Source organism: Triplophysa dalaica, chromosome 10 (assembly GCF_015846415.1).
Source record: "Triplophysa dalaica isolate WHDGS20190420 chromosome 10, ASM1584641v1, whole genome shotgun sequence".
Taxonomy (NCBI): domain Eukaryota; kingdom Metazoa; phylum Chordata; class Actinopteri; order Cypriniformes; family Nemacheilidae; genus Triplophysa; species Triplophysa dalaica.
The window spans coordinates 14,961,188-15,033,276 of NC_079551.1; the positions used below are offsets into that span (position 1 = coordinate 14,961,188).

At 38.8% G+C, this 72,089-nt stretch overlaps 1 protein-coding gene across 1 annotated transcript; it reads right to left on the reverse strand.

Annotated features, from left to right (window-relative positions):
• Positions 1–28,432: 28,432 nt before the first annotated feature.
• LOC130430135 (G2/M phase-specific E3 ubiquitin-protein ligase-like) lies at positions 28,433–39,094 on the reverse strand. Its single transcript, XM_056759118.1, has 13 exons — positions 39,034–39,094; positions 38,600–38,650; positions 37,612–37,656; positions 37,363–37,440; positions 37,226–37,273; positions 37,021–37,146; positions 35,304–35,477; positions 35,115–35,218; positions 32,138–32,448; positions 31,794–31,978; positions 30,728–30,900; positions 29,561–29,775; positions 28,433–29,133 (listed from the first exon to the last, which is right to left on the reverse strand). The coding sequence occupies exons 1-13, from the start codon at positions 39,046–39,048 to the stop codon at positions 28,892–28,894; spliced, it is 1,767 nt and encodes a 588-aa protein (XP_056615096.1). The 5' UTR covers positions 39,049–39,094; the 3' UTR covers positions 28,433–28,891.
• Positions 39,095–72,089: the final 32,995 nt, after the last annotated feature.

Consider the following 72,089-nt stretch of genomic DNA (forward strand, 5'->3'; position numbering starts at 1 on the left):
GCGAGTGGGCTGCTACACTCGGATTTGCAGTGCCGGATCAGGCCCCGGAGGACCTCGATGGTTTCAGAACATCCGGGAGTGGGACGAAACCCCCTTTGACTAGGGTGGAGCGGACAGAACAGAGCCAATCGCTTCAACAGGATCCTTGTGAACACCCGTACAATCACCGATCCGATGGTAATCGGCCTCCAGTTGCTGATATTCCTCGCCTTCCCTGGGTCGTGTGATTTGGGTAGCAGTATAGATTGACAAATCTTCAGGCGCTTAGGAACGATACCGGTGACCCACCACATGTTGAACATACGTGCGAGGGCCTCGCCTTCCGGGTCCCATTCGAGAATGTCCTGCTTTTGTATACCGTCTGGACCCGGTGCGGAGACGTTCACCACTTGTTTCAGGCTAAGCATCACCTCCTCTTCCGAGATAAGCCCAGCCAGGAGTTCGTTATCCGCGTGCTCCCCCGCCCTGAATTGACCCAGCCCGCGGAAAGAAGGCTTTTCTTCCCACTTGTTCTTGTACGCCTGGAATATCATATGCGGGGAGAACTGGCACTTAGTTGGAACCGCACCATCCAGGATCTCCTCCGCCAGGCGGGCCCGGTCAGTGCGATACAGGTGTTGATATCTGCGATAGGCTTCCCTCAGAGCCTTTACGCCGCCTACGCAGCACCTTATGGGGAGCACGACCTCTCTTGCGGTGAGAGGGTGCCGGGCGCACTCTTGCTTCATGTGTCAAACCCTGAAGCATTGAGGAGGTTGCTTCCGTGACCAGTGCAGGTAACTGGTCAGTGCCTTTCAACCAAGCTTTTAGGACAGGTATGTGTTCCGCATCATCGCCCTCAACCGCGTCGACCATTTCATGAACGAGCTCTCGGAGTCGTACTTTGTGCCCGCTCTCTGGTCGGCCGGGTGTTGCCACGGGGATCGATGAATTTGCGTCAGGCTCGAACGGAATCATTTCGTCCACAGAGACATCTACTCGTTGGCGCTTCGAACGTGACGAAGTGCCCGGGTCACCATCCAACTGGGTCTGCATGGTTCTTGCTTCCACCGCCACGGGCTGGCCCCTGCATTTTGGGACATGGCAGGCGATCGAATGGAACGTAGGGGACGTTTTCCCACACGAGGCGCACATAAATCTGACCAAGACACCAGAATGCACGACCTAGGTATGCCTCCTCAGTTGTGCTAATGTCCCCATCGATCTTCCACATATTGTGCAACCTTGTGCCTCGTAAGGCATTCGAATCACCAGCCCAGTCGCTGTTACCTGGGCTGCTGGAGCGATGACCATGGCAGAATCACCCTCCTGCTCATCGGCAGTTTGCACTGTCGCAACGGCTTCTTTAGCATCACCACTAGTTCCGGGTTGTTCAGTAAGAGCATTCGGAGTCCCCATCCTTGCGCCAGAGCTCTCCTTAACGCGCGTGAGGATTCCCGAACACTCGCTTAGTCGTCCGTCAATTCCAGTATCGTCAACGCCTTGGCCACCGTCAGCACCATGCACCCTGGCCAGGGGGGCATGGAGGGGGTCTGGCTCTAATGATGTCGCGCAACCCCTACGCTTCCTCATAGCAGCTTTGTAACCCGGGCGACCTGCTTTCCGGTATGAGTTTTCACCCTCTGACATAGGATAAAAGCGTCTGCCAAAGCGAGACCCCCTCAATCGAGACAGTCATGTAATGGTGCTCCTGTTCCGGTCTGAGAGTGTCACCTCTATCGGCACAAGAGACGGAGGGAGGGTAAGAACCGTAGGCCCCTCCAGACCTCTTGCTCTGTATCACCATGGAACTATCACGGTAGCCCAATCGCTTAAGAGCGTTTCTTTTTGACCCATATAGCTGTTCCAAAGACCGCCATAGCAGTGCAAGTTACGGCTACGTCGCATGCCAGTTACCCTCGAGGATTGGACTTTGTTTCTGTGTCACCGCTCTCAGCCTCAACCGACTATTTAACGAGCGAGCTCTTTGAAGTGATCTCCGAGCCCGCTCTCTGGCAAGTGGGTTTTGTACCATTGAGTACCATTGAAAGTTGATAGGTCAGACATTCGAATGAGTCGTCGCCGCCGCGAGGGCGCGCGATCGGCCCGAGGTTATCTTGAGTCACCAAAGAGACCCATCAGAAAGGAAAAGACCCCTGTGGTGGGGGTGCAGCCTGATGATGACCTCCAGCCAGTGCACTTGGACCAACCTAGTGGCAGAGCTGCACGGGACAGAATTGTGGAACACCATTTTATGAATTTAACAAATATGCTTAGTTCCTTGAGTTTTATTGAAAATATTCTTTATAATGAAAAGCCAGCAAGTCATATTTTGCCTGCAATAAGAGATAGTTATTTTAAGTCAGAAATACTAATAATAGTGTATTAGCACTTACTCTGAAAGTCCTTTTGAAGCAACTCTATCTCCAGTGGAATTTTTCTCTTTTTCAAGTTGTCGAGTTCTATTTCTCCTCTTAATTTATCGTTTTTCAACACAAAATACTCAATTTTCTGTTTAAGATGCTGTTTATATAGGGTACGGATGTCACCCTGTGTAATTTCGTGAAAAAAAGGGTCAAAACGTGCCTCATGCAACAAATGTAAAAGTACAACATGTCCCATCTTTGTGCAGACTGTTCTGGAAGCCTTTCTGTAGGCCTTTCTCTAAGTGTGGACTCGTACAACTCATGTTGCAGACAGAAAGAATAGGTACACAAGTATATACAAATAAGGGTAAAGTTATTTATGCACTTACAGGTTCTTCCTCCATTACCTATTAAAATGAATTAAAGATAACTTAAATGTTTATGTTACAATACAATTTATTTTACCATCATAAAAACATTTTAGTTTTTATTTTACCTTCATAAAATGATTTTAGTTTTAATTTCTAAGTAACAAATTACTCACTTTATTCATTTTTGTACCTTTTTAGATTTACATTATCAAGTAATTAAATTGCTAACTATAACACATTCTGAAAGAAAAATAACGGTTAACAGACAATTTAAATGCGAGTTACTCTTTTATTAAGTAATCACAAAACATCAACATCAAAACATTTCTGTCAAATGGAAATACTTCTATACAGTGCACTGCATTGTCTGACGCACTGTATGACATCAATAGTGTAAACATGCAAACTTGAACAGCAACTGTATGTTGAACATCATACAATATGTAAGCAAACACTGAGGTTACTCCACTGTGTAAAGCTAATTTTTAAGGCTTAACACTCCGGGCCTTAGCTTCCCATCCTCCAGACCCATCAGGACTTTCTGGTGAAGTCAAATGTGTTGGCCAGTTCTTTTGGGTAACTTAGGTCCAAGGCGTAAGTTAGCCCAAAAAGCATGGCAAATGCATCAGCCAATGTGGAAAAATCAATAACAATGGTACCCTCAAGTACAACTGCAATCTTCTCTGGGCAGAAGAACGTGGCATCTGATGAATTGCCACTAATGGAGAGGAGACCAAGTGGTACTGCATCAATGTCTGGTTCATCAGATTGCTCAACCTGAAGACAAGAACAGAGAACTGTTGCTCTAAACTTCCAAAGGATGATTGCTAATAAGTGACATATATTTACATCTATTTCAAACCATTCTATCCCATACAGTAACTACAATTCTAATTAATATATTAAAAACATGAAACTAGAACCAGGATGACATCTGAATGGTAAGGGAGATTATTGGTAATCAAACAGTGCAACGCTTACATCCCACGTCTTGAGAAAGTTGGAGTCGTCCTCTTGTAGATAGGTGGGGAGAGCACGGAGGAAGACAGCTCGTCGTACATGGACGTCCACGTTTTCCTTCAGAGTGAGAATTAGAGACTGGAGTTTGAGAATCTTGATTTAACATGGAATATAACCTGCACAGCCACACAATACTATGCATCTACCTCTCAAATGTCTGTAAGTACAACCAAAATATTTAAAAACCCACTGCAGTTTCTTTATCAGGCATCAAGAAGTGTAACCAACTGACCTGGAGGTCATATATCCTGAAGAGCTGACTCAGTACTTCAGACACTTTCCCTGTGCAAGCAGCTTTCTTTCTGAACAAGCTCAGAAGACGGGGAGCATCCTGGTCCAACACGGCATAAAAGTGGTTCTTCAGGTTGACATTTGTAATTTTATGAAACTTGGAACAGATCTGCAAAAATTAATAAGTGATTAAGGTATGTACACAGTATACATTTGTGATCCTGCAGGAAAAAAAACGTGATGCAAAATAACATTTTGAACTTCGAACTGCCAAAAAGAACCCCAAATACCAATTTGCTGTCAGTTTGCTCACCCTTCAGCCATCAAAGACGTAAGTTACTTTCTTTCTCCAGTTGAACACTAAAAATGATTTTTAGCTGTGAACCTGTGGTCCTTGGTGATAACATTACCAGGTAAACGAGTCCGGAGCTTTTGTGTTGCTTGTTTATGTTTTTGACTCCCAAAGTGACGGCCTAATGACCTGTATTTTATGAGTCACCAAGGACCGTGAATTAAGCTAAAAATCATCTGGTAACACTTTACTTGAAGGGGTATGCATAAGACTGACATGACACCTTCATAATCATGACATGACACCGCTCATGAATATGAAGGAGATTTTATGCATGTTTATGACAACTGTCATTAAGTGTCATTCGCTCAGTTATGACATTTTTAATGCAAATATGACATTGAGTGAGATGTCTTTGTTATGACAACTTGACATTAACCAATACATCATGACCTGTCAGTGTCTTTGTCATGATCATTATCAAAGATAGCAGCACATAGTTTGCACTTCCACGCCATTGATTTTTTTTCTTCAATTTGTTGTGCGCACCCAATATTTATTCACATTTAAGCATCTCTATGCAATGAATGTGTATTAATAATTGGACATAAACATACCAAACTGAACTGCCAGCTGCTTCACTTTTAGCCTGAAAAAAGAGATTGAGAACTTAGTTAGGTTGTAATATTTGCCAAAATACTAGGAAAAATATGTGAATACACACAATGCTAAATCAGTTATGTAACTTATTAGGCATTATGCTCAGTCAAACAAACCTTAAACTTTTAAATATTTTTTTAAACTGCACAATTTGCTTTTTGAAATGTCAAATTTTAAGCAAGAACAAAAATGTCTCCGCTAAATAACACAAGCTACTGGTGTGGCTTGGGCAATAAATACCTTTCCTTACAATTTTTTTTTACAACACATGGAACAAAGTGCATCAAATTATTGTCAAACCTCTATGAAAACCACTAGTTGTCTATTCATGCGTGCCAATTCACAGCCCGCCATTTTGAGGTCGTTAAAATGTGTTGCCCGAAAATGTTTTAATGTGAAAAGCGATGCTGATGCAAAAAGACAGACTTTGATATATTTTTAAACACGAAATACAATTCAATCCATTTTACCTTTAGAGAGGCAGGATAAAATGTCTCGAGACATTCTTACTCAAATGCATAAAATACATTAACTGCTAAGACACTAAAACTTTGCAGCAGTAACTTACAATTTGCTTTTTGAAATGTCAAATTTTAAGCAAGAACAAAAATGTCTCTGCTAAATAACACAAGCTACTGGTGTGGCTTGGCCAAACTATTTAAATAGAATTTATAAATACCCTTCCTTACAATTCTTTTTACAACACATGGAACAAAGTGCATCAAATTATTGTCAAACCTCTATGAAAACCACTAACGTTAGTTATCTATTCATGCGTGCCAATTCACAGCCCGCCATTTTGAGGTCATTAAAATGTGTTGCCCGAAAATGTTTTAATGTGAAAACCGATGCATTAACGGATGCAAAAAGACAGACTTTGATAGATTTATATATTTTTAAACACGAAATACAATTCAATCCATTTTACTTTTAGTGAGGCAGGATAAAATGTCTCGAGACATTCTTACTCGCTTTGAAAATGCATAAATTACATTAACTGCTAAGACACTAAAACTTTGCAGAAAATAAAACCAGGAACTTACCAGATTAGCGTGCCCAAAAAGAAGAGGAATAAAATGGATGGCAGCACAACGAAGAAAATCTTGTCACCAGCTGGTTCAGAAAATTGCATGGCACTTTTCTCATCAAAGGTCCTCACAGACAACACCGCAGCAAATTCCCGATCGAAAAAGATCTCCTCCTATGCTATTTTTATAAAATAAGATCGAGTTATTCACGTGTTGTAAACTTAGATTTATCAAATTGTCATCAGAAGCGAGTCAGGGAAGCAACAAAAACATGGCGTATTTTCGCGAACTTGCAACTGCTACTAGAGGGAGGAGCACGTACGCATGTGGGTGACGTCAGACGGTTGTATAGTAAAACTATTTGAGTGCACTGACAAAAACAAATTAAAGCATTTGAGTGCTGTACACTTAGAACTTCACTTTCGTTTTAATTACACAGAAAATTAAAGGCGAATGAACGTTTTTATTTTTTTGAGTAATTACAACCCATTTTATTTATCTAAGTTTTACTGTTTGGTCTTACAGTGTACTTCACTTTTACTTGTTCCCATGTTCTAGTGGGCCCCGTGGTGGCTCTGACATAAAAGAACAAAGTTTATGAAATAAATAAAAAATGCTCAAATACATACATTAGAAAGTAATAGAAACAACATGGACACCACTTACGCATGTAATTTGTCTGCTACTTTTTGCCATCCCTCTCTCCTGGCTTTTGCAGACTTTCAGGTGTTCCCTGGTGTTTTAATTAAACTTTCAAATTCGGCATAACCTTCCATTAAAAGCTCTTGTTCTGCTTGGGAGAAAAACTGTGCGCGTTCTTTAGCCATGCTGAACAGCCAATTACAGCGTTGCTGATCATTGTTTCTACTATCGATACATATCCCCTTATAAACCAGTGCAGGAACGTGCAGTTATCTCAGATAACTCAATCCAGCGATACTTATCATAAGCGGCAGGTGTGTTCGAAGAACCCAATTAGCCGGATCATGATTAGCACGATGATATCATCTTGGATGTGTCATTTGATCTCGGATGTAATAATTGACGTACGAAGAACGGGCCCCAGCTCCTGTCCATCCTCCTGTGCTGTTTGGGCGAAATCAATTTGTTGCCACAAGCCATCAGTAACTCTAGGCTATAAACAGTGGATATGATTTATTTGAACTTTCACCACTGGAAATGAGATCTTCTATAAATTCTTCATTTGAGTAGAACAATTATATCACAGTTTGGCCTCATATCAGCTGAAAGCTTTCCTCTAAAGACATCCCTTATTTCTTCAGTGACCGTCATTTTGTCCCCATTTAATTGCTTCTCGTCTCTTTGTTCCATGCTGTTCACTGTTTCCTGTACATGACGTGTTACCCTTGTCCAGAAATCTTGTCCCGTTCATATTCCTGCAGTGTAATGTTTTACTCCCCTTTTTGTTTTCTTGACTTTATTCCCCCTCATGGGAAGTGTTTGGTTTGTATGATTATTTATGATTTTCCTATTTTTCCCCATTAGGGGCTTAGTTTTGTATTTTCATTGAAATAAAGTATTTCTTGGTTCTGATCCCCGTCTGCGTCTGGGTTCTCTGTAGGAGCTTGACATTGAAAAACAAAAGTATGTTGCCCTCTAGTGGATAACCTGAGACACCGACGTTTAAGGCCAAGTTTTGCGCTTTTCTTTAATGAATGAATTTCAATTGAAAGCGTTTTTGAATCGAGGATCCTATTCATCTCTATGTCTGCCTGTCCTTACGAGGAAATTAACATGGAGTACCTTTTCACCCCCTCCAGGACAAAACTGTGACCAAACTTCAGTCACTGACTCATAAGGGTTCCCAAAGCGTGGGACCAAATCATCAGTTAAGTACTAAACACTTTAATTATGGCAAACAGGAAAAACAGATAAGTTAAAACACAGCACAGTGCATGGTGTTTATACAACGAGTAAGATCATTCTAATAAATAATATCTAATTTCTAAATAAATAAATAGATGAATGAATGCAGTCTCCCGGTGAGCAGGCCAACACTGCCCTGCTGTGGCGAGGAACCCAAACTCCAATGATTGATTAATGGAGAAAAAAACCTCGGGAGAAACCAGGCTCAACCGGGAGGGCCAGATCCCCTCTGACGTGTCATAGCTGCACTCAAACTGCTGACATGTGATTTAAGTTTAGCATTTAATACCAAATATTGTAACTTCAGCATTAATAAGACAAATAGTCCGTCTTTGCTCTTGGTGATGGTCATATTTCTCTTGGCTGGTGGTGGAATTGCCTTAGATGGAGCTGGGATGGTCAGTCAGTCTGCAGCTGTAGCTGGCGTAATCTCAAATTGGGGATGGGCATCTGTCAGTCGTCTGGACATGGTGGAACTTCTTCCTACCTCGGGATGGGCATCCCGAGGCAGAGGCGGAAAGAGAATAAAGAGAATAATTAGCGTAGCTGCTGTTCATTAACTATGCATTAAGTGAAAGCTTGGCTGAAAAGATGTGTCTTTAATCTAGATTTAAATTGGGAGAGTGTGTCTGACCCTCGAATAGTATCAGGAAGGCTATTCCAGAGTTTAGGTGCTACGTATGAGAAAGCTCGTCCCCCTTTGGTGGATTTTGTTATTCTAGGTGTTACCAAAAGTCCTAAGTTTTGAGATCTTAGAGAGCGTGATGGGTTGTAACGTGATAAAAGCTCGGTTAAGTAAGTAGGTGCTAAACCGTTCAGAGCTTTGTAAGTAATTAAAATAATTTTAAAATCAATACGATACTTAATGGGTAGCCAGTGAAGCGATGATAAAACTGGGGTTATGTGATCGTATTTTCTTGACCTAGTAAGAACTCTGGCAGCTGCATTCTGAACTAACTGTAGTTTGTTTATTGATGATACAGGACAACCACCAAGTAGAGCATTACAATAGTCAAGCCGTGAGCAATATCAGCTTCATCAGACTGATGTCAGGCGGTCATCAACAGTATGAGACAAGATGATGCGTCTTTTCACATCAGGAAGGATTCTTTGATTTGCAAATATGGCGAATCGTTGTACGGAAAACAGGTTTTTGAAGAAGCTAGTGTGCTTCCTGAAAATCCTTCTTTTAGCAAGACCTTTTGTGATGACCATAGTTGCCAAGTCCGCTTAGAATACTTGATCTTAACCGCAGTAAAGATAGTTTAGCGGTTTGACATTTGGACGTTTGTAAGTTGTGAATCCGCATCGCTCTGCTGTGTACATGAACACATTATTAAATTTTGCACACAATGATTTGTGAATTCATATGAATCGGTTTCCCCCGCACGATATCTGCATTTTATCTTTGCGACTTTTTGTTTTCAAACGCCTATAGCTCATGAAGCTGAAGATCTAAACACATAAAAAGACCGTCATCTTGTCCACTTTGATTTGTGAATTTTTTCACAGCAAAGTTTGTCTGCCAAATTGTGTTAAGTTATGAGATACGGAGGATGACAAATACACAGTCTCTACCATTCACAGCTACTTTCAGTGTACATGCACTTAAAGTTGATCCCGATTTACTTGTTTATGCAGCCTAATTTGGTATAACTTTCACAAACAAATTTCGTCTTTTTTATATAATCTTACACCTGTGTTTATTATGTCCTGTATAATATTATTAACGGTTTGAGATATTATTCATAATAAGCCTGTAAATTAAACGAGACAAGTGAGTTATACAAGTACACTGTAATCCCAAACAGTTGTACTAGCTCATAACTAATAAGGTCATAACAGTCAAATGTCGTTATGCAGTTGACCAAACTATAAAGTGTTGAGCTCTGTTAAGATTTATGCCACTTTAATTGAATAGGGCTCTAAATTTTACAGCTAATTTCTGTGGAACGCTCAAAAAGTTTATGAACCATACAGTAGAGCCATGACGTTATTGACGTGCAATATTACCCCCCCCCCCCCCGCTTCAAACCACCACTATCTCAGTTATTTTCATTAGTCTTATTGCCCTCGTTTTCTTAAGCGCCGTCTTATCATCAGCCCTGATTTGGTAACTCTTAACGTTTTTTATTTATTGAATTTTGATAAATAGTCTTATATTTTTAAACTAGGAATACATTTGTTCAATGTGCACAGTGAATATTGTTGTAAATAGTTTACAAATCCAAGTATTCGCAACGTTAGAAGTTTTGAACTACAATTCCCATAATGCATGTTTGCCCGGGACATTGACGGTGCAGGTTAGTTTGAACTTTCTGGCAGAGGCAGAGAGATAACGAAAGCATAACGTTATACCATCTTCCCGGTTGTTGTTTCGCTGTTGAACGTTAATGCATGTGATTACTTTGAGTATACTTATTTCAATAAGTTTCCGCGTTACACCGTCAATATTTTACGTTGTCGAGCTGTCTGTATGTGTGCTATCGTGAAACGAACAATAATAAACAACATAATGCGAGTGTGTTATCATGATGCTAACCAGGCATGTGTTTGTATTTCTACGTAGGCATTAGTGTGTATCTTTGAGATCATTTCGAAAAAATGTTAACAGTTCAGGTAGGATGTATTAGTATGAAATAGTGTTATTAAGAGTTTGTTTTATTTCACGTGTTTCCACAGTTGTTCTTTTGCTATTATTTAAATGTTTTTATCTCACTTGAACCCTTTATTAATACTTTGTTAAAACAACAACACTAGTAATAGCAGATCTATAAGCACACAACTTTGATGCTTTGCTTGTTAATAACTAACTTGCTTATCTTTTAATGTTCTATTTTTTACTAACATTTTTATTTTTACTATGATTAGTGTACAATTAATGTTTTTGATAGGTTTGGAAACTTTTATCTGTATCTTCACTTTTTTAATTTCATTTATTATTATGTTTTATTTTAAAATGTTTTTGAACATTAACAAATCATCTTTGCCTGCATGTTGTGTACAGATATTTTCACAAACGTTCCCGTGTTATTCTGTCCATGTTACAGGTGTTTGCAGAGTTCCACCGAATTAACAATGTTAACCTGCGCAGTCAATTCTACAAGGAGCTGGACAGACACAGGCCTAAACTCATCACCTTGTTCAGAGACAATGCCATCAAGACTGGCAAGATGGCGGAGGAGCTGGACAACCTCAGGTGAACTCAGGTGAATTTTTTACTTTGCATGATTCAGAAACAGATTATTAACAGATTGTTTGTAGAGAACTGAACAAAGCCATAGTGTGAATTGCCTCGACTGTGGCACAAGGTTAAATGATTATGCCATGAACACAACGCTGTTGTCTCATCAGAGATAGACGTCTCGACAAGATGCATTCAAAAAGAGGTACTGATGGACTTTGTAGTCCTGCGTGGTCAAAAATTTAAGAGGAAGGCAGCTCAAATAACTCTAACAAATGTTGAAGTTTATTGATCAGAAACAGCGCGCTGGACAATCTCAGACACAATGTCTTTCAGAGATTCTGCCCCGCCTCAATGGTTTACAACATTTTTATATGTGTATGTGTGGGTGTGTCTTCAAGCTTGCTTCGGACAGTGGCCAACCCCTGAGCGCCTCCACATTTGCTGCTTTCTTTGTGTCCAATGGAGTGATGCTTCATCTGATATTTTCGTAGACTACTCCCTTCTTCTTTTACTACCTGCAAGATAACACACTTCCCCCACCCAGTTTCCACATAAACTTTGTTTCTTAGACCCCACGCTATATGGGTATGTGCGTTGATGTGTAGCATACTCTCCTGTCCTCCTTTCCTGCCTGGAATGCTGCACACACACACACAACCCCCACATACTGTTGAAAATACCATTTTGCACTAATATACTCCCTTAACTCTGAGACCCTACTCAACATAGTAAAATAATGCAATGTTATATTAGGCAAGCCGTAATAAGTAATAATCACAATGAAAAAACACACAGAAAATGCAATTGATATAAACCCTTAGATAAAACATATAGAACCCAGATAAAATATATAAAATCCTTCAGTACCTTAAAAAGATACTTTAGCAGCTTCAATTTGAAGAAGTCCAAATAACTACTGTTTTCATAAAATTTGATTTGAACAATTCTAAGTGTTTTTCCTTTGTGAGTTATTAAAGTATTTACAATAGAAAGTTATTAATTTGAAAAATGTTTTACTGAAGAAATGGTGACCCAAAATACTGAATCTACTATCTATAGCAATGACCACCATCAAAATATGGAACTATTTAACATTTAGATTGTATTAAGTGTTTACTCTGCGTTTGTGTAACTACTATTGCAATGGATATTTTTGTCCATCTAGGAACAGCGTGATGTAAATATGAGACGGGCCCTCGTCCTTCATGCACTTCCTGTGTACCTGTGTGAAGATGCCTTCAAATTCTTCAGGACCTGTAATGTAGGTGTACTGGCCTTACTATCAATCCCTTTGCCTAGCTATTCAGTCAGCTTAAACATATGACATCACTCAACGGACTCTAGGAGAACCAGGGGGTATTCCAGAAAGTGGGTTATGTGAAAACTCAGAGTGAACCCTGAGATGAGGGGAAACTTGTGAATGTTAAATTCAAAACGAAAAGACAACTGCATTTAAAACTTAGTGACTTATCTGTGTCAGTGATTTTTATTACTGCCGCAGCCAGAAAATGTTGCTTCCTGTTTTCTCCCGTTGCCATGGTGAATCACAGTATTGGAGCTCCATTGATGATGGCTTTTCACAAGTCGTCAGGCAGGAGCTCAACTCAGAGTTGACTTACCTAACTCAGATTAGCTGTTCTGGAACTGAAAACTTGGTTTCACTTCACAGGTTAAGTCAACTCAGAGTTCAGGGTAAGGCTCAGAGTTTATTGAACCTCCTTTCTGGAAAACCCTCCAGAACCTGTTTATGAAGTTAATTTGAGTTGTTTTTCTGCAAACTGGCATGTAGAAATTACATAAATGAAAAGGTAAGTATAAAGCATTCAACTAAACAAGAGTATGCCAACAGATAGGTGTGAAACTAACATAAGATATAAGCATATGAAAAGAAAATAGTTTAAACATGTAGGTTAGTTGCAGTCTAAGTGCTAAGTGACAGTAATGTGTAGACATCATCCGCATGATTTGTATCCTTAAGGGGCTGAACTCATTCTTGTCTTATTTGTGTTTTATAGTCAGCAGGTGGTCCAGACATCACTGACACTCCGGTGGCTCTCCTAACAGTCCTCACGGATGCTCCTACTGATTAGGGATGCACCGAAAGGAAAATTCGTGGCCGAAACCGAAAAAGAGGAAACCAAGGCCGAAAACCGAAACTCCGAAAGAAATTAGGCCAATTATTAGTACTCTTGCATTTATGGCTATGACTACTAACTTTACTAAAATCAAGGCATTGCAATTGCATAAATATTAAAGTTTCAAAGAATAAATAAATTACAAATTATGCAAATATTTATTTAGCACATTGCAACAATGCACAGTATAAAATAAAATTCAACTAAGATGTTTAACTTGAACCCACTCATGTGTATATTGTCTACTGGGCCTGCTGAAAAGTTGTACAATTAAATGTTCTCTCATGAAAACAAAGTGCGTTTAGGTCAAGTGCATTTTACATTTTTCTCTGTAGGACTACTCCAAGAAAGTCTTTTCAGAACAAGTGCAACTGCTTAAAGATACAACAATATTTTCTCTGTAGGACTTCAACATAATAGTGTATCCAAACAAAGACTCCCACAGCCCATATGTTAACTGTAGAACTTTAACAACAACAAAGGCACCAAGAATTGCAGATGTGCAAAGTTGATAATAAGTAGCCTAAGAATAGAATAACCAATTTATTCTGTCGTCTGAAGCGCTATGATGTTCAGGAACTTAATTTGGAGAAAAATGTGTTTAAAGTTAAGTTATGAAAATAAAAGCCCAACAGTCCAATATCACAATTAAAAATCACTTTACAGTGGTAAGAGAATAATAATAACAATTTAGTAAAAAAAAAATGTCCTAGTGTTGAAGTCTATAAAAATACTGTACAAAACCGTTGGAATAAAACGAAAGTAAGGAAAATGGTGCAGCGCACATTTAAAGAACGAGAGCTTTGCCATTATCACTACACAAGGAAACATTACGGACATCAACTTATAAGCAGTGAAGCAAGTTTTAAGTTGTTTATCATGTGCATAGTGTCTGGACTTTTGATCATCTCTCGTATATTTTGCGATCGCGGTCCGGCTCGCGTGAGCAGTGGAGCGGGCATAACTTCTGGTGCTGTAGACGCGGAGCTCTGTCAACTCACGAAAACATTGTATAAAAAACTTTGCATGCCATAGTTTACACAGGACTGGCGGGAAATGTGCATTAATACTTCTTCATTCTTCATGTTATGTGGTTTACTTTGATAGGTGAACTGTCGTTCCCGATTTTAAAAACATTGATGTATTGCCCAGCCCAAGTTTTTGTACTAAATATGTTTAATTCATGCACTATACATGTTTAATGTTCCGCTGCCTAATGCCTACCTTGATGCACTACCTTGATGTTGTCAGTTAAAGTACGGCACAGTAAAAACCAGCACTTTATTTAAATGTTGTATTTAAAAAAAAAGTGAGTTACAGCCTTCAAGATACAGTAGTATCAAAATGTTTTTAAACCGTGACATGGCTCCACATTCTAATAGTTGTCATTGTTGTTGAGGATAGATTATACTTAGAATCTTATTGAATTTTAATCCTATGTTTACCCAAAATACTGAATCTACCCTCTGTAGCAATGACCACTATCAGAATATGGAAATAATAGCACTTAATGTACTTTATAAAAACAAAATGTGTTTTAGAGTCGTTTTGTTTTAATTTATAACAAGCACTTTGTTTTGACTGATCCGTTTTGATTTGTGCCTTTTTAAAAAGCACATTGTGTTTAATAAAAGAAGTTGTAAAATTGTCACTGTGGTGTCACTTTTGTTCTAACATTGCTAGCTGATTATAATTGTGTAGTGGGCCGACATCAGTATTTCAGTTTAGAATTAATTTTGAGTGTTTTTCCCACATTTATATAAAATTTTTTGATTGAATTACTCCCTAGTTATAAGTTGAGGAATATCAATATTTATAAGATAACATTGATATAATATAAGGCAACTAATTTTTGTTTTATCTAAACTTAAAACATTTTAAAACATCACTAAGATATTTGTTTAATCTGTTACAAAATAATTTTTGAGTTCTGTAAACTTAATAGGGTTTACAGTGTACACAAGCTGCGTGCAAGTGTCAAGTTTAAACAACTTGTCATTTTAGATAGTTTAAGAGGAGCTGTGTTTCAGTAGATGTGTGCCGCGTGCTTCTCTAGTAACTAAAGCATAACCAACAAAGGCGGAGCTACCAATACTCCATATTTCATAATTTACACACGTCACGTTTAACCCCGGGAACAAACTAAATTACTTTAGTTTCAGCAGCATTCAGTTCAAACAGAAGTCTTATCCAGTATTACATTTAGTCGTTCTAAAACACTGATTGTGCATCAAAAGGTTTCAACCATGTCAGTACACAAATGAGCGTCTAAACTTATTTACAGAGCACATTTTTTATTTTGGTCGCGCACCTGCGCACCACTTATGTGCATACCTGGGCATATATGTCTATACATTAATAATCATTAAATAATGATAATCATAAGTCATCATTTAAAAAAAAATGTGTTTATTATAAGAATATGTTTACACTGTATTTACAAAACCAGATGAGCTTAGTGGTTCTGTCACGAAACGTATGAGCAGAACCCAGATGCAGGCAGACGAAGTTAAAGCAAAGAATTTTATTTAAATAACAAAAAACCCACGATGGGGCAAAACAGATACTAGTACTCACAAACAGAAAACTCTCCACGAGGGGAAGAAATTAAACATGATAGCAAATAAAATAATAAGTCCAAAACACGAAATACTAGGACAGAACTCACGGGGAGGAAAAGCACTCAGGGTAATCCAAATATAATCCGGAACATGGGGTAAGGCAAGAAAGACAAATACAATACAATGAACCGAACAAGGTGTGAGGGGAAACAGTGGTATTAAATAGGGACATAATAACGAGGGGAGATTGCACAGGGACGGAGAAGGGCAGGTGACAAGACTAAACACTAATGGGAGACAGGTGACGGAGATAACACACTAAGGGAGCCTAACGGAGAAACAAGGGGGCGGAGCTTAACGGAACACAGGATGACACGCGGCGAATTATCCAAACATACCGCCACGTGTCTCCACATAAAACAAAACATACACACAAGACATGATACTGTAGCAACCCTGTCCCAAGGCACGAAATCCAAGAACAGAAAGGACAGGATCGTCACAGGTTCATCTTTTCATGTACACTATGACACCAGCGGATGTGGAGAAGATCAACTCTTGGTAACTTGAACCTGGAATGACTGGATGAGTAGGCCATGTTTAAGTCTTCTGTGTGACCCGGGTTTCCTTTAACTGTATGATGCAGAACAAAAAGTATATATTTATAATTGTATTTCAATTATTGTTTTATTTTCTACCTATTATTTACTAATTGTATTGTTTGTGTATTGTCCACGTCTTTGTTCCTGCCATCTCGGTTCCTTGTTACCTTTCCATTAGTGTTTCATCCCTGTCACCTGTTCCCTGTTAATTATCCTTTGTTAGTCTCCCTTTGTAATGTCCTCATGTTTCATTATCCTGAACTAGTTCCTTTTGTTCCTTGTTTTGTGCTCAGTGATCATTTCGAGTCCTAGAGCTTTCCATTGATCTAAGTCAAAGTAAGTTTAGTTTTTGTTTGCCTATTGTCATATTTTCTTGTTTTGTATTAAGTCTATGTCAGTTTAAATTTAGTTAGTCTAGTCCGGTTGTCCCAGTCAGTTATTATTTCTATCTTGTCCTGTTTTCTCCCCATTGTGTTTTTTTGTTCGCGTTTTTTTGTCCCTTATAATAAATCCCTTTGTTAACCCCTTCATCCGTGTTTCTGCCTGGATTTGGGTTCTGCCCTGATCTATGACAGAACATGACATTTCATTGTGAGAAGTGAATCACGTTTTATTCTTTTGATAAAGATAATTGAAAATCTTGCAAATACAAATTATAGACAAAAAGCAGTTCACTGAAATCTCTTTTTTATTTGTCAGAATTTAATGATAGACCGCAGGATAGACAGCTCTTACAGTGAAGTTATTTGACATTTTAAATGATAAAAATACGGATGTTCAATTTTAAATATATACTTGAAATCTCATTGTTTTGTGTTATATTGTCCCAGGCATCCACCAATCTCATCAGCCGGACATTAAAATGAGTGTGTGACGGTTCTTTGAGAGCACTTACGGGGGTTTTACAGCAGAAAAAAACGGATGTTGTTTGGTGTTATTTTTCACGACAGCGAGCACACATCCTTGGATGATGAGGAAGAGCTACCAGACCCTCACCCTACTCTTCCTCCTCCACCTCATCTGGACATAGAGGAAATATTTCACAATGAGGCGAAGACTTTTGGAAGATGGCCTGGTGTCAAGAATGGCAGCAAAGAAGCCACTTCTCTCCAAAAAAAAACATCAGGGACAGATTGATCTTCTGCAGAAAGTATAGTGAATGGACTGCTGAGGACTGGGGCAAAGTCATATTCTCTGATGAAGCCCCTTTCCGATTGTTTGGGGCATCTGGAAAAAGGCTTGTCCGGAGAAGAAAAGGTGAGCGCTACCATCAGTCCTGTGTCATGCCAACAGTAAAGCATCCTTACACCATTCATGTGTGGGGTTGCTTCTCATTCAAGGGAGTGGGCTAACTCACAATTCTGCCCAAAAACACAGCCATGAATAAAGAATGGTACCAAAACACCCTCCAACAGCAACTTCTTCCAACAACAGTTTGGTGAAGAACAATGCATTTTCCAGCACGATGGAGCACCGTGCCATAAGGCAAAAGTGATAACTAAGTGGCTCGGGGACCAGAATGTTGAAATTTTGGTTCCATGGCCTGGAAACTCCCCAGATCTTAATCCCATTGAGAACTTGTGGTCAATCCTCAAGAGGCGGGTGGACAAACAAAAACCCACTAATTCTGACAAACTCCAAGAAGTTATTATGAAAGAATGGGTTGTTATCAGTCAGGATTTGGCCCAGAAGTTGATTGAGAGCATGCCCAGTCGAATTGCAGAGGTCCTGAAAAAGAAGGGCCAACTTTGCATAAATGTAATGTAATTCTCGATAAAAGCCTTTGAAACGTATGAAGTGCTTGTAATTATGTTTCAGTACATCACAGAAATAACTGAAACAAAGATCTAAAAGCAGTTTAGCAGCAAACTTTTGGAAAATGAATATTTATGTAATTCTCAAAACTTTTGGCCACGACTGTATATTTCATTCCCTAAACTTTAAGATCAATTTTCATTTTTAGAGTTTCTAAATTTTATGTATTGTCTTATTTAAGTATCTCAATGCTGTATCACAACAAATATTTGTGGTTGACCCTCAATATGGAAATGACGAACTGGAAGCAGCCACACAGGCGTGTGAAAAATTTGGGTATTAGCCTTTCAAACACCTGTAACTTTTCTGCACTGTCAAGACACTGTGATTTTGGTGTATTTGGGACTTTGCTTAAGAAAACATAAGTCACACATTGTTTTTCTCCAGCTCAGCATGGTAAAGAAGACTGGGTAGACACCAAATGGCAGCCTGCCTCAATAAAACATACTTTTCAGGAAGATGGTTGCAGCTGTGGTGTGTTTGTGATGCAGGTAGTGAAAATATTCATGTACTTTCTTTTCAGCTTTTTCCACATCGATTTACTGAGATTTCCTGCTTTTTGAGTAGATGGCCAAGCAGGTTGTAGAAGACTTTCCAGAAAGCTTTCATATATATCTCAGCAAGGACTGGATGTCCCACTGCAGGAGAAATGTGACAAAAGAAATTTGACTAGCATCAGGTATTTCAGTTTCTTATGTCCTTTTTGTATTTTTTTGGACAGACCATATATGTATTAAGATGATAACCTTATCTTCATTTTAATAATTGCAATGTCAAGGGATGAATATTGTTCCATCTGTGCACAAAAAGACAGACCTAAACCACAGAAGCACTGCATTTGGGTAATTTATGATTTCACTGTTTATATTTAAATCACTTTCAATTTTCATCAAATTTAACAATGTGTCTTTTATTCCAGATTCAATGTGAATTGTGTCACAGGTGGTACCACATAGATTGTCTCAACATAGTGGTCCCATGGTAAGACCAACAATGTTTTTGTAATTCGTGCCTATAATGTAGGTGTGTTTAATTTGGTATTTATCTGTTATGCTAAATATTGATTTTTTTTGTTTCAAAATGATTGTTTTGAAAAGGCTAAAGTAGCTACACTGAAAATGAATAGTGTAGAATAAACAGACTGGATATCATTATTTACATCTTTCTTATGTATGTTTTGCATTGAGTGGTGTTTTTCAATATTAGATAACTGTCCTTGAGACATCAAACAGGATAGAACATAAAATGAATCCGGATATTGGGATGAATTCATCAAGACCATAAGGTATTGTGAGAATCTGGATTTCGTCCTGTCCTCTACAAACATTAGATCTGTGTTTAATACAAAGTTCATATATCATATGTATTAATTCGTATTCATTTCTATTAGTAGCTTCTCATAAGATGTGCCTTACTTTCTTGTTTTTTAACCTTGTTGAAAGTTGTATCATGTCTTATGTTGATATAAGTATCTGTTGTTCTCCATATCAAGGTTCCTAATGATGTCTAGGGACAATTGTTTTGTTATTGTAATATTAAATACGTGATCATATCTGATTGTTCAGGAGGAATAAGACTAAACAGAAAGTTTGGTGATTTTCCACTCTGGTGGTTTTATATGACACCTCATGTTTCAACCTTATAAATATTAGTCCTTAATACAATAAACGTTGGACTCTGATTGAACAAGCACTTGTGTCTGTGTCAAACTTTGTCTCCTGGATCCAGAAACTCTGTGTGTTCCATCGACTCAACTCTTCAACCGTAGAATATTGTTTAGACAAGGGGACATAAGAAGTTTACATTCTTACAACTAGTGCATAGTAAGTTTGGAGCAGCTGGGTCAAAGATACTTTAAAGAAACAGCCTGAAGAAAAACAAGTGACCCATCAACATGATCATTACAGGTCTATTCTGTGATCTCTTTCCAAACAATCGATAGTAATCTGTTTTGAAGGATTCCAAAAAGAATGTCACATATCAAGTCAAGTCAAGTTGAGCTTTATTGTCATTCCACTACATGTGTGGACATATAGCGGGACGAGATGTCGTGCCTCACAGGACCACAGTGCTACATGCATACAGATATACAACACGAAGTAAAACAATATAAACCTATACACAACTAGCCTACTGTCAGCTTTGACTATACATATGCTATATATATATATGTATATAAAAGTGGTTGCTTATACATAAACTAACAAATAAAAATAAAATATAAAATACAAACTGTACATCTGTGCAAATGACTGCAAATACTGTACATGTGCAAAAAGAGAGAGACATTCAATCAGCTGTCTGGGGAACAGTGTAAGGTGATTTGAGGTGCATGAAGTAAGCATACATACATTACAGTCATATATTACAGTCAGTCTTTTGTGGGATTTTGGAAACACAATGGTGTGTAAAAGTGTCTAGTGCATGCAGAGGAGAGTGTGTTGCTACAGGTGGCTTGTGCAGGCCTGCTCACCTGAATTGCACAGAAATAAAAGTTAACAGTTTTTTTCCTGAGATGTGGTAAGGTGTATGTGGGGGGGGAGGTTGTTAGGGGTTTCAGAGAGGGGCGGAGTGATGTGAGTTCAGGGCTCTCACAGCCTGGGGGAAAAAGCTGTTGAGCAGTCTGGCGGAGCGGGCTCTGATACTCCGGTACCGTCTACCTGAGGGTAGGAGCTGGAAGAGACTGTGGGAGGGGTGGGTGGGGTCCTCCACGATACTTTTTGCTTTGCTGGAGCATCGTGTAAGGAAAATATCCAGGATGGAGGGGAGAGGGGCACCAATGATTTTTGCAGCGGTGTTCACTGTCCGCTGGAGGGTCTTGCGGTCTGCTGCACAACAGTTTCCGTACCAGACAGTGATGCAGCTGGTCAGCACGCTCTCAATGGTACCCCTGTAGAAGGTGGTGAGGATGGGTGGAGGGAGGCTTGCTTTTTTCAGCCGGCGGAGAAAGTGTAGGCGCTGTTGTGCCTTCTTGGAGACAGACTTGGTGTTGGTAGCCCAGGTGAGGTCCTAAGTGATGTGCACCCCCAGGAATTTAGTGCTGCTGACTCTCTCCACAGTCGAGGTGTCGATGGTCAGTGGGGGGTGGTCAACGGGGTTTCTCCTGAAGTCCATCACAACCTCCTTTGTCTTCTCCACATTGAGGGATAGGTTGTTTGCGCCACACCATTCAGTCAGCTGTGCCACTTCCTCTCTGTAGTGCGTTTCATCGTTGTTGCTGATGAGACCTACCACTGATGTGTCATCGGCAAACTTGATGATGTGGTTGGAGCTGAACTTGGCAGTGCAGTCGTGGGTCAGCAGTGTGAAGAGCAGCGGGCTGAGCACACAGCCCTGTGGGGCACCTGTGCTCAGTGTGGCAGTGCTCGAGGTGTTGTGGCCGACACGGACTGACTGAGGTCTTCCGGTTAAAAAGTCCAGGATCCAATTCCAAAGGGAGTTGTTGAGGCCCAGCAGGCTTAATTTATTGATGAGCTGTTGTGGGATTATTGTGTTGAATGCTGAGCTGAAGTCGATGAACAGCATTCTAACATATGAGTCTTTATTTTCTAGGTGGGTAAGAGCCAGGTGGAGGAAATTGCATCATCCGTAGAGCGGTTTGGGCGGTATCCAAACTGGTGAGGGTCGAGTGTGTTGGGGATGCTGTTTTCGATGTTGTGCATGACTAGCCTCTCAAAGCACTTCATTATGATTGGAGTCAGTGCTATGGGACGGTAGTCATTTAGACAGGACACAGGTGATTTTTTGGTACCGGTATGATTGTCGTGGATTTGAGACATGTGGGGATGACTGCTTGGCTCAGCGAGGTGTTGAAGATATCTGTTAGGACATCTGTCAGCTGTTCAGCACAGTCTTTCAGTACGCGGCCAGGTATATTGTCAGGACCCGCAGCCTTGCGTGGGTTAATCCTAGATAGGGTCTTCCTTACGTCGGCTGGAGACAGACAGAGTGCCTGGTCGTTGGGAGGTGTGGGCAGTTTTTGTGCAGATGTGTCATTCTGCATTTCAAACCGTGAATAAAAGTGGTTGAGTGCATCTGGGAGGGATGAGTCGTCCTCACAGGCTTGTGGCGGGGGCTTGTAGTCAGTGATGGTCTGAATGCCTTGCCACAGGCTCCGTGTATCTCTGCTGTTTGTGAAATGATTGTTGATTTTATTGCCATATGAACGTTTTGCATTTTTGATGCCACGGGACAGATTGGCTCTTGCTGTTTTGAGGGCTGCTTTATCTCCTGATCTGAACGCTTCATCTCTGGTATTTAGCAGCCCACGAACCTCTGCTGTCATCCATGGCTTCCGGTTTGCACGTGTGGTGATGGTCTTGGTGACTGTCACATCATCAATGCAGTATTTGATGTAAGCAGTCACAGTTTCCGTGTACTCCTGCAGGTCTGTATGGTTTTTATAAGTGGCCGCCTCTTTAAACATGTTCCAGTCTGTGTCCTGGAAGCAGTCCTGTAGTGCTGGGGTAGCATTATCTGGCCATACCGTGATCTGCTTTTGAACCGGTTTGGCCAGTTTGAGAAGCGGTCTGTATGCTGGGGTTAGCATAACAGAGATGTGGTCCGAGTATCCGAGGTGGGGGCGGGGTTCGGCTTTGTATGCGTTTTTCACTGTTGTGTAAACAAAGTCCAGTGTGTTATTTCCCCTTGTTGCAAAGTTCACATGTTGGTAGAACTTTGGTAAAACTGTCTTTAAGTTAGCGTGGTTGAAGTCGCCGGCTATGATGAAAAAGCCGTCGGGGTTATTTGTTTGTTGTTCGCTGATGGCGCTGTACAGTTCACGAAGCGCGTCCTTAGCATTTGCACACGGGGGAATGTACACCGCGACAATAACAATGGCCGTGAACTCCCGCGGCAGATAGAACGGTCGACATTTCACAACCATAAACTCCACCAGCGATGAACAGTGTTTTGATAATACCGCTGCATTGTTACACCATTCTTTGTTGATATACACACACAAGCCACCCCCGCGAGTCTTACCAGACAGTGATGAATTTCTGTCCGCTCGGCAGCAGGTTAGTCCGTGCAGCTGAATGGCGGTGTCCGGGATGTTGTCGTTTAGCCATGTTTCAGTGAAAACAAACACACAACAATCCCTTGTCTCATGCTGTGTAGACCGGCTGAGTTGAATTAAGTCCAGTTTGTTTTCCAGAGAGCGAACGTTTGAGAGCATGAGTGATGGAATTGCTGGACTGGTTGGATTAGCCCTTAGCCTAGCTCGAATACCTCCAATATGAGGTTGTGTGGTCACATGTAACATAAGTAGCCACAGAAACCCGAGAGGCACCCTTATTAGGATGTCTTGCTACATGCTCATACACATAAAATGGGGGTGATGTTTCTCTAGGCTTTTGTATGACGCTTCCTGTGGCATCGATGTAAACAACATCTGTTTTACATCGCTGGTAGAACAGTCGGATGGAACTGTGTGACCACAGCATCACTCCTCGGGGATGCAACAGCACCTTCTGGAGAACTCTGTCTAAATCTGTTTTTTCTTCCATCATCTTCTGGAGACTTATTAGTTCATATTCATACTGTCAAGTATTTTTCCTGCTGTTCCATGCTATGTTTTTAAGCACTGCAGGTGTTGGAGCATTTTTCCTACATCTGGACTCAAATATTGTGCTATCCATTTTTCCAAGATTTTGAAAATGTAGGGCCCTTGGTAGAATGGTTTCTAATTGTTTTGCATATTGTTCTTTTTCATCACCTCGCACAGGCCGACTTTTTAGGTCATCCAGGCTATGGCACACTTCATCTCCATGAAGTATGATTGAGGCTTTTAAGGTACCTTCATCCGCTATTGTGACCTCAACGCTGATAGGACAGTCTTTAAATCTGCAATACCCTAGACAGTGGAAAAGAAGTCCTTTTCGTGTGTACCCCTTGAACTCAACATGGTGTCGTTTAAAGGCAATGCAGCAGTAGGGATGAACTGACTGTATGCCTTTGGCGATCACATTTGTCCATTGCAGATCTTTAAATTGGTACCGAATCTGCCTTTTTCTGAGATCTCTCCATGTTTGACTGTTCAGGAAAAAAAAACATGGCTGTCTTGGCAGTTTGTATCCAAAAAAAGGTCAGCTTCAACATTACTGTCTCCTGTTGTGTCACTGTTCGTCCCAGATTCCTATGGAAACAAGTAACAAAAAGGAAAACTTCTTTCTTAATATTCACAGTATGAAAGCACAATGCTAAAACATGATGGAGCAAAGCAACCTTATTATAATTTTAATATCTCTTAGCATAGTGATAAATTGGACACATTAAATCAGATATTAAATTCCTTTAAAGGAGAAATGAACAAAATATCGTCATCATTTGGCAAATCATTTGGAAATACCTATGCAGGGCTCTTATGACAGCATAATAGACGAAACAAATAGCAGATGATGGTTAGTTCCAAAAAATTATTTCAAAAATACAAAACACTAAATGCTTTCTAAACAGCATGTAATGCAAAATGCCAAGGCTTACCTTTGGAGCTGGTGAAATTGCCTCAATTATTTCATTAGTACTGTCTTGTTGCTGAGCTGGTGAAGTTGTACAAGTTTCCTAGAATATAAAAAACAAGGGCTAAACAAACTTCAAGGTGGCAATAGAACTTAGACTACTAAAATGATAAAACAATAAAAAATTAACATCACAAAATTTAAATTCAGTGTAGCATTAATAAAACAAACCAAAACATCATCATCGCTTCTTAAATCAATTTCAGATGCTGCAGGGCTGTCCAGCAGGCTTTCCTTTAATTTAAAGGTATTAAAAATGTACACAAAAAACTAAACAAACATTAAAGTGACAAGTTTTTTTGCATAAATGACAGCAGAATTGTTTAAACACATACATACATACATACAAACAAACAAACAAACAAACAAACACAAAAATTACCTTTAGAGATGGAAAAACAGCCTGGAGATTATCATCACAATGTCTTGTTTGTGAGCAGGTGACTTTGGAAAATGTTCCTAGAATATTACAATAAAAAGGGGTAAGTTAACTATATGGTTACAATAATAAAAAAAGTAATACAAACCGAGACATCACTGTCATTTCGTAAATCATCCTGAAATGTGTCACAGTTGTTCGTTTCATTATTAGTTCATTAGTTTTCACTTGTGTTTCGTCATTGTTAATTAGCTCCACACCTGTTTCTGTTTCCCCTGAGTGTCTCCCATTGTATTTAAGCCCTGTGTCTCCCTCTGTTCTTTCTCAAGTATTGTTTATGCTGCGTGTAGTTATATTACGTTTTTCTCTGTTCCTGTTTGGCTTTTGTTTTATATCAAAATACCTGTTTTTGAAAACCCTTTGTTTGGACTCTTCTACCGGCTAAACGCGACAGAATAATCGGCCAAAACAAAAGGCATGGATTACTTGCGGCTCAACGTCTCTCCAGAGGACAATTTGAGATACCATCTCAGTCAGGATGATCGTCCTCTGGAGAGATACGTGGAGGACTTACTGGAGCTCAGGAAGCAGGTGAGTTGGGACGATTGCTCACTGAACGTGTACTTTGTGATCGGGTTGGATGATGACTCCCATCGGTGTCTTGCTCCCGAATTTAGGGATAAACCCGTTTGGGAGTTTATCAACCTCATCCAATGGATGATGGAATCTCGCCCAAATGTGGGCGGGACCATCCTGGATGAGGTTGATCATCCGATTCCATCATAGGATGCATTGAGCAGCCCGGGTCACCTCACTCCGGAATCCTCTACTGGAGACAGAGTCGCAGGTAATCCTGCAACCTTCAAGCCGGTGCCGTCCGGCTATTGGTGGCTCTCAGAGCCGGTGCCGTCCGGCTATTGGTGGCTCTCAGAGCCGGTGCCGTCCGGCTATTGGTGGCTCTCAGAGCCGGTCCCATCCGGCACTCCGGAGCCTCTCCGACCGGTCCCGTCCGGCACTCCCGAGCCTCTCTGGCCGGTCCCGAGCACGCCAGAGCCCGCTGCCCGGCACGCCAGAGCCCGCTGCCCGGCACGCCAGAGCCCGCTGCCCGGCACGCCAGAGCCCGCTGCCCAGCCGGTCCAAGCGAACCTCCATATGAGCTCCCGGACTAAGCCCAAATATTTTTTTGGGGGGAGCCATATGGGAGGGATAGCCCTCCAGGCTAGACCGGTCGTCTGCCTTCCGGTACGGCCGACGCCCTCCAGGTCTCCCGAACGGCCGACAACTTCCAGGCCTCCCGAACGGCCGGCGCCCTCCATAACCCCTGAGCTGGATGTATCGTCCTGGAGGCCTCCCGTCTCTCCTTGTCTTGTCTTCCCAGCACTGGCCTCCAGGACGCCCACCTTCCCCCTTTGGTACTGTTTTGGCGCGAGGACGCGCCTTGTGGAGGGGGGGTAATGTCACAGTTGTGTTATGTTTTGTTGGGTTTTTTCCTCCCATTGTTCGTTTCATTATTAGTTCATTAGTTTTCACTTGTTTCTTTATTAATTAATTAGTTTTCACTTGTGTTTCGTCATTGTTAATTAGCTCCACACCTAATTCTGTTTTCCCTGAGTGTCTCCCATTGTATTTAAGCCCTGTGTCTCCCTCTGTTCTTGGTCTAGTATTGTTTATGCTGCGTGTATTTATGCTACGTTTGTCTCTGTTCCTGGTTCCCTGTTTGGCTTTTTGTTTTATATTAAAATACCTGTTTGGAAAACCCTTTGTTTGGAATTTTCTACCGGCTATATGTGACCGCTGCATGGTGGAGGATTCTTGGACGCCCCATTGACTTCAGTCCACCCAAAACAATTGATGTTGTGAAGGCCTGTGTGGCCCTTCTCAACTTTCTCAACCACACTGATAAATGACCAATGTCTATTTCAAACTTTCAGCAGTGCTGTTATAAAATATTAATAAAATATCTATAAAAAAAAATACATGAATAATTATGAATAACTAAAAAAATATACAAACTTTCAAGAAACTGAAAATTGGCAAAAGAACAGTCCATTATACTGGTTAGGAGTCCATCTGGGTTCTTTGCTGATATAAAAGACTTATCTTGTTTAGAAGACCACGCTTTTGCAATTCACCTGGTGTCTTAGCTCGCAGATTCTACTGTTGATGGATTTTCTGACATGGGGGTCGGCAACTGGTTTACAACCGCATATGTGGAACAGTATGGCGTCCCTTTCGGTCCAAAACAATAACTACCCAGCACACACACGTCTCACTCAACGTGACGTCTGCGTCTTCCGAGCGTGACGTCTGCGTCTGTTGCTTGACTCGCCCAACTGCCGAACGTGACGTTTGCGTCTCACTGAACGCGACGTCTGCGTCTGCCTGAACATACAACCAGTTTTATGTGTTTATACTGACAATACCTTTAAACAGTTATTAACTGAAAGTAAACGAATTCTTTCTTTTTGGAATAGTAAATTAAAGTTTGAGTATGTTGTAATCATTTGACTGATCTCACATTGACATTGCTTATTCTTGCTCACAACATATCACATTCCCAAGGGGTAATATCTCATGGCCACGACAAAACTTAGTGAAACGAGCATGTCCCCTCCCGTTCGCCCTACACGTGAGATTGGTCAACGTGGAAAATGTATTCACTCAAATTATCCTGTCCTTTTGGATTTGTTTTTTATGGAATTCCTTCTTGCCAACATGTCCAACAGGAAGAAATAGCATTAATGGAATTAAATACACAGCATGTACTTTTCACCACTAGGTGTCTCTTAGTCACCAAAATAAGAATCTTGATTGATGACACATTTAAAAAAAACTAAAAACAAGAAAAAAACCACCTTATCCTCTTATAGCAAGTCCGCTCATCTGAGACCTACAACACAAACAATTGAGCAATTGAGCGTTTAAATGGAGTTCTGAGAGCGGACACCACAGAAATCATGCAACATAACCCTTGCCTGTATTGTCCTGCACAACATCGCTACTAAGCGCAATGTCCCTCTCTGTGCTGACAATGATGCACCTGAGCCCCTTGGAGACCCTAACCAACCTCCTGCATTGTGCCAGAACGAGCGACAGGACGTGCAACAAGGGACGAAATAGTTCAACACTATTACTGATTAGGATTTAAGCATCTTGTTATAATTGTTATAAAATACAAAAATGTATAATACAATGCAAGGAAGTAAGTCTCTTTAAGCGTCTGACAAATGCATAAATGTAAATCATTAGCTCCGAAACATTTAAAGATTGGGAGAAAAATAATAATAATTGGCCCAATAAATAATATCATCAAATTTGTTTCACAATAATCTATAAAAAGTTGATTTATTGTTCATAATGTTTTTTAATGTTGTCAACACGTTTGGGCCACAAACAAATAATACTTTTGCAAGACATATGACTTTTCAAAATCTGTTTTGTATATACAATATATACAATGGAAACAACAGTTTTAATCAAATTTGTAAAATTTATTTTTAAAAAGTCGTATTGTTATGCTTCAACTCTTCAACAACAGATCTATAAAGAAACAAGACATTTTCTTTGCTTTGTAATCAGCCTTGTATGTGATTTCTTAACACCTTACTACATTGACTAATGCAAGAAGTAAGGCAGAAATACATGCAACAGGTTTCAATAAATTTTAGTGCATTTTACATTATTCTACAATTTACACTTTGCATTTTAATTTTCAGGGTTGTTATTGTACATTTTATTTTGCAGTTTGTAACGTGAAACAGACCGAAATTGTTAACATTATATATAACAGTACTAGTATGCCATTAACATGAACATGCCCAGGCTGACTATGCCCTTAACATAAACATGGCAAAGTCGGACTATGCCATACCAAAAGTTGGAGATTGAATAATTCCTTCAAACATGTATTTTGTGAAGTTTTCATAAGTCTCATGTATCGGCAGCTTCAGTTTCACAAGACACGTGTTAGCTTCAGGGTAATTCCGCCCAATCTCATGAATGAAACTGATGGTTGGCTGAGGGGTAAAACCAAGTGCTGGAATTCGGTCAGCTCCGGACGCAAAGATCAAAATTTGTTGAAGCTCGATCTCAAACACGCCATCTGTAAAACAGATATCAAAAAATGTGGATGTAGTGTTCAGTTAAAAAACAGGGCTGTCAAAACGATTAATCACAGATGAAATATGATTCATAATTTCTGTGCAAAGAAAGAGAAAAAAATAACTGATCCCAAACTTTTGAACAGTACTGTATACTTAAAAAAACATGTTTCTATGTTGAATCAATGTAATTTCATATTTTCTATTAATCAGAAATCCTGATAAAGTATCAAGTACAAATCTTACAGTTTCCCATATTGTGAACTGTGCCTTATGCGAGCGTACGAACACACATTCTACAGAAACTGTCATGTACACCGAATGACTTGACTGCCCTGAAAACACAACATGCGTGACGTACAGTATTTGGTTAGACCAGGTCTCATCTCCTAACAGTCATCACAATTGCTACAGTTAATTCATATTTACCTTCAACATCCACAAGAAAATCTCTCCAATACCCTTCAACTTTCTTTTCCAGTCGCCATCTGTTGCTTCCAGGACAAGACAGCTCTGCTTTGAACAAGGACATCAGGTCTTCAGCCCTCAATTTCCTGTGTGATGTGCAGAAGACTTGCTTAAAAGCATTGGGGTGCATTTTAACCTGGCTCAGGAGACCAAGGGTATTGAACCCATCAGAAAATCTGTGAAGCATTGGGAAAAAAGTAGCAATGAGAGCATTTAAGCAAGAAAATTAAAATGCAGAGGAAACGATATATGGGATTTTTTCAATCGAATAAAACATGCTTCAATGACAGAGGGGTTTGAAAGTGAGGACATGTTGTTAGAGGGTCTTCTAGTATTAAAAATGTGTGTGTGATGTAAGGGAAAGCATGCTCAATGTTGTGTTATTTAGATCAATGAAATAAAACTTATCATAACTTACCAGGTTAATCAAAACTTTCATCTTGGACATGACAAAGATCTCAAGACAAAGGAAGACATTTTTAAGAATGTTTGTGACCAAGCAGTTATTTCCTACAATGGAACTAAATGGTGCACCAAAGTGTATCCTAACAAACATTCTTCTGAATATCTTACTTTGTATACAAAGATTGAATAAAGATTTATACATGTTTGAAACAACTTGAGTGCATTAAAAATATTTGATTATGATCCTTTTTGGGTAAACTATCCCTTTAAGTAGAAATCATACAAGCCCAACACGCTGTACACAGTCAAGCCCAGCCCCCAACCTCAACAAAAGGTAAGTGCACTTTCAGTATAACACCGGGGGCCGATTGCATAAACTACTTAGACTAGTCTTACAAGTTAGTCATCAAATTTATTTCTACAAGATTAATCATAGGTTCTTCAAATCAGTTACATAATAGGGTAGATTGGTCTAATTGAAATCTGAAAAGTAAGACTGATTGGTCTTAAGTAATTGCTAGTCAGTGCTGGGTTGCTAGCTGCTTGGTTTGTGCAACTGGCCCAGGTGATATTTTCAGCAAAACAAATATTTTTCTGGCTCACCAATTTTTTGTTCTACAGAAAAAACTGTTACGGAGAAAATTAGAGAAGTTACAAATGCAGTATATGTTTTTTAATGACTATTAAAACTAATGATTAGACTAAAATGTACAAAATACTCACTGTTCTAGGGTTTCTTTTGTCCTTCCCTCAACATAGAAAGTTGTCGCAGCCTGGACCAACTGTTCCCTCTCTTCCATTGTGCCAATATACCTCAGAGACCCCAACAAGGACAGACTCTCTGCACACTCTTCAATGGCAGCTCTAGCTGCAGTAATATCACCTGCTTCGAAGATCTTAGAATTGTGTAGAGTTTTTTAATACAGGAAGTTCGTGCAACACTTTCAACATGTATTTAAAGAATTAGCATCAGATGTAGAGGTCTTCTCGGGTCCAAAGATGTATACACAAAATTACCCCAAGTAATTCTTACCCAAACCCGACATGCATGAAGGATTTTTTTACAAGAAAGACCTGACCGGAGACAGACCAGACAGAATTAGACCGGAGTTCGAACAGACTCGGTGGTACTTTTTTCGAACCCTACTGCACCTGAATGTAAACGGCATCGAAGTGTGTGTTCAGCCTGTCGCTCCACATAAACAAGTCAGACTATTGGGGGCACAGAGTGAAAACATGGTGTCTTGACGACGAATTCAGCCTTCTGAATTTGGTTTTCAGAAGAAAAGAATGATAGCGTTAGCCTTATAAATCGTGGACCTAGTAGTGCTGATTGCACTGCTTTTTACAGCATCTCAGGCTAATGGAGCAAAAGAGTTTACCTTAATGAAGACGTAGCGTACTGCAGTTTCCTCAAATCTTACTGCTGTTCAAATATTTTTTTCTGTCGCAGTTTACAAATGTTTCTTAAGGTTCTATGTGCATGTCCTCAAATATAGGACACTAACGTGAACAAAGGCCGTTTATAAAGTGCTGAAGCATTCATCACTGTAACATCGATGGCTGTGTGCTTCTATGTACGAGATAGTTAGGCTCAATTTCGAAAAAAACATCTATTTTACATTAGTTTACATTACACAAGGCCAGTAGAATCAGGTCCGACCCATGCCCGAGATACTTGGCAAAGTTTTAGACCTGAATGGCCTCATTGCCTTGGGTGGGATCTTGGGTTTCTGGACCTAAGTAGACACGTGAAGACCTCTAAACTGACGTTAAGGAACTGGCATACTTTTCTTAGCTTAGTCTGCAAATCCAGGTCTGTTATTTCATCAAGAGTTGGTGGTGATGATGATGATGTAATTGAAAACAGGTTTTTGAAGAGGCGCTCAGAAAAAAAGGCAGGCATCACTCCACCGTGCAAAAGTGCCACAGATATCATGACGCCATATGTCTTGTAAATGCCTCTGTGTAATGCTATTAAAGTTAAATGTTAAAAAACAAGACAGCTTATTAACTGGATAACAGTTTGGAAAATCTCTGCAATTACATTTTATAACTACTCAAAAATATGAACATAGACAGAAACAGTTTCAATAAAGAGCATGTAACATTAGTGCCTTTAGAGATACTAACCATGGCTGTCCAGGGACAAATTCTTGTTATTCTCTGGTCCAGTAAAAAGGGTGCTTTCCTTTATAGCCATCATTAGCAGGCGGAAAAACTCCCGTGAAGGGCCACCCTCATCAACAGCACCCTCTGCTTGCATTGAATCATCCATGAAGACGACACTAATTTTAGCCTCCGGATTAAAACTTCTCCTGGCAAATGCTCGTTTAGCACCATCCATTACATTGTCTCTACAAACGTTAATCATGTTGCCACTGGGTATATCCTCACTGCACACTTTCGACATTAGGTTGGTCAACAAGGTTTCCAAATCCGGTCTAAAAACAACACAACAATAAACTAGTTAGTAAAGTTTGACATGAAACACTTTGAAGTTGGCTTGATAGCATCTAGTCATAAAGTTTAAAGAGGTTGAATTAAAGTTTGAAATAACTTTTTGTGCAGTAGTTTTCTCCGGAGCCGTTAAAAAATGAGAGTTGTGACACTGCAAAGGACCTCCATAGTAAGAATGGAATGCGAAAGTAACTCTGTATCACAGTACTGAGTACCAAACACTGCAGTGAAGCCAATTAATTTTAATGTCTCCCAAAGGTATTTGCTGTACAGTTGGCGAAATAACAGCATGCAACCAGGTCATATATATTATTCAGTTAATTATGAATAAGCCACTCCGAGTTATATGGGTAGGAGATCCCAACAGGGGTTTCCGCACAGCTATCCAAACAATTAAATGAAATTTAGGCCAGTAGTACTATAAACCAATCAACACATTTATTTAGTTGGTTCTCAGTGATGTTCAATATCAGTCTGGACTTGGCCAAACCACATACCGTAACAACCAATACAAAAAGTTACAGACACTCTCAAAGAAAACAAAGAAAAAATACAACTCACAAAGAAAAAAACAATTCCCTAAATTAAGTGAAAAAAACAACATCTAAAAATCTCACTTCATTATCCCCACTCTGTTTGCAATACACTGTACTATGTGATCACAATCCAGCCAAAACAGAAACAATCTGCAAACTTCCAAAAGCTTTCAAATGCAATTGGAAACTCGAAGAGATCGCCAACACGTTTCATTCATTCCGTGCAGCGAATCACAGTATTCCCTCACTTGTATACGGCATTGGATGTCTGTCGTTCAGCCCTTATGACTCACGGTCAGTTTGAGTGACCATACTGTGTTGTACCAGTCTTTAAATATCCATCAACACCGGAAGAAACGATCTCCAAATGCACACACAAAACAAGCAGCACGTTCCTCCAGCGTCCAGCAACCAAAAACGCCAAACAATGCAAACACAGCACTCCCGGAACATGACCCACTTGAAGGCAAATCACCCTTCCTGCTCTAAAGATGTTGCCAATCACACCAGGCACACAACACGCCCCCCACTAACCCGGCTACAAGCATTTTTGTAAATTTTATAAAAACGAGCTTGCGGACATCTTATATTCATAGATCTTACATTAACATTACTTGTGCTTATAGTGCTATAAATGTAGACAACGTAGTAATCAGTGCACACATTGTGCTAATATATTCTAAGCACATACTCGGATACATTTGTATCTGAGTATGTGCAATCCCTGCGATCGAACCCATGACCTTGATGTTGCTGGTGTCATGCTCTAATCACTGAGCTACAGGTTATTTGATTTATGCAACATTTACCTCAATACAGTTGCTATTGCCTGTCCCACTAAAATCCATTCAAATAGGTTGACAGCACTGATTTGTTTGCAACTATTGAGCACCCATGAACCATGTGACCCCACGGGAGCGAGATCAAGTGTTGCAACTCTAATATTCAACGGCTTTGGTTTTCACTACCCAGAAAGCGGGGTGACACTGGTACAGTGTTGATCATTTTATTTCAGACGGACATCACAATATTTGATGTAGTTTTCATCAATACACATAACATTGATTCAATAACATTATTGTAGATTTCTTTTTATGTATTGTAACAACATTAATTGCGGGTGCAAATGGATCTTGAACCAACACCACTTAGTAATGTTAAATCAATACAATTAGCATTCACACATCAACATTGACTCAAAATAGTTTCAATGCTTATAGCAACAATAATTAGTTTGTTGACCTTGAAATTAGGGATGTCATGAGCCAATCGCTAATATCGGGGGCAGATCAAGGCATTTTCACAGCAGTAAAGATATACGAGCAGTAAACAGAGAAAATGATCCTGCCCCTGTTGTCACCGAGTTCTGTCACTGGCCCAGGGGCGTCGATATTCTCAACAGCTATGTTAGATGTACTTGTATTTGGTCACAAATTTGTTGAGTTGGCAAACCATTTTCTTATATCCATTATTAATTTTATGTTGAATGATATGTTAAACACACTTTGCACTCGTCTCGCCATCTCATTGATCATTAAGCCGTTCTTCTGATATACGCAGTAATGTAGGGCCAGCGGCAGCATGTGTAATTGGCTCGCTATGTTAGCACTGCATTATGGGTTAGTAAAATTTTTATTTTAAATGAACTTATACTGTTTTTTACATAAAAACAATTCAGGGCACAACCAAATTAAGTTATAAAACAGTTTTTTTTATTATTAAGTTAAAGTAATATTGCGAGAAGTAAGGGGGCATAGTGACTTAAGTGGCCAGGCCATGCCCAAAATGGCCGCCTCGTGGCCCCAACACTGACCAAAGATTTGCACCAAAAATGTGACCGTTAGTAAAAGTTATATAATGTTGCTTCAAATGCTTTCTGATTATACTGACAGACAGGAAAAAGACTGGGATGCTAAGAGGAGTTAAGAGTCAGAAAATCTGGTATTCAAAGAAGAATACGTTTAAATAGCTTTTCAGTAACAAGCTGTTTTTCTCAAGCCAACTTGATAATAATAATACTATTAATTGTAATATATTGCATATATATGTAGTCCTGCTGGCCCTGAGTCACTAAAATCAAATTATGTTTTAATAAACAGAAAACTACCACTTACTCATTGGTGTCAGTGCCATGATTGAAATCAGGCAAGTCAGGAGCTGTTTCAGACAAACCAGATGTGATGGATTGAGGAGTGTTCTCTCCTGGAGCCAGAGTATCCTGAAAGTAAAATAACATAACTATAGTCATAACAACTATTTTTTTAAGTTAAGTCTTATACTTTATAGTAATATAGAAATCTCACTTCCATGTTTGTGTCCATCTGATCTTCACCCCATGTTACAAAGAGCGTGCAGGATTCAGTTATGTAATCAATTATTCTGCCTCTTGTTGTGCTTCTTATTGCTGAAGCCTGAGTTCTCTGAATAAAGAAAACCTCTGTGGCCATCTCATCTGATCCGGCGAAGTCAAAAAGGTGCTGCAAAAATAAAAAACAAGAAATTAAGTGTGCAATTGTTGCCTGTACAAATCTTTTCCAAAAAATTTGAAAACGGTCGTTTTCTTCTCAAGACTCAACACTCATGGAGGTTGCTAGTTTAAGGACAGGAATGAGCACAATTGACAATGGAAGTTATAATACAAGTTAATTAGTTAATTTATACACGGTTTACTTTAGATGAATGCAGAGGTTCTTCAGATTGAGTAGAATCTGACCAAAATTGTTAGCTAGCTTTCATGGCTGCCACACGCTTTGTTTCTCACCAACCCAGGGTCAAAATACTATTGGGTAAACTGTCTGTGGGAGGCATAACAGACCAAAATACAACAGTCGCTGGAACACAGAACACGAATATCAAAGCAGTGGTCCCCAGAATTGGAGCTAAATTCTAAACCAAAACAAACATACCAGAACCAGCTAATTAAGATCCTACTAGTAGGGATGAGCGAGTACAGCATTATCTGTATCTGTTGACCATATTAATTATCTGTATCTGTACTAGGACTGGGCGGGGCCTAACCCGGAAGTGGGCGGGATTTAACCTGGAAGTGGGTCGGTTGTCTTGAGATGGGCGGGACTTTAACTCAGATGACCGGCAGAGAGAGGGAGAGAGTGTGTGTGTGTAGCTAACTAATTTGTAATAGTTTTATACCACTACTTCCTTAATTTTTTTTAATAAATACAGCAAGAAAGTTTCAGACACTCAGTGCGTGAAGCAAAAAAAAAAACTGGTTAGAGCCTGCTGACGGTAAAAAAAAAAAAAAAAACTTGCATTCTACCAAGCACCATGTCTGAACAAACCCCACGTTTCCCAAAACTCTACTGGTTAATGAGTAAGTACTACAGGCCGAAGTAAAAAACAAACCTGAAGCTGAAGAAACCCTAAACGTTGACGGTAAAGACCCTTGAACCTGAGTGACTGAGGGAGAGACAGAGAGCTGTTCTCTTCTCAGTGTTCTGTGTGTGAGTGAGCAGAGCGGGACACAGTCAGCAACACAATGAGGATTTTTATTCAATCCGAGCACAGATATCGACTCGTATGATACTCGTACTCGACAAAAGTGCTTTATCCGTACCGGATACTGGTTTCAGCCGAGTATCCGGCTCAACTCTACCTACTAGGCATAGTAGAAACTCGCAGACAGGAATGTTACGACGGGTGGTAGCTAAACTGTGCAGGACACTGGCCCTCCAGGAACAAGTTTGAGGACCCCTGGTTTACAGAGAAATAAGTAGTATATTGCCTAAACATCTGAAAACATAATATGACATTTTATAGTGTACAATAGGGGTTTACAAAAACGTTCATGGAGCCCCCCCAACAATGAAGATTTAGCATGTCTCCCCTGTCTGACATTTCAAGTCTTGGAATATGTACTAATGAGCTGAAGACATAAATCAGGTGTGTTTGATTAAATAGCAGTATTGGAAACTTTTAGAATGGGTGAAAAAATTCATGCACCTACATTAGCAATTATGTACCATCAGAATGTCCCTAGATTTGAACTTAATTTCATTTTACCTGAATTGGGTGCATGAGGTGAAACCTTCTCCTTAAAACATGGCCATCTGGAAATTTAATATGTAAAGGGACACCATCCTGCGGCTCAACCAGTCTGCTTAAATTAAAACGACGTCTTTCCAAAGCCTGCCAAGAGCACATCAAATTATAAATAAATCTGTCTATGATTTGGTTGCTGAAAAAATAAAAATAAGTGACAATTTGCCTCTCTCCGTCTGTTACGGATGTCTGCTTCTCTTTGCAGTGCACGTTCCTGTGGAAGACAGACAAAGGAAATTCCCAGATTTTTATGCTTGCTCACATATACAGATTTTTTTATAAACATAACTGAGTGTTATTTACTCGTTCTTGGTCAGCTAGAAGACTTTCGTTGTATTCCTCGTCTTGTCTAGCCCTGAGTGTACGCCACTCTTGTAAATCCTATAAGCAACAGAAAGAATGCAAGACAGTTACTTTCTATTAACATATCATTTTTAGGTCAAGGTTACTAAATGTCAACATCAGTAAAGGTCTGTACCATAAAAATAATAAAACCATGTAAAAATTCTATGATTGCATGAAAACGACACTCTTAAAATCAAAACGGTTTACTCGTTCTTGGTCAGCTTGTTGACTTTCACTGTATTCCTCATAGTCCTAAAAGCAATAAAAGGAAATATAAGAACATTCCTTAGTATTATCAACTCATTTATAGTGAGTCACAAAAAAATACATGAGTACATGTAAATGTAAAAGGGGTCCAACAAGAGTTCCTGTTTTCTTCTTGATTCATCGTGTTAAATAACTGTTTGCGCATGTATAAGACCTCTTCAAAACTCAATTTTTTGCACAAAATGCTTTATTCTAAATAAAATAAAAATCTGATCAAGATCTGCCAAAAACGCCTCGATCAATCACGCCCCCACATTTCTATGTCAGTTTGTAGTATTGTTTCTATGACGCCACCCAAATGTACACGCAAATAACGCGGCATAGCTTCAGTTATTGCAGCGTGGTGCTGCAGCCAGCATGTCACAGAAATGCATAAGACAAAATAAAAAACATAACCCTGTATAACGTCCTTCTGGTTGATCCGTTGGTTTCATCGCCCTAACTAGGTTTGAAGGCATAACCGATGCAAGGCGAACTGACAATCGTTCCAACATGAGAGTTGTGCGCTCTGTGCTTTCACGCGCTGTATGGCCTTTGCTTTGCTTGCATATGTGGTTTTGATCCACTTGTTTCATTATTTAACCGGTCACTGTTGTTATTAGTGTACAGTTTTTACAACTGTTCAGAGATGAACTGAAAATCGGCCTCGTCCTGGAAGATTGGGGTTAGGGTAGGGGGTGTAAAATTTCTGTCACACGCTTGAGGTGTTCAGCAAATCACAAAGCACTAGGTAGCTGTCCAATCATAGCACACCATGCGTTTCAGAGCGGCAAGTTTTGGAAAAACCGGACCTAGAGGAGCTACAGTAATGTATGTAAAAATAATGAGTTTATTTAACCGTAAACTGTGTAAAAACACTGTACACCAAATAAACACAATAATGTTAGTTTTAGCCATACAATATCACCCCTTCAAAACAAAAACTTACATCAGCATTATCCTCTACCACCACTACCTCAGTGTCCCGCTGATCTGTGACCTGTATGACAATCAAAAAGATATAACTGCAATGTCAACAACTGATTCTCTTAACCACTTAATATTGCAAATCAATTAAAAATTATAATTAACATATTTTAAACAGTGTTGCTGTATTTGTACATTTTTGCAGAATAAATGATATCCGTGGACATGAGTATTTTTTTTCATCAATTTGCAGTAAAAAAAACCTGACTGTCCAATGGGTACCGGTGATGTATCAGGAATTGTAATCGATGCAATCACATTTTTTCTCATTTCAGAAGGTGTTTTACTCAGATATATTACAATATCAGGATACAGAAAAGACAAATCGCAAATTCCGTTTCATGGTGACTTTAAGGAAGTGCTTGAAATTATTAAACTCCTAAAAATAAAACTTACATCATCATCCTCCATTTCCACGGTCTCTGTGTCACGAGACTGATCTCTGACCGGCAAGACATCCTTAACCATATCACAGTAAACAACAGATTTAGAATATGAAGTGGTAAAGACAATCAATGACTTTTGGAATGCATGGAAAATGAAACTCCTACAATCAAAACATCATCCTCTATTTCGACCGTTTCTGTGTCACGAGACTGATCTTCGACCTGCAAAACATCCTTAAACATATTACTGCAATGTCAATAGCTGATGACTTTGCACCTTCATTACGCAAACAATGAAAACTTAGAATGTATGAAATTGAAACTCTTAAAACCAAAACTAAAACTTACATCAACGTCATTGTGTTGGCCCACTGACTCGGTGTCATGAGACTGATCAGTGACCTGTAAGACATCCTTTACAAACACATATTTAACTAAATTTGAGAAAGTAGTTGGAGGATTGGTGGTTGCGACATCGATATCGAGCGACCATAGTGTCTGTTTATAGCATCATGTTAGCATTTTACTTCTGGCAATTCTATGTAGGCTTCAAGAATAGCAAGTGTTGTGGTAATCTGTAAAGATTATCTTGATAGACAAAACGTGTAATCATAAAGAACATTTGTTTATTACAGATCTTATTTTTTTTTATCTTCCAAAAGTCTATGAAAAAATGCATAGACTTCCGGCAAGGGAACCAGTTTACTTCCGGGTGACCCTACAAAAATAAGTCATCTCTGTGCCAATCCATAGTCAAATGAAAGAGAAGACAAAACAAACCAGTTCCATGATAACACTGCACTCCGACTCTAAGTCACTGTCCTCAAGGTCCTCCTAACAAACAACATAAAATGTAACCCAATACAAAGTCAATACTACAAAACAAATTAGCGATTAAAACAGCTGAATATTACTTATTTGTACCTTTGGTCGTAAATACAATGCAGACCGTCCCATATCAGGGTACATCTTCACATCTTTTGGTGTTTTCAATATAGAGGGTAAAACATGCACTGCTCTGTGCCTGTCTACCTTGCAGAATTCATATGGTTTGTTTCCTAATTGAGGGAATGTTCTTCTTAGGAGATCATCAAACATCTGTGCTGTAAGACCGAGGGATGTGGTCAACTTTTTCAAAGGAAGAACTAAAAAATAAAAAGTTTAGAAATTACAAGGGCTTGTAATGTGGCATCACAAAGTAAGCTGACTTTGTTAAAACTTTTAATGTTGAATTACCAATACGACTGTTAAACATGGACATATTCTTGTCCAACATCAGTCCCACTCTGAATGATGTTTGTCTGTCCGTCTGCACTCCTTCGACTCTAAAATACAAGAATCACCTTGTTTAATGTATGAGCAGTGGAATGGTTAAATGTACAGCGTAACTTTTTTAATCCATACAAACCATTTGGTGACCTTAAAATAAACACTTTCATTTATTAGGTATGTTTTTATGTTTTAGGACAAACCAGACATGTAGCAACTCATAAGTATGAGTATGTAATGGCAATTAATTCTCACAAAAAACTCTTGTTTAAATCATTATTTAAACTAAATTAATTTATAATGCCTTACCTGGAAGCTATTGATGGACTTGAGGAATCTTCTGCACGCTCAGTACTACACACAATGTAAAAATAACAAATTAAATTACAAAAAATAAGATACTTTCCTTGCAAGTCTGCACTTTTTTCAAATGGATTCATGGCAGGGGACTTTCTGTGTAGTGCTTGAATTTCTTACAGCATTAGCATGGGTTTCGTCCATAGTCAAAAGATATGGAGATTAGGCAAAGTGTACTTGATAAAATTACTCATACTGTAGATGTGTGTTACTGTAATGCTCCTGTCTGTGAACCCTGTGATGGATGGATGTTTGGATAAATTGCATTTTTTATTTAAAGGAGCGATGCAACAGTGTTTCATGCATTCAAACTTCGTTACAATGTTAATCATGCTGGCTTCTCATGCTTAACATGGTCAACTTCATATGACGTACTGTAGTATTTCTGTGCTCAATAAACTTCCCTAATGTACGTATAGGTTTGGAAAAGTGTTTATTTAACAAGAAATTTCCCTACGTGACAACTTTATAGTCCCTTATTGTGCAATTCTCTCGGAAAAGCACGCTCAAACACGAATCAAACATCGATGGCAGGTGAAAGAACACGCCCATCAATGTGCTCAACTGTGTCATTTGTTCACTGCATTTCAGTGATGGATGTTATATGAACGGTGGATATAACCCTGGATTTGTAGATCGTTTGAAACTGGTAGATGGAGCGGTCCCAGCGCTTTAACTTAACTCAACTTTATTTATATAGCGTTTTTTTTTTACAATTTTCATTGTTTCAAAGCAGGTGTACAACAAACATACTGACTAAAAGCAGAACATATGCAGTGAGGTTATTCCTGTAAAAACAAAAGAGGTAAGAACACAGAAGAAAGACACACAGACACCATTTCAAATAAACCCACATGCAAAACACTCCGCACATTCAAGACGCGCACAGACGCACAAAAATATACATGGACGCACACAAACACACAGTGGTTATAAGTGAGAAAGATTTAAGATAAAGTAAATTCCTATATGCAATATAATTAAGAAAAACTTAAAAATTCTTATTCTAAATGTTATATTCTATAGCAGCCCCTCCGGCCAGGCAAACAGTGCATAATAGTATCCAAACGGTGGCGGGGAACCCAAAACTCCAATGAAGAAAAAAAAACTCAGGGAACCCAGGCCCAACCAGGGGATTCCAGTTCCCTTCTGGCAAAAGCTGCTGCCTCTGCACAAGCTCAACAGTGCTTACACGACAAGGCTAAATAAAAAATAAATAAATAAACGTAGTAATGAGGAAAATTATATATTTAATATTATCATTAATAATCTAATAGCATTTGAAATTTTGTAGTGAAGACGTTTTAAAAGATGCCAGACATGAGCTACACACGGTATGTCAAACTGGGTAAGATGTATGTGTTTTGTTGGCAATGTTCAACAGTTCTTAACAGTTATGCAGAAATAATCTGATGATGTATTGTGTGCTCGTGCTGTAGTCCCAACCCCCTGCACGGATTTAGTACTCGCCTGTTTTTGGAAATAATCATACAGCTGTATCTGTGTTTTATACTGTAAATGTGATCATACTACATACTTTCAAAAATACAAACTATGCGATACTACTCTTTAGGTAGTTTAGGTACTCAAAATTCATATGAGATTGGCAGAAACTGCATGTGTTACATTCGTTTTTAAAAAGTTTAGCGAGTCCTACACAGAATGCTTATGCTGACTTAATATTCTTTATGATAACTGAAAGGTTTATTGCATTGTATGGATCTTTTTCTATAGACTATAGAAAATATTTGTATAGCAAAAGAAAGTCATACTTATTGGATTACAAAATGAAGTCAACAAATGGGTCAAGTAACCCTTCTACTTACTTTTGCTGACAAGTAGATAAATGTTTTTGCAGCTCACAAAGGGGCACCTCGAGGGAGCATTTTTGGCAAGTCTCCATTGCAAGTACCTAAACAAAAAGGAATTAAACAAATTAAAGACAAGGGTATAAAGTTGTCCTTTTGTAACTACATATGCAACTTCTGACAAATTACACATTTTTGGCATTACCTGTTCAACAACCTGCCGATTACACGCCACTAATCGATGCTGTAGAGGTACTACATATGCCATCGCCCTGTTGAGCCCACTCTCATTACGCAGATAATCTATAGTGTAGCCACCTGGTGGCACTGGAATATCTATTAATTCCTTATTCCTAGTTGCTCTCATAATTTTGAAGCCACCACATTCTTTCAGTGCAGGGAAGCACCCATACAGATTGGAACAAAACTCTCCAAAAGAACATTTATTGTCCATAAATCTTACACGCCGTTTTCCAAGCCCAACTGAATGTAGAAGTACAGTTTCCTCAGGCCTTGGGACAGATGTGCTGTTAGGCTCAGCCAGACAGAAAAAATCATGACTCCAGGGAGTTGTGAAAGGTCTGGGTCTTCTCCTTACTCTTTCTCTGGACCCATATGGCCTAAACAGTGAAGAAAGAGTAGACTGGACACTATTTTGTCTTGCTGTGATGTCTGGGTCTTGCGTGGACACACCAGGAGTCTGACTGGGTCCCATCAAAACCCGAGCTGCATCCCGCAGTAGTTGTGCGGCCTCAGTGGCATTGCTGTGTAGACTGTAAAACAAATCATAATAAATAACCAGCACATAACTTACCCTGAAGCTTGTTTGCTACTTGCACTGACTCTAAAAAATTAGAGTAATGAGAATAAATGAAAGTGTAAAGAATATTCTGAAAATTTAAAAAGTTTAATGTTTCTATTTATCTGATAATACAATGAGGTTCACAAGGAACTATATATTTCTGAAATGTATTTTATACTACCTAAATTAGAATAATGACCCAACATATACTGTAGGGTGACTCGCTTACCCATTAAATGTAAACGGGTCATGGTGATGGAAATGTTATAATGGAGAGAAAAAAATATCTCACGAACTTCGCGTTCCTCACAAATATACAGTATTTGCGTAATTTCACAAAAGTTCTGCATTCCCTTGCAAAACCTAGTGAGTTCCGAAGAAGGCTTCATGTTTGTTTACCGCTGGCTGTGTTTCAGATAAATTCAAATTCAGTTTTATGTAGCATATGTGCTTTTTACAAAGCATCAAATCAGCTTAAAAAATGAGAAACCATTAAAGACAGCAACCATGCTCTGAACCTTGCACCAGATTGTTGAACTAGCAATGACAGCATTTTGTATATAGCCTGATATGTTTGCTTGTTATGCCGGACTCTGTTCAAAACAATAAAATCACTTAAGCAATGCTTATATCATATTCAATTACATTGGGTGACATAGTTAAATTGCATCTGACAACATTTGTTTAATGTATTTAACAAATATTTTCCTTTTAATTAAACCATTAACCTGACCATTCACCTATGACTGTAGAGGTTTTCATAGATTAAAGTTCGAAAATGTTCATAAAGCGATCAAATACTTCATTGATAAAATCATATGAACATCTGCAATTTACCGACTATCCCGATACATGGTTGATAACGATTAATTTATCACACGTGGACTGTAAATGTACCGGTAGTTCACCCATCCCCCCAAAAAGGCGCGCACTGATTTAAAATGACATCTATCAGTCTTAAAGTGTCCCCAGTGCACAAAAGAAAGCAAATACTTCAATACAATTTTGATTTAAGTGTAGAATATTTGTTAAATCCACATGAACAAATTGTTGTTCGCGTAATGTCATTAATGTTGTCAATGCATTAGTATTTCAATCGGGTGTCCTACAGTCAGTTCAGAAACAATTAACATTTTTAACTCTTCGAAAATGTTATAACCGCATTCAATTTAAAAAGCGATTCCCTTCAATGTAACATTACAATAATGCACAAGTTGTAAACGGGACACTCAAAACAACGTCCAACTGGAGAACTCAATGATAATAATCAAAACCACAAATAAAAAGCGATCAAATACCTTTGGAAATGATAAAATCATATGAACATTCGCAACTTACCGACTACTCCGATCCATGATTGATATCGATTGATGATGTATCGCACGTAGACTGTTAATGTACGTTAGTTCGCCCCCTCCCCCCAGAAAAGGCGCGCACTTACTCAAAATGGCAAATTGTGTCTGAGTTAAAAAAGTGCAATGAGCATTAAAAAAAGTTCAAGGGATAACATGTAACGAATCTGGTAAATCCGGGTGTATTTATATGATTGTAAGCATCCTATCATTTATATTGAAAACATATTTGCATTGAATTGGGTGACATAATGACATTTCATCAGTTAAGTTACTGAATTACGTTTTCAATTTTAAAAGTCTAATATTAATCATATTAAAGCTCAAACAAACCTCACTGTGTACCACGAAGAAAGAATGTGTTAACGGGATCTTACACAAGATAACGTTAACCGTTTCACTTAATGGATAAGTTAGCTATTCTAATTAACGTTAGTCACAGAACAATGACAATGTCATTAAAACGTTAAATCTATCATCTTGATTTCATTTTAGTGTAATCAAATATTCTTGTTGTTAACAACTTACCGATTGTCCAGTGACATGTTTGGGAGAATGGTGTTTCACAATAAATGCACGCTATTTAGGCTATATATACACTGTATTTCACACCATCCCCCCTCAAAAAAGGCGCGCACTGACTGGCAACTTGAGTCTTAAAGTGTCCGCGTTTAAAAAAGGACAACGAGCTAACTAACAACGAGGAGGACTAACACATAATGAATCTGGTTAATCCCCATGTATTTGTATGGTTGTAAGCATCTTTAAAAAAAATCTAATTCCTAAATAAGATCTAATATTAATCATATTAAAGCGTTCGAAGATTGTAAACAAAACGAAAAGCTATTCTAATAGTAAAAACTGTAGCTACAATGACAAAAAAAACCTAAATCTAAAATCTTTAATTGTCATTCAAATGTGATCAAATACTAAATCATTGACAAAAATCATATCAATATTCGAAACGTGCACATAATTCTGAAACATCTTTACATGAATACTTTGTCACAATAAATGTGCACTGTCGTTCACACCATCCCCCTTCAAAAATTAAAAAGCATGCACTGACTTAAAAAGGCCTTTTGGACCTTAAACTGATTGTTCCTCCAAAAATAAAATCCTGTCATCATTTGCAGCCTCTTGTCATTTCAAACCTGTATGACATTCTTCTACATAACACAAAAGCAGATATTCTGAAGAATGTTGATAACTAGCACCCATTAACTTGCATTGGTTTTGTGTTCATACAATGTAAGTGAAGGGGGCCAGCACATGGTTTCAACTATGTTCAAAATGTCTTCTTTTGTGTTCTGCATAAGTCATAAAGGTTTACAAGAGGGTTAGTAAAAAATGACTGGACATTAACCTTAGCAATCAACAGGATCTTTTGTAATGAGTGTGCACTGTCAGCCCTATATCCTCCCTATGTATCTGATGCTCCTGTCATCCATGCCCCAATTGTGCCTACACATTTGCATGCAATTTGTAATAACCAGATTTTAATATTTTAGGCATTTTCAAGTCTATGCTGCAGCATATCAAAATGAAATCAAAATGCACAAGTGCAACAGCAGGTGAAAAACTTGGGTGCAAATCCGACCAACATGGCTGTATGACAGATATGAAATATATTTTTAGGAGTAATTTTTAAATGGCCCTTTTCGGTATTATTCTAACATGTCAATGCCCCTGTGACCATACCATTAATAAAATAAATAATCGACTCAGTAGTGTGGAAGTCAACTACTAAGACTATAAGCCTTGGATAAAATCGTCAGTCAAATGCATAAATACAATGTACGTACATTTAAATTTCATTTAAAAAAAAGACAAACATGGCTTGAATATGTTTTTTTACATTTATTTCTTGAAGTCAGTCAAGCAGCAACTTTGTAAAGGTAACTTGTTAAAACGCAAGATACGTCAACAGGTTCAATGAAATCCAAAAATGTTGTTAGCAACATAGTTTTTTCAATGCATCTTGCTATTCTGTGAGTATATTTCACTTTGATGCATACTTTGCGTATGAACCAATATGGCTTGTATTTAACATTTAAACAAAACAGTTAATATTCACATACAGTATCTGACAGAAGCGAGTACACCCCTTATTATATAATTTCATGTGACAACACTGAAGAAGTTACACTTTGCTGAAATGTAGAGTACTGAGAGTACAGCTGGTATAACATTGTCAGTTTGCTGTCCCCTCAAAATAACAACACACAGCCATTAATGTCTAAACCGCTATCCATGAGAAGATATAATGAAATAAGAGGGGTTGATGTAACAAAGTTCGTGGTAATAAGGAAGCAAGATGACGAGGTTGGCTGGACTGAGAACGGGCTTTATTCAACAGAAAGATTCCTCAATATATAAACACACCCATACATGCGCGCTGATCCTTCAGCCGTAAAATTCAGTAGGTAAAAAAAATCCTTTGATGTATTCCTCGACAGGTATATCCTTGTGCACACACTCTGGTTTCCCGTACTCCATCCGTGTCTCTCCCTTCCTGAGTTTCGTCTTCTACCGGTTTATATGCCATCTCTCCGCGCCCTTACTGGAACGAGACAGGTGTTGATACTTTGCAATTGCCCCACTTACTCACCACTCGTCTCCCAGCTCTCACTCCCGTTGCAGACCTCGCCCCACAAACCACGATACTGAAGTAGTAGAAATCTACAAATTGAAAACTAAATGCAGTTAAGAGGTTAACTGAACTCGCTCACCCAATCTTACAGCATCCTCATAGAGGTCTGTGCCAAAAGAAGTGCTGCTCATCAGTGGATCAATATTTTCTGTAAGCTCAGCTAGCAATGTGTCCTGAAGAGGAGTGGGAGACTCCAGGATTTCAACAGTTTGGACGTCATCCGTCTCAGGTACCGGGCCTTCCCAGTCCACCCCCCAATAAGTAAAATCAGCCTGAATTAAAAAAACAAGCAGTAAACAACCCAATTTGTGTATTTGATTTTTATTTTCAGATTATCCTACTCTCAGCATCAGGCTACTAACTGGATCATTTGGGGTCTCTCCTGTTAGAAGCTGGCCTCCCACCCACAGCTGTTGTGGAGAACGGTTCCCCTCAGTGGAGAGAGGGTGTTGATCCCATGTTCTCCGAAACAGATCCAGGTGGATGTTGATACGAGGCAGCATCACGTAATGTAGGCATATAATGTGAACTTCATTATTAACGTCCAGAGAGCCATTTTCCTCCAGATACTGAAAGGCAGCATAATAATTAGAAGTCACTGCGCACCAGATATCCCGCCAAAGACGCTCAATCCTCTGGTTGTGTGAATCCTCTTCCAGTGATAAAGCTGTTAGTTTCTGGAAAAAAGGTGTAGAATTGTCATTAACTGGCAGCAATATTTGTGGAATTTGCAACAGAATCGCAGGCAAAGACTTCAAATCATCCACAGGTCTATACACACACATCTACATGCTAACAACATTTTACCGCAAGGTTTATGTAAATGTAACTGTTTTTATTCAATCTATTTGATATATACACAGATTAGAAATGATCCAAACTCTTTTTTTTACTGATACCTGGTCCCCGAAGAGGATGTTCCAGCATAAACCGGGCAACCTCCACATTCTCGCCACCTTTGTCACTTCTTACCCTTAAGGGTAAAGCATTATTTTCAACAGCTTCCAGAAAGCTCCTCAACACAGTTGTTGCCCGATTGTTGTTGCAGGCTCTCAGAAACATAATTTTTCGACTATACCCATCTATACCTCCATGAATAACAATTCTCCAACTGTAGAAAAAGAGAGTACATGCTTTCTGTTCCACTATATAGTTTTGCAAAAACATGTATTGGCACAAACAACAGTATTATAAATTGCTAAAACAAAACATAGACATTATATTGAGCCTTACTTGATCAGTTTGTGATACCCATCAATGTGCCACAGTGCCAATGGTGCTGCTACAGAATATGATCGCCTCTGGATGACATTAAGTTGAACTCCACGTAGAATTGTTCCAAGGGGATCCACGTTTTTAAGTATTGCTAACAGTCTCGACCGCTGTACTCTAGTGGTTAAGTGTAAAAAAAGGCATGTTGTAGAATATACTTGCAGGCATAGAAGTTTTAATTTTATGAGAGGTATACTTAAAACATATATATACATTTCAGAAGCATTTAATTAAAAGTTTTGTCAAAGATGGGGATAGGACCAAGCCCTCCAGTTGTATGCTTCAGCCTCTACCAAAAAACACATTCAGAGACAAAATTGTTTATAAGTAAAGTTGTTCTCTTACCTAACACCCCGAGCTTGCAAAAAGCCACTTGCAACTCTAAAGCCACAATTTGGGAACTCTAAAGTGAATTCTTCAATATGTTTTCTGAGGTCCTCATCAGAGATAACACAGTATGTTTGTCGAACTGATAGACTGAATTCACGGAGCCTTCTCTTCACAGTGCTTTTACTGACACACAATAATCTGGCCATGTCTGGGACTGAAAACTTCAACTCAAGCAGAAACTCCAGCTGGTCGTGAGTGATTATTAAAGCTGGCCGTCCTCTTTCACCAGTACATAGAGTTTGAGCTCTAAATCGTGCAGTACTATGATTCATATTGGATTGTAGAAGCCCGCATCCTCTGGATATTTTTTCAACTGTCTGTTCAATAAACTCAGGAGGCAGATCGACACACTGAAGCAAAAATGAATTGATGATGTCTGCTTGTCTGAGAACAAACTCAGTTTCTTCAGAAGGACTTTGTTCAAGTTTGTCCGAGAGGAGGTTTAGGAGATAGCCCAAGACTTGCTTGAGGTCTTCAGGAAGTCTACCAAATAAAGATAAACAAAACCTAACAAAATAAACATAAAACTTTGAAAACGTCCATACAGCACAGAAGTTATTGGGTCTTTTAATATGTTTGTTATTGGTTGTTGATTACTCCTGCTCGAATCAGAATAAATTACCAGTTCTATGTATTTTGCCACACTCAACATATATTGTCATGACATATCTGGCATGACATATATATATATTCATAAATATCTGGACCGATACAGGAAAGCTATATTTTATAACAACGTTCTTTGTCAGACAGGTGGGTGTATAGTGTGTGACTTCACCGAGGTGCTTTTGTGAGGGTATATAACTTAAAAGTATATAGGTACAGTAAAGACCAATTAAATCGTTATTCTGGAGAATCAGAAGAAAACCAAGTACATGCGATACTGAAATAATCTTAGCAAAGATGTCAGGAACCGTAAATTATATAATTTTACTTTCTTTTGTATGGTATAAAACCAAACATATACTTAAATACTTAATTATATGTACTGAATTTTTCTGTCATTAATTTGCACACACAACGTTAAGTGAGTCTAACGTTATCAATAAACCTAACACTGTTTGTTCAACATTTTCTGTAATTAATTTTGGCTGTCAAGTAACATTGATAACAATCAAAATCACATTTATGAGAATTCCACTGTACATACGTCATCATTAAAGCGACGTAAGACATGGGTTTAAATAAGTTTTAAAGTGCATAACATAATGCGTTATATTACATGCTATCCGTAAAATTTCTTCCAAGTGGAAAACCTAAAAGCACAATCTAGTGGTGAAGCTTTCGGCTGTTTCTGTCGTGTGCTTTAAAATGTAAACATATTACACAACAAGAACGTAGCATTTAATCTCTGAAATTAAGCGAAATTCAATGAAGAACATAGAACATTTCGGCATTCAGCATGCCGTACAAATGGCGGCGATAACCATAATGCACTTTGATTCTCGCGACCGGGACATCACACAAAGACCGACTGAAAATTCAATCCTTATTTTTAAACTAAACAACGACTATTTTAGTGGGTACGTCATTTTAGACGCCCAAACAATTATAACAAGATGCTGAAACGGTTTTCTTGCTTATAAATATTATGTCTAAATAAACTTACGTGAAAGCTTCTGCCATTTTAGCATCGGGTGCGTAACTCGGTCGAAGAAGTATGATGTAACTTCTTCACAAGATAAATCTCCGTGTAGAAAAGGCACAATCATACAGTGGCAAACAGGTATATCCGATTCAAGACAAGCTGAGGTCAGGGCAGGCGGCAAACAAACAATAAATTAATCCATGCAAACAACAGGTCAGAGGCGGGTAGAAAGCAGTCGAAAGAATACACAGTGCAGGCAGGCTCAAACACAGGCACATTATCAGATAAATCACAAAACAAAAACAGACTTGTAGCTAGGCCTTACAAGACTTCGCGAAAAGGGGTGACGCCCTGACCCCTTCAGGTGTAGTAGTAATCAAAGAGTGCAAGGGATGATGGGAAATGACGTTCTAATGTTGCCTAAAAAAGCATAGCTCTAAAATTAAGGGGCAATACAGTTATATGATGTAGTACGTAATGTTGCAGGGAAAAAAACTGACTTAGATTCTGGTATAGTTAAATTGCACCCTGTTACCGATATCAGCAAACCCATCCCAGATCAAAGAATTCACATTCACCCATAATTGAACTAATGCAGCCTCCACATGCTCTCCGAAATTGGATATTCCCACTTCAACCTGGGCCCGGTTTTTCAAAAGGTTTAATCCGGATAAAATGCATCCGGATTTAGTAATCCATTTTTTGCGATCCGTGATCACGTAATCCAGCTTACTTTTGGAGCCAGTTTTTTAAAGCAACATCGGATTGGATCAATCTGATCGGGATAGGAACTTTTCAGGATCACCAAATCTGGATAACCAGTGCTGGATAACCAGTGCTAAAACAGGACAGAAAATCACAATGTAGAACTATAGATATGTAAAGAGTAACAAGTAGAATAGCCAGTGTGGGGTCAATATAAGTTTATTTTTATTTGAAATGAAAACACACACATTTAAAAAAAACTAAAAACAAGAAAAACCCCACCTTATCCTCTTCCAGCAGTCCGCTCATCTGAGACCTACAACACAAACAATTGAGCAATTGAGCGTTTAAATGGAGTTCTGAGAGCGGAACCACAGAAAGCATGCAACATAACCCTTGCCTGTATTGTCCTGCACAACATTCGCTACTAAGCGTAATGTCCCTCTCTCTGCTGACAATGATGCACCTGAGCCCCTTGGAGACACTAACCAACCTCCTGCATTGTGCCAGAACGAGCGACAGGACGTGCAACAAGGGACGAAATAGTTAGACACTATGTCTGATTTGGATTTGTTTTGGATATAAAAAATCAGTGATTGCCATTCTTTGCATTTTTTGGGTTATTCTGTAATCATTGCATGCATCACTAATAAATATTCTAAAAACAAAAATATTTTCGATTGTGATGAATATATATATCAATTAGTGACAGAATGAAATGTATTGTTTGTGGTCAAGTTTGACAACTGTTTGGAGGATTATTTTATGAGGCCAAACTCTTTCTACTTTGCTGTAGGCCTCTACTGAAAGGCTGAATACGTTAAAGCCTACCTAAACACTGTAGCCTGATGGATGAACAAATAAAATATTAAAACCTTATGAATAAATAGGATATCTTGTAAGATACTGCATGATACAAATATAGTATTATTTGATACATTTTTAAAGTTTTCATTACATTTTGGGCATTGAATCCATGCTGAATCCACCCTTCTGATGGGATCAGTTTAATCCAGATTTTTTTGGATCAAAGTGATCCAAATCCTACAAAAAAGTTCTGAAAAACCCAAACTAAAGGTTTGATCCGGATCAAAACCAAGATTGGATTACGTGATCTAATCCGATTATGTAATCCGTTTTTTCTTTCGAAAAACACATTTTCAAGATTTGATCCAATCCGTTATCCAAAATCCTAGTGGATTACTTTTGAAAAACCGGGCCCTGGAAATAGTGCTACGTTGCTGTATTACTGTTAGCAGATAATTATGTAATTTTTTAATGCTACTTAATTATTGGTAACATTTATGTTTAATGTACCATTAATGTGTAATGTTACTAAACACTTTTAATGTTACTAAATCAAGACGTTACTTACGGATATAAGTGGGAATTATCGAACTTTCGAGGGCAGCAACGTGAGACTGGACCCAGCTACAATATAAATTTATTTCAGTCCTTTGTACTCTTATCACTATCTTAAATATTTTTATAATTGGGTTCTCTCTTCTTGTTTAATTTGAAAAGCTGTTTGCTCCTCAGATCTTTAGATCCCTCCACGGATATCAGAAAATTGCTTTATAAACTATAATAATGTACATATTATATATCTAGTAGTGAATGTTTTTCTGCTCACCGTGCATATTGTTTTAATTTGCTGAGCATAAGTCTCCCATGTACATTTCTCTTCACACCATAACCCTTCATTTCTAACTCTTTTACACTTTCCATACTTTTGACCACATTGTTCAACTTCTCTTTCCCGTAAATAACATAACTGACATCTTTAGAAACCATAACCCAACGTTCAGCCTTTATAACCTTATGAGTACCTTAACTGAGATTTAATATTCTTGGATCACTTCCATACAGTGGGAACATTTCTTGTTCCCCTGCGGATTTTGAAAGTTTACCTGTTTATGAAGAAATTAAGCATCTATAATGTTTATGGTAGTTTTTACTTTAAATGATAGAGACAGAACATCAATCAAAAATCCATAAAAAGAAACATTAAACAAGGGTTATAAATTGTTTTGCAATTCGGTGAGTAAAATTAGTATTTGATCTGGCTCCCACTGATTATATACTGTATTAATAGGTATAGGTTATGTGCTTATATGTTACACAAATTACTCCTGTCACTTTAGGAAATTACTCCTGATGTCAGTTTGTTAGGTTTAAAAAAGAAGCCTGCCATCACAATCTGTATATTCCATCGCAACCTCTTCACCATGGTCAAGACTAGATTAATAGCTGTCAAAGGTTATCAGGGACAAGATTGTAGACTGACACAATGCTTTGGGCTACATACAGAAGCTTAATGAGAAGGAGACAACTGTTGGTGTGATTATTTGGAAATAGAAGAAATCAACAGTAAAATGATCCAGAAAAGGCTTAGGAGAAAGTGCTGTGGTCAGATGGAGCCAAAATTAACTCTCTGTTTTTGGAGGGAGAGAAATGCTGACTATGACCCCAAGAACACTGGTCTCTTTAGTCAAGCACATTATGTTTTGGGGCTTTTTCTCTGCTATGGGAACAGTATGCCTTCACCAGATTGGGGAGGTGAGGGACGGTTCCATTTACTGTTAAATCTTGGACGAGAACCTCCTCACCTCAACAAGAACACTCAAGATGCGTAGTGGATCGGCCTTCAACATGACAGAGACCTAAAACGTATTGCTAAGACCACCAAGGAGTGGCTCAAAGAGAAGCACAATGTCAAATCAATGTCTAAACCAGTTCTTCATTCTTCCACCTATGCACCTTTCATGCAGTTGAATTAGTACTAAACAAATAAGTACTAATTCAAGAAATTAGTTAAATTAACAATATGATATTTGGCTGAGAAACAGCTATCAAAATCAGAGGGTGCCAAAAAACTACTTATTTATGTAATAATAAATTCAGTACTGTGACAAATGTTAGATTGAAAATACGTAATGATTATAGTTTCTAAGTGTGGTTTAAAATGAGAGCTTTGAATTGTTCAATGCCTTGCATCACCAGTTTTGTCATTTTATCAGATGGCAGAAGCAGCCTTTGCATTTGTTATGCATTCAATTATGGTTGAAAACAATGTAGAAAACAGTAGATTTGAAGATGTTCTGGACTTTGAAGTCCCAGAATAAGAATATTGTGTTATATTCATTTCTGCTTTAGCAGATTTGGAGGAAATCCTCTGCTTTAGTTTTTATTTACCCTGACAGAATTTTCTTGGCATCACAAAAAAGTAAAAAATAAAACACAAATAAAATGAAATGGACCTGTTGTATATTAGTTGTTTTTGACTTGTGTAAAATTAATAAGGTCAAATATAAAAAAAGCTTTAAAATATTATTTTGTTTAAATAAGTGAAGGAAACTGCTCTAAACTTTTGCGATAATGCGGCTCGGCAGACCAATTTTATTTACGTCCCCACCAATGTCAAAATCAAAATTTCGCCCTTGCCTATAACCATAATCACAGAATACTATTTAATTTTTTATATTCAACACTGTATATACAATAAACAAAAATACAATAATATGACATTGTCCAGTAAATTAGTAAAACCTTGCAAATACACGCACACACACACACAAGATCATTATTATTTAACATAAAAAAGATATGGCTTGGCAAACCATTTAATGTTGCATTTATGCCACCTACTGGAAATAGAGTGAAACACAGATCAAATAAATGCAAGCGTTAATTTATTTATAAAGCACAAAAAGCACTAATAAACTGTACACAGCAGTGGTCACCACATTTTAAAGTGGTGTTTATTTGTTATACTAAATTATATCGGAAAACATGGCAGGAATAATCGATCGCATCAGAACAATATAAACATCAGAAAGCCGTAATAACATGCCCAACATATAATGATATAACCATGGTTTTGGACTTAAATGTATTTCACGAACACTTTACACAAAGCATTACAAACTGCATAAACTAAGATTAACAGCTGGTCCTTACCAGTGTGTAACACAACTAACAGAATGTCAAGTAAACAACAGATGGTCATTAGTTCCTAGGACAGACGCAGACGTCACGTTCAGTGAGAGGAATGAGTGAAGTGAAAGTTAACAAAGTAGACGCTTGACACACTGCATTGAACCGTGTATAGTAGCGTGTTACAACACGTGTTAGCAAAAATGACAACAAATTACTTCACTGCTACACGTGAATGACACGTGACGCCTAACTGGACGCTTCATTGCTGCACGTGATTTACGTGACGTCTACGTCACGTCAACGTCTCGTCTGCGTCTTGAATTCAATGCAATAAATAGCAGAATAAAAAAAAAGTTAAGACGTGGAGTTAGACGTTCAGTGAGACGAATGTGTGCTGCAAAGTCATGTATTTGGACCCTTAGGAACGCCATAGAACAGAACAACAATGATTACTCACCCCCGCCTCACTCCTCCTGCTGCTCCTCTGGTTCGCCAAAATATTAACCCCACCCCCCGCCTGGCAGAGATGCAATCACAACTGGAAAGCACCAGTTCTGAAATCCTAACCCCACCCCCTATTTACCTTGTAAAGCTTGAAGTGTCCTCTTGTCAAGCCTGGCGACGATCAGCCGAGGGATCCAGCTTGCGGACCCCTCCATTCAGGTTGGACTTGAGGAGGACATCCACAGCGAAGAGCCCCATCTGTCATGATTCCGCTATCATGTCATGCCTATTCTTGGCCTTTGGGCGGAGTCATGGCATAGCCTTAGGTTGTGCGTGGAGGGAGAGATAGTGATCCTATACTCTCTCTCTGGTCTGAGTCTTTGTTACCGCCATCTTGTTTCCTCGTTCCTACCAGCTTTACTTGAGTGTTCATCCCTTTCACCTGGGGCCTCATGTATCAACACTGTTTACGCACAAAAACGTTGAGTACGGCAGCTTTCACGCTCACTGTCAGATATACTAACAGTGAAATTAACTTGAGAATGTGCATTTACAGATTTGTCCGTACGCAATGTTTTAATATGAATTCAACGCAAGTCTTTGTACATGAGGCCCCTGGTCCTTGTCAATCATCCTTTGTCTGTCTCCCTTTAAAACATCCTCGTGTTCATTGTCCTGTGCTCGTTCATTGTACCTTGTACTTTGTCTGTATTGTGTCTTGTCTTGCCTTGCACTTGCTTTATCTACTGTGGATACCTTACCTTGCCTGTTGTTTTGTGACATTGTGTGGGTTTGTTTTTGATCAAGTTTTTTGCCCCCTCGTGGGAAGTCTTTTTGTTTCTTGTCATTATACAGTTGAAAGAAAAAGTATGTGAACCCTTTGGGCTAACTTGGATTTCTTCATAAATTGGTCATAAAATGTGTTTTGATCTTCATCTAAGTCACAACAATAGAGAAACACAGTCTGCTTAAACTAATACCGCACAAACATTATACGTTTTCATGTTTTTATTGAACACAACATTTAAACATTCATAGTGCAGGGTGGAAAAAGTATGTGAACCTTTGGGTTTAATAACTGGTTGACCCTCCTTTGGCAGCAATAACCTCAACCAAACGTTTCCTATAGTTGCAGGTCAGACCTGCACAACGGTCAGGAGAAATTTTGGACCATTCCTCATTACAAAAGTGTTTCAGTTCAGCAGTATTCTTGGGATGTCTGGTGTGAATCGCTCTCTTGAGGTCATGCCACAGCATCTCAATTGGGTTGAGGTCAGGACTCTGACTGGGCCACTCCAGAAGGCGTATTTTCTTCCGTTGAAACCAAGTAAGCCCAAAGGGTTCACATACTTTTTCTTTCAACTGTATACTGTACAGTATATAGAGTTCGGTTCCAAACTTTTTTTATCATGTTTTTTTTGCGTTACATTGCTGTATTTTTCGAGTTATTATGGCATAAACCAACTACAGTTTAATTCATATTAAGTGGAATCTACCATAAAAAACATGATTAGTGAACTGTTTGAAAAATAGAATTAGTCTTCATATATATTCAATTATTATTCATGTTTCTCATGTTAAGAACTGGATGTGCTTATTTTTCTTTGTTTCTTAGAGTTCTAATGCTGTATATTATTAAATTATATATTAAATATACAAATAAAGCTTATAATAACATTTCAATGAACAAAACATCTGAGTGACAGTCGGTGTAGGAATTTTTATTGACCACCAGATGATGAAGTAGAGCACTGTGTCAAAAGCTTCGAAGCACTGATGCAGTTTGTTGAAAAAGCCTCACTGTTTCAGAAGCTTCATTCAGTACATCACTAGGCTAATAGCGAATGATCGTATAAAACCGATTTATCTGTGCGTTTTATGACGATTTTGGTATGGGATAGACTTAAGGATAAGTTTTGACCACTGAGAAATATCAATTTAAAACATAAATCTTAAAGCGGCCCTGTACCGATGTGTCATGCATTCAGACTTCTTTACAATGATAAACGTGATGTCTGGCGTATGACGTAGTATTTCTGTGCTAGATACACTCTCCCAGCGATCCTACAGGTTTCGGAAAGTTATTTAGTTATTTTCGTAAATGAATGAATTTGTAGGAGTAAACATTACATTACCTTAATCAAACAGTAAAACACAAGAGACACTTTCGTTTTGTTATTTATTGGGAAATGCAGCTCATGCCCCTGTCCGCCAACAACCCAAACATGATCTCTCTGTTTAGAAATATAAAGTATAACAATATTTACATCAATGATATTATAAACTTTACGTTATCTCATGGCCATAAGTAATGGTACTTTTCCAAACAGGATTTAGAGCAGAGGTAACGTTAAACAAAAACACAGTTAAAGGGACCAAGTTTATGAGTGTGAGCACAGAAAACCCATCACAAATGAATATATGGTTATTTATTCAACTCTACACTACATGGTAATCATATTGACGATCGCATAAACACAAACACATACATGAAACACAAACGCACTAGGGAGTGCAGAGAGATAAAGTGAGTGAGAGAGAGTGAGAGAGAGAGAGAGAGAGAGCACCAATAAAATCATCTTTATGGTTCGATATTTAACCTCATGAGAGGACTTAAATTTTATCTGTAAAAAATGTAGGGGGCCCAGAAATTTTGGTTTCCATAGGGCCCAGAATTTCTAGCGGCACCCCTGTGGTTAACATTATACAATTTCACTACTTTATCAAACCAAGTGAGTGTATGAGCCTCAGTTTATGACCAAATAACATATACATGAATAACAACAAACAAATACAATAAGAGAGCACAAAACTGTCTATTAAAGACGTCTACCGAACAAAGATGTGTTTGAGGACATTTGGGATGGACATAATATTGCCAAAATGCCTCATTTAAAACAGACAATTCATCGTTGGCCTTTATTCTCTATTAAGATGCTTTCGAGGTTGTAAATTCTTTAGGATCAGGTTGAAAAAAACACAAGATTTTGGCAGTATATTTGACACTTGGTGACATTTTACCATACAACAGGTCCAATGTTGATCAGATGCAGCTTGTTCTTCTCTGCAGGGAACAAGATTTTTAGAATTTGGGACAGGATGTTGTTTTTAATCAATTGATTAAAGACCTAAAGACCTAGAGGAGTGTGGCATTGCACTGAAGGATGGTAAAGTTATTAACAGTACTCTGTGTGCAATAGCAGGAGACAATCTGGGGTAACATAGTATTGGTGGCTCCCAGAAGAACTTTAGCAGGAGTACTTTTTTTTTCAACTTCAGACTGATGTAAGTCATATACAGTGCATTTTATTGTGGGGTTATATTTTGTTCTCATATACTGTATTTAATTACAATAACAATTGTTTCCTTTATTTTTTTATTTTAGATGTCAGCCACAGCAGCTGATGTGCAAAAAAGTTTGACACTTCCAGACTCTCTGAGACTGATTGTCTTAGGTAATGTATATTCCAAAATCTTTAAATTACTTGATACATTTTGTCTGTTGTATTTTAGCATACATTTTTATAAAGTGTTTCTTATATTTCTTATTTTTAGGTGAAATTCTCACTGCAACCCATTGGATGCTGAGTATTGAGGGTCAAGTTGTTATGAATCCACACCCCAACTTTATGGCTGGATTTGCTGCTTTGTTTGCAATTTACTACAACTTTAATCTGGTGTACCAGCACCAGGCATCCTGCACACTTGAATTTGTTCAAAGGTAACCATTAACTTAAATATAAATGTGTATATGTTAAAGTATTAGTTCACCCAAAAATTAAATTTCTTTCATTAATTAACTACTGACCTTCGTTAATTTTCGTAACACAAATTAAGATATTTTTGATGAAATCCTAGAGGTTTCTGAACCACACTTAGGCAGAAAAATCATTGCAACTTTCAAGGTCCAGAAAGGCAGTTAAGACATTGTTAAAATAGCCCATGTGAATTCAGTGGATAAACCGTAATGTTATGAAGCCACGATAATACTTTTTGTGTGCAAAACCCCCCCGAATAACAACTTTATTCAACAATGTCTTCTATGTCAGTCTCTGTCGCTGTTCATGTAGTAAACACAGTGCAGCGATTCCAGGTACTACGATAGAACAAAAAGTATTCACATCACTTCATAACATTAAGGTTGATCCACTGGAGTTACATAGACTATTTTAATGATGTTTTTACTACCTCTCTGGGCCTTGACACTTGTAATGATGTTATGTATGATGTCTATGTGTGGTTCAGAAACCTCTCTGATTTCATCAAAAACATCTTAATGTGTGTTCCTGAAAATGAATGAAGGTCAGTAGATGATTAATTACAGATGAATGAGTAGTTAATTACAGAAATGTAATTTTGGGGTGAACTTACCCTTTATAATACATGCTTATTGTAAAGTGGTATGTTTTCATTAGTCTGCACATGATCCTAAAGCTTCTGCTTGTGTTTTTCTGACTGATTTTTTGTGCAGATGTTTTGTTGGAATCAACCCATCCACTGGTACCAAGACAGTCAAAAAAAGTGGAAAGAGCTCAGAGAAGAGGAACAACACAGTCAATCCTCATGTGTCTACTCTTCTCAGAAGGCTAATGGACTTTGAGTGGTTAAACATGTGAGTTGTCAAATGTGTATATATATTATATAAAACTACTAATTTCTGTATTTCATATACAACAAATAACTGCAAATTGCTTTACAGTATTATACTGAAATACATTTTACAGTAATTACCAACATTTTTACAGGACTTTATTGGCAACTTTTTTGCCAGTAAATTCCTGTAAATTCGACAGGATTTTTTTTAGTGTACTCTTGGAATATCTGTATTTTATACATTGTACATGCTTGTATCTTCTGCTTTTAATAACGATAAACAAACTGTTACATTACCTATTCAAACTGCCTGAAAAGCGTGATGTAAACGCAATTATCCTGGCTATTGAATTGAATTAAACCCCAAAGGACCATGTGCATGCCCTGCGTGTCAAAAAACGATGACAAAGGGGTACCCTGCGCATTAAAAATAGACCCCGAGGGGCACTGACCGTGCGTCAACATGTGATGAGTGAGAATGTGTTGAATAGTGTGTAATATATTGGAGTAAGAGTACATGTACATCGATTTGACCACTGAAAATTCAGCAAGTGAATAAGAAAATATGTAACATATGGCATATTTTATTTTAGTCCTCTGATTGCTCTCAGCTACATGTTCAGCCTCTTTTATGTGCTGAACATCATGTATCCAAAGGGAGCGGCCCTGACTCTGGAATTTATCCAAAGGTGTGTTGTGGCCATTTAAAAAGTTTATTTCATTTTTCCAAGGCAAGTAAGGTGATACATTTTAGTTGTGTTTTTAACAGGAGCCTACTGGGTATTAATCCACAACGTGGATCCAAAGCTGAAAAGAAGTGAGCCAAGCACTACAAAATTGCTCCTAAACTCCTTCGATTCCAGAATGAGCTGACTTCAGAATCCTTGGAAGCTTTAAAGGTCATTATGCACACTTCTTTTATCATACTGCTTCTCTCTTGCCACCTACATTGTTCCATGTACTGTTGTCAAAAGTACATATACTGTTTTTGGTGATAGTTCACCCAGCAATGATAATTATGTCATCATTTAATCAACCTCTTTACTTATCAAACCTGTATAACTTTATTTCTGCAGCACACAAAATAAGATGTTCTGAAGAATGTTTGAAACTGACTACATTTACATTTTACATTTAGTCATTTAGCAGACGCTTTTATCCGAAGCGACTTACAAAGAGTTAAGGAGCAACAAGCGATAGTGGTACCCATTGACTTCCATTGGTTTTCTGTCAGTTTGTTTGTTCATTGTTGCTGTTGTTATATGTTTTTGTAAATGTATTAGGTGAAGTATAGTGTTTCATTTTGATAACTTTAAGTATCCCTGTTGAAAAAAAAAATGATGTAATATTTTAAGCCAATTTGATGGTAAGTTACCTGTTCAAGACCTCTTAGAGTACATTTTAAGTACATATTGACACACTTTCTGCATCTCACACACGTACGCACAGACACACATACACACACGTGCACGCACGCACAACCAAAGACTCACTCGCTGTCACACCCTCTCACACGCATGGAGAACGGTTGATTCATTTCACTGTTGATTCATTGATTCTACTTCACTGCTATATGTGGCTGAAACAACAATAAAAGCTTCTTTACTCTTGATCCTAGTAAACTCAGTGTTTATGGTAACAAGATGTACCGTTCAAAGGGACCATGAAGACGGTGAACTACATGAAACATTAGAACATCCTCCAGTAACTGATTCTTTATCAAACTTTAAGAGGTCTCAGACAGCCAGCATTTGCCAGGTAATCTGTCAAAGGTTCTGTAGCTGTCTGAAGCTCCTAAAGTGTTGTTGCTTCAGAAACCTGGTTCTAAAAAAGAAATGTATATTTTTTAAGTATTAAGTTATATATTTAGAAATCACACGTTAATTCAAAAAGACTTGCGTAAAGTACAGTATTCGAAGGGTTTCAATCAGGTTATCCATAAGAAAATAGTTTATGGCATGCCTCACAAAATAACCTAACATATCACACAAATCCTCTCAAACCTTCTTCACTTTGTCATAGAGTTCATGGTCTACAATATCTTCAATCGCTGGTCTGCAAATCTCTGGTCCTTTCACTAAGCAGTTGAAGAGGATATCAGAGACAAAACATGGTGCTGGGGCTCCATGAACCAGGCTGACAGCTATGGCTTGACGGGCAAAAAATATCTGTCATCTTGCACAGCTGTAAAATAAAGGAAATTAAAGTCCAGTAAGTTAACTAGCACAATGTTATTGCTCAAAACAAATATTACAAAATTTGGCCACTTTATTATTTCTATTCTTTAATCACTTGCAATTATACATACCAGAGGAATCAAGGGCCAAGTTCAAGTGTCCTTTGTATCCCTCAAACATCACGGAGTGAGAAAGTGCTTACATAAGAAGCTGTAGAAATTCCCTTAAGGGGCCACCAAGATCAAGACCCTCTTCAGTTGCACCCTTGTCATCAGAGAACTTAATGGACATTGTGTGGTTTGGGTTGTGTGACATTCATTGAAAGCCTCGAATAGCTCCATCAAGGTTTGCTGCACGATTGATGTTAAATTTGGAAATGCCCGTTTGAGTGATCTTTTCACTCAGTTTCTTTAAAATTTCTCTTATTGAGGTATGTTCTCGTGGCCGTCTAAAATGACAATTACAGAATACATGTTTACATGGACTCTTAACAGTCCAAAAATTCATCTGACTACAGTTAACAAATGTTCCTGAAAGAAAGAGAAAAATCTAATCCAGACATAATCCCTTTTCCAATTTTGTTGCAACACATACAACATGCGATTACTTTAATCACAATTTCTAAACCATGAGTAATATTTGCATAATGCAACCAATGACTATTTGCAGTCAATGCAAATGTGGGCTATAGCATTTTTCAACATTAAAAAGCATATACAAAGCACCTACTTCATGTTAACTAATACAACTTCATTTCTACTGTCTAAAACCACTTTCAATCTTTTAAATGATTATGCCAAAAGTTCAGTAAAATTGATGCTGTAGTTCATCAGAATTCACTTACGTCTGGTCCTCAATACTGGCAATAATAGCTGTATCCAAGTTCTCGTCTTCATCTTCATCAGATAGGTCATTTATGAGATTAATGTAATTCCCGTAATCATTCTGCCAGCGGCTTGGAGTGTGGCTCTTTGACAGTTATGATGAAACTTGGGTGCTTACTTGGTTGCTGGAAGAGGCTTGAACATTTTTTGATGTTTTAGAGCTGGCACTGCCCTGGCGAACTGTTTCATGCTGGGTTGAAATGGATCTTGCCATGGGTGTGGACTCTGTTTCAGCAAGTGCTCTAACTCCAACAGCAAAGGTGAGATTTTCTGCCTGTTTTTTGCAAGAACTTGAGGACTGTGGTGGCTCCTCATCATCTGTACAATCTGTAGCTTCCTCCTCATCCACACTGTAGGCTTCAGAATCTGAAGTTTCTTCATTCACAGACTACAAAAACAAGTTACCATTAGTCAAACTTGTGATCAAAGACTTCTAACCCATGTACAGTAAAAATTGTCAATTTTGTGTATGTATCTAAAGACAATACTTCAGAATTTAAAACAATTATAGTGCTTTCTACTTTAACTGGCACAGATGGTGTAACAAAGTGAAGCTCTTTTGAAAACCTTTTGAATCATACTCCCGTCCAGCTGTCGGCCTTCATGGAGAGTCGGAGCAACGAGTTTGTTGCCACATGGCAAGAGGATTTCAAGACTGACAAAGACAGAAATACACACAGTATAGCTAATGCTTGGTAAGTTTTGATTTAAACACCACTTTACTATATCAAGTATTATATTGTAAATATGAAGTAACGTTTCATTTAAATCTTTAAGGCCCGGTTCCACAGAAAAGACTCATCTTAAACCAGGACTATGCCTTAGTTAAATGAGGATTTTTATGTTGCTTTTATTACAATGGCTTAGATAATAATATAATCATAATATAATGTGGATCTTGAGACAAAACAATAACAATGACATGTTTTAAGATATGTCAGGGTAATTTCTTTTGGTTAAGACAGCTGAAACTTTCATTTTAGCATGTGACTAGTCTTAAGCCTTGTCTGTAATACATTGAAGGCATTGAAGTTCCACACATTCACTTATGTGTGGCTGTTAACCAACTTGCCTCACAAAACACAGAATTTTTCCTTTAAATGCCTCATGAGTTGTATTCATGACTGTTCTGTAGTCCCCGGATTTATTGAATTTGAAGAACTTAGTATGTGTCCCTTTTCATACAACTTCTGCTTTGTTCTCTGCTTGACCACGTTGTGTCAGTAGAATTATATCTTTATACGTTTATTTGTCACTTTTTAGATTCAAAACACCATATCATAGAACTTATAATAAAGTGCAATATTAATTGGCCCAATCTATCTTGGTGCGTCTACATGATACAAGTGTACCTTTTACTGCTTTTACAATTGTTTGTTAAACGGAAGCAGATCGCATCACTAATGGCGAAACTCGGCTCCAGTGGGGGGGCGGTGGAGGCAGGAACCACACAGGTTGGTTGGTGACCTGGGTGCCTCGACAAGCCGCTCATGCCTGGCGCCCCCTCGCCGTAAGAGAGGTCATGTTCCCCGGAGTGTTCTGCGTAGGCGGCGTAAGAGCCAGATTCGGAGGGAAGCCTATCGCAGGTATCAACACCTGTATCAAACTGACCCGGCCCGCCTGGCGGAGGAAATCTTGGATGGAGCATTTCCAACGAGGTGCCAGATCTCCCCGCATCAAATCTATCAGGCTTACAAGATCAAGTAGGAAGAAAAACCTTCTTGCCGCGGGCTAGGTTAATTCAGGGCGGGGGAACACGCTGATAACAATCACCTGGCTGGGCTTATATCTGAAGAGGAGGTGCTATTTAGCCTTCGACAAGTGGCGAACGACTCCGCACTGGGTCCAGATGGCGTACGTAAGCAGGATCTCCTCGAATGGGACCCAGAGGGCGAGGCCCTCACACGTGTGTACAACATGTGGTGGTCCACCGCAGTCATTCCTGCCCAGCTGAAAAGTTGTTGGTCGATACTACTACCCAAATCATCTGACCCAAGGAAGGGGATGGAGATCGGCAACTGGAGGCCGATCACCATTGGATCAATGATTTTATGGGTATTTACTAGGATCCTGACGAAGCGACTGGCTCTGGCCTGCCCACTTAACCCTAGTCAAAGGGGGTTCTGTCCCACCACCGGATGTTTGGAGAACATCAATGTTCTCCGGGGCCTAATCCGGCATTGCAAGACCGAGTGTAGCAGCTTACTCGCAGTGGTATCGATCGACTTCGTTTGACTCGCTCTCGGGTTGATACAGGTGGACCTGGACATGGTAGAGATGGTTCAGTAGTTCTACACGGACAGCGTGACGCGGGTCAAGTTCGGTGGTGGTGACACTCCGAACAACACATTGAGGGTAGGTGTAAAGCAAGGTGATCCCTTTCCCCGCTGCTCTTCAACCTGGCTATGGATACTCTCATCCATATGATTGAATGAGGCATGAGGTAATGTGTATCGTTAAGAAGGTCATTCGGTGTCTAGTCTGGTGTTCGCTGATGATCCCGTGTTGGTAAGCGGATCCTGGGAGGGAATGGCTCAACATCTGTTGGTATTGAACTCCTTTTGTCAAGTAACTGGTCTTAGAGTCAATCAGAGGAAATCCTTCGGCTTCCTCGTCCGGGCTTGCAGTGGCGCGTACACGATCAACAGCTGTCCCCCTTGGGTTCTAGGGCGTACGGCCCTGCAACTCACCGGCCTCGAGGAATCTTTCAGGTACCTCGGGGCACAATGGGTTGGGATTGTTAAGCAGGATCAGGCCAGCACTCTTGACAACTGTGTGAGACAACTGGCGGCGTCTCCACTAAATCCGTCCCAAAAGCTGAACCGACACGCGATACCCCGACTCCACTACCTGGCTGATCACGCCGAGCTTGGGTTAGCGACATAAGTCCGCATGGACGGGATCGTAAAAGACGCTGTGAAGGCATGGCTGCACCTTCCACAGTCAACTTGTGATGGTCAATTATATGCACGGAACCAGGATGGTGGCCTGGGGATCTGCAAGCTCGCCCGACAAGCCCAGGCATCACAGGCGAGAAGATGGTTACGGTTGTCTATATCCTCAAACAATGTGGTGAAAGCATTGGCTACCAGCGACTGGGCGAAGGATCATTTCAGGCGATTATGGCTGAGGGCAGGGGGGGGCGAAGATGGAATTCCACAGTTGGGACTGTGGAATGTGAACGCAAATGGAGACGAGCCCTGCCTTTTGACGCCTGCCTGCCCGTGGCCGTGTGATTGGAGGGCCGACGAATTCCGTAAATGGACAGAGCTGCCTGATCAGGGCAGAGGGAATACCAGATTTAAAGGTTGCACGGCAAGCAACAGCTGGCTGAGACAGCATAAGGGCTTTACCGAGCGATGCTTTATTTCAGCGCTGCAGGTACAGGCAAATGTTTACCCAACTGCTGAGTCCCGACTCAGAGGCAGGCCCAAAACAACAGCCTCATGCAGACTCTGTTTGGCACAGTTGGAATCGGTCTCTCGCATCCTGGGGCAGTGTCCCAGGATGTAATCAATGCGGATATTGAGGCACCACAAGATCTTTCGTCTCCTGGTGACCGAGGCCGAAGGCCTTGGATGGGAGGTCCACCAGGAATGGCCGTTCTGCAGTTTCTGCACTTTCATCATCCGGCATATCAACTGAATCTAAATCTAAATCACAATTTGCTTTTGCTTGAGCTCCCTCAAATTCAACAGCATTCTGTGCTACCTCAACATGCTGAGCTACCTCAAGAGGCTGTTTATTATTGATCTCCAGATTATTAGAGGTTGTTTCACATTCCACACGAGTCCTTTTTGCTGATTTTTCCTGGTCTCTTTTAGCTCTCTTCCAAAAACTATTGTAATTTGGTTGTAATGACATTTTATCAGGCACCACCCCCATAAAACCTAAAATAAAAAACCTTTCAACGTACCAAGCCAGATTCCATTTTCTCTAACGTCACACATAATGAATGTTCCTATGCCATGCAAAATCTAGAATATCATAACCCGCAAACAACAAAGTACATAAAACTCTTGTGAAATAATTTTGAGGTCAAACAGATCTGCCATCAGTGAGCAGCACCGAATTCAAATATTGGCGCCCTGCTCCAAGTTCCGAAAATGAAACATTTACTCATTTTACTGCAATTTCGGAAGGTTAAAAAATATAAATATACTTTGGTATGTTTTTAGCTGAAATAGACTAACCCATATGCTAGATTTAAATGTAAAATATAATTCAAAACACATCAATATAAGGTAATTTAATATCCAGCCGCATCTTGATTTAGTAATAATCGCAATAAACACATGAAGATAAGCCTAAATGAGAAAACATGCTCTGTACTCACCTAGTGAAGCACCATGTGGAGTGAACAAACGTTCGTTGTGCGCATGCGCGATCTGTTTTGGGCCCCATACTATTAAAAAGCTATCTAACATTTTAAAATATCAGCTACATAATATTTCTGATTTCCCATGATGGATGGATGGATAATGGATGGATTGATTACTTAATAGACACTTAAAATATGATTACACAATTAATAATCTAATATTTTATGAAATGCCATCAATTATTCTAATAAAGTAATTATAATATTTTCTAAGATTTATATATAAAAAATTTGTTAATTAATGTTAATATAAATGTATTAAAAATACCACTAGCCAGACTGCTCAACAAACACAGACTCTGTGCCAGGCCCATCTATAGATTGTCCTCCATTTATAAAGCCATGAATAACTATAATTGTGCTATATTTTTGTCCCAGGTCATGTGCAGAGGTTTTGTCACTCACTGATGCATAAATGAGCAAACACTGAGTAGTCCATTAAGTTAAAATGTTACTATAGGAGAAAATTATGCAGGTCTCAATCATTTGTAGTCAGAGCAGCATTACTGTAAATTCATATATACATGCTACACTGTGAACAGAGCATGGTGCACAAGCTGACAGGACGGTGCTGCTGCATAGGACACTTTGCCTCATATGTCAATTTTTGAGTTACACAGAGATCTATAGAGGTCTCAACTGGGCATACTAATCGTAGACATTTAAATTTTCTAACAACATTTTCTACCATAAATATGTAGTTATTTCTTTCATAGAAGTGTCGCTTGGCCGAGTACATGTTTCCCATACTCAGAATTTGTGCTCTGAATTTCACCCATCCAAGTGTTCACACACAGCAGTGAGAGTTTAAATGCAGTTTTTGCCGCCATTTTTGCTGAGCATGCACACGTTACTTCAGTGTTAAACAGGAAGAACCCTCATCAGTTTCCGGTTTGCAAGACTTAAAGCAGGGAGAAATGGGAAACTGAGAAAATATAAATACTTAGCAGATGCCTTACACTGCAGCACACCGCAGTGGTGCATAGAAGACATGGTGGTGTAGTGGGTTAAACCACTGAAATGGTAAATCAAAGGTTGCTGGTTCGATCCCAGCAGCCACCACCAGTGTGTCCTTGAGCAAGACACTTTACTCCATGTTGCTCCAGGGGGATTGTCCCTGTAATAAGTGCACTGTAAGTCGCTTTGGATAAAAGCGTCTGCCAAATGACTAAATGTAAAAGTAAATAGAAGTAAGTGCTGGTCTAATTAAAGTCTCCCATACTAGAAACTGCAGTGGGTGCTTGCGTTAAACCCAGAAGTCACACGTGCTCAAGGGCTCCTTTGGTTGTTGGAACAAGAGTGGTGTTTATTCTCTCCCCCAATTACATTTTCTGGGGGTCTTAAGACTCAAGTCCAACTCTTTAACCAATGTCGATCACCTACATTTATCACGTACAAATAACATACAAAAAGGACGTATATTAATATACAAGTCCTTTTTTTAAATTTGGATAAAATGGTCACTGCTAATTTGGAATAAAGAAACTGAGAATTAAGAAGATATACATGCAGAGAACTAAAGCAGAAGGTGGGATGGGTCGGCCTCATCATCCAACACTTCAACAGTTGTCGTAAAAAAAATGAACTCTTCTTAATGCACATTTTCTGCATTTCCATGTTGGGAAACTTTTCTACAATTTTGGTCACCTGATTTAATTGCAAACATGACAGAAGCTCCATCTTGTAAACAGTACAACATACCCTTTCAGTATTTTAGAAATTCAACCCTTTACTTCAGAAGTCAATGTTTCCAAAGTTTTTTCTTTTGCCTTTTCCATGGTTTTCTCCGCTGCTTGGTGATGTTCTGACATTATATGCTTGTTCATCTTCTTACGAAGAGACTGCAGCTCTGCTGTTCGGTTTGAACCATAGGCTGTAACTTTAACTTTGGTCCACTCATCTGCAATATGCATTTGGGCTCCCACCTGCACTTGGCCCAACTATTTTATTTTTATGGCAGGCTAGCCAGCAAAGTTTTTTGCTTTGGCATATTAGAGATGGATATTTTTTTTTTTCTCCCTGAACATGTTAGATGTCCAGCATTCAGGGATATCTTGGTCATAATCTCCCTGGTAACTTTGGCCATCAGAATCATTGGCACCATCTTGCCCTGCTTCTGCCTTCTCTTATTTTTATACCAGAAAACATTTGCTTTAAATTACAGTGAAATGAGAGACAGACAGTTATTATATCTGATGTCCCAAGCCAGTTTATTGCTTATAAAAAATTCTGTATGTAGCTTTACGCAACTATGTAAATCTTTAACAGTTAAAGGTAAATCAGTGTTTTTCAGTTCAGTAAAAAGTTCATTGAGATCATTTTTTTAAACATTTTTTTAAAAGAAATTTTCATCTAAGTTGTAGTGTGTTTTAACTAACAGTTCAGTTTTCATAAAATGTAATGCAAGTCTAGTGTGCCCAATTGTGTCAATTTGTCAGTGAGCCCTTCAATGGGATACATGGGCCTGTCCTTCTCTTAAGATCTTTGAAGCTTCTGCTGTTGTCAGACTATTTTCAAGGCAAAGACTGTTTCTTTGTTTTGTTTTATTTTACTCATTGCTGAAAATGAGGTTTCACAGAGGTAGGTAGAGCCGTAGGTGTTCCAAAGCACTTTTGCCTAGCTCAGGGTGTTCTCGCCTCACACACAGCCAAAACTCTGTCAGGGAACAGTTTTCAAAGTAGTCTCCAACCCACGGTCTGTGGATAAATCCAATGGCTCCGCCCTCAGATGAACAGGTAGCGTGACATGGTTGATTTGGGAAAGTGTTAATGGGTTTCTAACCCAATCCAGTTGCTCAGACTTTTCTCTAACATCAGGGAAATATGATTTGACACTAAAAATCACCTTCGCTAAATGTCCATCCAGAAATGTTTTATTACTGCATATATATTAGCTTAACCTTACTATAGTGGAGTCTGTGAAGAATCTTATGCAATACATATGCATATATGTAAATGTAAGGGACACATGTGAGCGTTCCCACTGTGCTAAAGCAGACTTGGTTCATATGTTTTGGGCTTGCCCTAGACTGTTTGATTATTGGACAACCATATTTAAAATTTTGTCTGAGGCATTTGCCAAGGATATCGCGCCTAGTTATTGAAATGGCTGTTTTGGGGTGTCTGAACAAGTCGTGGTCATGTCTAAAAAACTAAAATGCCCGTGCTTTTACATGCCTTTTGGCTCGGAGAAGAATTCTACTCAATTGGAAATCTAGTAAATCGCCAAAGTTTCACTTTGGCTCAGCGTCGGCGATGTGATGTTATTTTTGAAATTGTAGAAAATCAAATATTCTCTAAAGGATCCTCTAAATATTTTTATTTGTATGGTCTCCAATAATGTCGTATCTTGAAAAGGACAAAGATCTACCATCAAACTAAAAATAAAGAAAAATTTAAAGACATGTACATACTGAAACATAACATAATCAGTGCTACACATTGTCTACTTTCCTCATTGACTGTATTGTATTTTTTTTTTGCTTATTCATTGTTATTTATTTTGTTTTCTTTTTTATTAAATTTTTATATTTAAAAAAATAATTACATTTGTTTTTTAATGAGGGAGGCGGGTATTGGGAGAACATTTCTAAAACCATGAGGAACATTAGTAACATGTTTAAAATATAATACTCTGTTCTTCCTCAATTAAAATACTATTGGAAGAAAAGAACATATAATAACACTAATCTTACTGTCCGGCTGATGAGATCGGTGGGTGCCTGTAAAATATAATACAAAACAATACGATTTCAAGTATATATTTACAATTGCACATCTGTATGTTCAACTTCTCTGTAAGAGCTGTCTATCCCACTGTCTGTCATTCCCATTTCTGGCCAATAAAAATATTTCAGTTTAAACTGCTTTGAGTCTACAATGTGTATTTGCAAGATTTTAAATTATCTTTATCAAAGAATAAACTTGATGCATTTATCATGATGAATGATAAAGTAATCATGCCTCTGGTCAAAGTAATGCAGATCGTATTCCTCCAGCCATATCCATGTTCGTTACCGTGTCTCCATCCGCAGTTATCCACCAAACAAAAGAAAACATGCACAAATCTAAAAGTCAACTCAAATAAAAACTTGCAAATTAACAACTGCAAATAAAACTAAATAAAAAAAACATGTGGTAAGCCTCTCAACCACTGCTGCCAGCAAACTCGCACTTCTTGCTCCGTAGCACCGCTCAGGGTGGTGTGGCCGTAAGCATGAACACGCCTCAAAGAAAGCGGCCAAAAGGCCACCATGTATGAAAATAACTAAATCTTACAGAATCTGGTATTCCCAGAAAGTCTCCCATCCAAGTACTAGCCAGGCCAGACCCTGCTTAGCTTCTGAGATCAGCTGAGAGCGGGCGTGCTCAGGGTGGTGTGGCCTTAAGCGAAAACTGACTGCCCGAACTCACCTCATAAAAAGTGAAAAAAAGGCCACCATGTGTTAAAAGA

Bases quoted from the DNA above. Each gene is read 5' to 3' on its own strand.
- LOC130430135 (XM_056759118.1), bottom strand. The intron at 37,441-37,611 runs GTAAACCGTTTT...TGTTGCTTATAG, and splicing joins AACAAGCTGACCAAGAACGA to GATTTACAAGAGTGGCGTAC. The intron at 35,219-35,303 runs GTGAGATTTCTA...TTTTACTTTCAG, and splicing joins AGATGGACACAAACATGGAA to GATACTCTGGCTCCAGGAGA.